The sequence below is a fragment of the Ruditapes philippinarum genome, unplaced genomic scaffold (genome assembly GCF_026571515.1).
Source record: "Ruditapes philippinarum isolate M1 unplaced genomic scaffold, ASM2657151v2 ctg2346_1_1_1_1, whole genome shotgun sequence".
Lineage (NCBI taxonomy): Eukaryota > Metazoa > Mollusca > Bivalvia > Venerida > Veneridae > Ruditapes > Ruditapes philippinarum.
Window position 1 is genome coordinate 187,965 of NW_026859050.1, and position 72,089 is coordinate 260,053.

A 72,089-nucleotide genomic window follows, 5' to 3' on the forward strand; every position below is an offset into this window, starting at 1 on the left:
CAACTCTTGGTCATAAACGTAGAAAACGATAAAAGGCGCGATAGTAAAATGAGTATTCAGCATTTTCATGTAAGAAGAAGCTGTTACAAAGCAAATTTGAAAATTAAGCAATAAAACACCTGACAGACAACGTTTTTAAACTTTTATAAAAGGCTACTTATATATTTATTGGTGTACTTTTATTGTATCTAAAATGTTATTCATTGACCAATTATCTGGACCATATTTTTGTCATCTACTTTGGTAACAAGCATCTAACCTTCTCAACCATTACAAAATTCATTTTTGTCCTTTCGAAAGAAGTAAAAATTAATTTGTTTCTGAGGAATAATGTGCTTCTAATAAAAAGAGGCATAATGTGCCTTTAAATCGCAACAATTTTTCAAAATATTTGTATACAGATGAATATATATATTTGAATTTTTACAACTGACATTTATCTTAAAAATGCTAGATGAGAGACATTCATTGAATGACGTTATCAAACTGTATGCCGAGAGTTGTCAGTGACATTTCGTACTGAAAAATTAGCAAAATTCAGATATTATCAAACTATTTCACGTAAATCAATTTCGCAAGTAAACTATGCAGGTTTTGTCTCAATATCTTTTAAGGAAGACAACAACTTATTTTTTCCAAAGTATTGAAACATTACAAGACTGAACAATTGCTTTTGATTTGAATGATACCGATTGATTTTCATATTACTCATCGAAGGAAGTTTAGAAAGTCTAGGCAAAAATAAATATTCAAGTAAAATTGAATTTGAAGCCACATTCTTGCATTATCATATGTAAGAGAAATACATTGTATTAGTCTTTTAAACTAGCTTTTCTTGGTTATTGCATTGAGGGTTTGTCGGCTGGCAGGCGTAAACAATATCTTCCATTCGCATCTCCTATATTTGCAAGGATTTTTGTCCAAAATTTTACAGAAGCCGTGTCCTGAAGGCGCATATTGTCTGACCTCTATGTGGCCCAATATGTTTATTGGTCGATAACAAGAGTTGAAAATGAGACCTTTCAACCAAATTTCAAATAATAAGTATAGTTAGAAATGCGATAGCTCAAATAATGGTGTATATAGAAGCTTATGTGAAAACCGCTCTTGAGATTGCAGTTGGGCCAGCTATGGTAAGTGTAACTGTTACTAAAAATAGGAAAATTGATTCAGGTCGATAACAAGAATTTATTGTTTATAATTTTACGCAATAAAATAGATAGAATTAGCATTTCAGAACTGTAGAACTATGAAAGAAAGATACAAAATACAAGATAAAATCTATCTATTCTATGTGTTAAAAAAATCAAAATGCCATAATCCCACTAAAACAATTTAACTGGAAATTGCTCACAATATGCACCATTGCAATTGATGACAAAGCCGTCAACATTAAAGTTGCATTAAATGGTTCTTGCTTATTTATTTTAACTGCAAATACATTACTAGAAGTTCAGGCATGTACAATATTGTTTGGTATCATGTTATGAAGATATCTCCTGAAAATTAAAAAAAAATATCAATCATAAATAAATTTCGAAGTGCAGTCGTCGACAGGGGAAATTTAAAATACAAATTTATAACATTATAATAACTATTGTCAATTTTTTTTTTGAAATGCTTTGTAGTACAACATTCACGAATTGTTCTAACGGGAAATAATAATGTGCTTTTTATATAATATATAGAGGCGGAAAAATGAATTGTAAATGTATCTTCTCTAGTAAACAAAACATAAAAGTAAATGTGTTTATTTGCAAATGTAACATAACAGTAGAATAAATGCATATACAAATTGAATTGGACAAATCAAGTTAGTTATCAGGTTTGTTAAGAGCGGATAATTCATCGAGTTTTACTCCCGTGCCGTATGTTTCCTTCATTGTTGTTAAAGTAGTCAGCTCTCTGTCAGTGTTTGAAACATTCACGTATAAATTTCTACATAAACAATTCTTAGCCATTTTTAAAAGAAGTGTTCGAAATTTTTTCCCCACGGCTGTGTAGATGAGAAAATTTAAAGACGAATTTAACACAAATAATGTGTTACTTACACATGTCCATTTCATTAAAAACACTGTATCTAGAAAATGAAATTGTGCCACTAATCCAGGAGTTTGACAAATAATGAACACCACTACAATTATAACAAGCACTATACTCATATTAAACTCTGTGTTTTCTTTTGTGTTCGTCAAACATCTTCTTTGACGCATGCGCATCAATTCAAGAATAAGTAAAACATTTAAGATTCCTAGAATAAGAAGGGGTATTACATATATAAGAATTGTATATAGCCATCCACTATAAATTACTGTATAAAAATATGATTGACCAAATTCTGTTGTTATAATCATAAAACAATTATTTCCACATACAGTATATCCCGTGGCAAAACATCTTGGAATGTTATAAGCGGTCGAAAAAACAGTTGTAACGCCAATAATGATATATGCGTTACGTTTGTTACATATATTTATAGATTTAAATGGAAAACAGATTGCTATGTAACGTTCAACTGACACTGCTACAGTTGCCCAAACATTTAATGTTTGTAGAGCCATCACAAAGTAGTTTGTAGGAGTGAAGATATGCGGGTAAATGACGTGATTAAACAACCATTCATGTTGATTGAGTTGAGTTATAGAGATCACAGAAACTCCCATTATTGCACCAATTATAATTCCCGTATCTGTGATGACTAACGTCCGCAAGAAATATACCGTCGTAGATCGCATTTCTCGACGGAATAAAATAATTCCAGTAAGTATGTTCCCTACAAGACCAATGACTCCGATAATAGGTATAATAACTCCCCAGAAAATAAACATTAACTGTAACATGCCGTCCATTCCATTATCTTGAATCTGATCTTCCCCATAAGTCAGATTTACTTTTAAATTTAACTCTTTCACCTTCATCGTTATTTGAAGGAAACTGTCTTCCCCATCAGCTAAAGTTTTATCCTGTTCATGTGACATGTTTATGTCCTCTCTCTTTACATGATATAGCCCTGTCTATATGTTTACTGCTTGTAACCTGAAAATATGAAAACATAATTTGTATATGCTTTATAAACTAGTTTTACTTATTGCTCACATCCATGTGATATATAATATTTATGAGTAATAAGTCCAATGTCAAAACTGTTGAAGTGGATATATTTATGTAATACATTTAATGTCTAGAAAGTCGTCACTTCACTAGAAACAAAATGATCGTTACATGAATTAAATTGTTACATATATCTAGCTTTACTTTTGTTAGTGACAGTGTAAATTCAACTTTATTTTTGGATTGATTATTAACGTAGTTAATTCGTCGGTATTTGCTCTGTGCCCCTCTGAGTAGAGTACCACTAAAGTTGTCTTATGGCACCAAACTGCGTACAGTCTACCCCCATCATATTTCTCAAAAGCAAAAAAACAACAACAAAAAAGGGAAAACATCATGCACTTTTAAGGTATGTATCTGATTTCCTTTAAAAGCTTGAAAATACATCAAAACACAGCATTTGTATACATTTACACATTTGACGGTGCACCAACCCAACTTAAATATGCCTTATAATTTGTTTTTACGTTTGTTCTGTTTTTGTTTGTTTCTTTAATCTTGGGAGGGGGTGGTGTTTGTGTTTTACGTCGCACAAGCACAGTAAAGATCATTTGGCGACTTTCTAGCTTGTTGAAGAAGACCTCATTCACCTAAGGTCTCATCCCGATAGGGAATAAGAGGCAACCAACCTGGTCAAGAAAGTAAAGAAAGTAGTTCTTTTAAATTTTGAAGTGGCCCAATTGGAAAGTAGATCGCTAACATATTATATTTCTGTCCTCATTTGACTTAGATAGTGTTGATGTTTAAAGTTGAAGACAATATATAGTTCACCAAGAACAATGGAATCCATAATTAAGCCTCAAATGTGTATATTTTACAATGGAACAAGGACTACGAAACTTCAACCGGCCGAGACCATAAGTAGAACTACCGACGTTTCGTAAGCTAGCTTTCTCACATGAAAAAATCCAAAGTCCTTGTCCGGATTCACCCACGGCGGTGAGGAGCAGGTGGTGAACGAACTAATCCACTCGGCAACGGATGATATTTAAAATCCTAAAATAAGCATTTTTTCTGACATGAAAAGCAAATTCATTTTCCTATTGTATGCAAAACCATATTCTATCATTCTATCTTTCCTTTTGTGGACAGCTTATTTCAAACCTTAATTGAACGATGAATTAATAAATCAATAGACTTAGCAGCGTAAGACAAAATCTCTGTTTGAATTTGAATAAAAATATTGTTAAAATAAGTGATTTAGGTGTTTGATGTGTAAAGGTGATGAATTATAAGAGAAGGATAAAATATGTACAACAACAACAGCAGCAACATCAACAACAACAACAACAACAATTCTGTCTCAAACAAATGCTTCTAAAAATAAATTATCGTTGTCTTAATGAGCAAAAGGAAACTAATATTCTAAAACCTCTAGTTACATTACAATGTAGCCACTGTCAGTACTACATAGCAAAAGAGTGTTTTGATTTAATGAGAGACTACAGTTTATGTTAAGTCTTGTAGAGCAATTAGATACATGTACCAATGTTTTAAGATTCAATTGTATGGAAAACTATGCAAACAGAAAAAAAATTAATAATACTTTAATAAGTATCAATATCTTTATCTGTTTATGACTTCTACACATCTCAAACAATACAAAATAAATTCTTCTTATGAGTCAATTACCCTTTAAACCATTCTCAAATTTAAACAAACTAACATAACTTTTATCTAAACATTTAATTCAGCACCTTAATCTGTCAGTTGATATATCATATAGAAAAGCACAATATACAATCATGTATAAGATATTGGTATTACATTGTATGAAAATATTGCCATTGATTCTGTTATATTTATCAATTCTGTTGATTTTTGCTTAATAAATTAACAGACAAACACCTTGATGATATCATATCGGGAAAACCGTTTAGGATCAAGCCGAGTTAATTGATATGCTTGTTGTTTATTTTTGCATTACCGATAAGTAGATACTTTCCATTATTGATAAACTTTAAATTTCCCAATTGTGACTGTAACCTTTGTCTATAAGCACATGATCTTAAAACATACAGTTGATTGGTTATACAGCATAAAACCATAACCATTCCTACATAATTAAACTGCTGAAGTAACATCCCTTCAACTATGACGTCATTTGTACACAGCACCGCTGTACAAAACATGGCTAAAACTATTGGAATAAGATCAGCCAAATCTAATGTGAAATATGGTCAACTTTTCACTGGCCAATTTTCAAGACGCTACACAAAAGTTCGCAACGTGTCGTGTCATTTTCTACCTTAAGCAGAATTGAACATTTAATCATGCCAATGGTGAAATTTTTGAATTTAGAAACATCCATAGAAATGCCAAACGGCGGTGAAAATGGAACTTTCAATATGCTATATTACGTGAATGGTTCCCAAACAAACAAACAAACAGACAAAAGGCATACAAACTTACAAAAACAGAAAAAATATACTTATAATTGCAAACAAAAATCATACAAAAATAATTGATTCCTTAACATCATGTACTGTATATGATATTTATATTTTTTGTTGAACGAAACTTCTGTTAATACAGTTATAATTCTCTCAATGTCAGATGAACATAGCTACGTTTATTTATAACTTTTCTTTCCATATAATTGACAGGTTTTTCGTTTTGACTTAACCTGACCATGCTTTCAAAACAAGATAAGTACAGTTCATATGAGAGTCAAACGCCAAGATCTTCTCTTTACATCCTGCAATTAACATAACTAATTAAATAGTATCTCTATATTTGCAGCACCTGTACCTTTAACCATAAATTAATTAATTACAATTTAATACAACCTTAATGACTAACCTGTAAATGTATCCTGTAAGCATTTGCTTTAATGTCCAATGCTTAGGTAAAGCATTATTTCAATACAAAATACAAAACTAAACTTTAAATCTTTATTTATTTATTATTCATTTTAAGTGTGTCAAACGAAAAATGTTCTATGTTATATTTTGTTACACTCATTTAAGCACTTAATAATTCTAGCAATAATTAAATTTATATGGTACAATAGTTTCTTGTCGTGAGTAATCAAGGAATGCCAGCCAGCGCTCACATACATTTCAATTTATACCACTACAGTTAGAGACAAGGAGCTGGGAATGTCGGTATTTAATTATTTACTATACCTCATCTTATTAAGCATGAAATTGTCTATTTTATCAATCTATTTTGGGTATTTTTTCTTTAAGTACCAGTCGCTTTGTAAAACCAATAGAAGTGATGCCAATAATACGTCTAGTAAAACTAGATAATAGATTATCTTAAATAAAGCTTGCGCTTACCATTGATTTCTCAAAGAAGCTATCAGTACTAATAACCAAACAATTCACCAATGCAAATCAATTTGATACAAAAGGTTGCAGAAAAAAAGTCTGACAGTCACAGAGTAACGTTTGGTAGCGTAATTATTTTATAGACTCAGGGGGTTTATATCAGTGCAATAAAACTAAGTCCTTGCAAAGGTAGAGGCAAATTATATTTAGGTATAGATAGTAAAATCTTTTTTTACAGTTTTATATTCATTTAAAAGTCAAACATACAGGATCTCATGACTGACATGTCTTTAGAGAAAGACATCATAAACAAATATCCGGACAGTGAATAAAGTATGAAGAATAGTTGATATCTGGAAATGTTGGTTTTTACCAGTACAAACAGACTTTTACCGTTATATTATTTAGATAAAAGAGATTTTTCCAAAGTTTTAAAGATATGATATTTAGCTGTTAATAACACAGAAATAAGACTGATATTATCCTACAATAAAATTGAATATATCTTATTTTATTATTCTTTTAATATTAATTAAGAATATCAATAACGCATGAACAATGTTGTGTGTGTTTAAAAATTACCACGCCACGATCATTTATATCAATATATCAGTAGCGTTTCACATCTCTTTAACTTATATTTTAGAAATGACATTTTCTTAAAAAAATTAACACAAACGCCTTGCAATATGTTAGGCATGAAATAGTTGTATATTTGTACTGCAATTATTAAATCTATATATTCAGTGAAATATTCGTCTGATTCCTGCCGTCAGCAGATAAGTTTGTTTGATATAAATCAATGACCTTTGTATCTTAGACACTTTAACAATGATTGATTCATGCCACTCGCAAATATCTTAAAAACAGCTCGATACAGCCAAGTTTATTCATCAGATTACCACATGTATGAAAAATTAATTTGATGTGTACTAGCAAATGTAAAACCCAGTTTTCCTATATGTAATGAAATAATATAAAAACAAACTTTAATTAACAAAGATATTTTAATATTACTGCGTGATAAATACTGAAATACACATGAGAAGAGGATACTAGTATAATGGTACATATATTCGCCCATTCTTTGTTACTTAAATTTAAACAGATTGAACCAATATATATTCAAGGTTATCATTTGGTCTTAAATATGAAATTTAACATACCTTAAAATATATTCACAAAAATTTGCATTACTTTAAAATAATTATATATATCCAAGCAACATAAATTGTGGTATTTGTATCCGTAAAATAAAACTTGTTTACAATAATGCGGATGTTTCCAACAGAGAAAGTTGAAAATCTGAAACGTTATATAGCATTCCGCTGTATAAATATAATCTCTATGCACTCAGCCAACACGACCGTATCACATTTCCTATATCTCTACTGTCAATACAAATATTTAGTGTTTATTACTATAACTTTTTAAGACACTTGTAACAAAAATTCATGTTGTGTTTTTCAAAATAAATAAATCTAAACAATAATCATAAGATAAATTTACATTAATTCTAAATATTTAGAAATGTTAACAGATTACAGAAATTATTTATATTCTACAGCCGTCAAACGTTGCATTAGGTTTTAAAGAAAGTATAAATTGACGAAAAACACAATATATCTTTGTAAGTGCCATTTATTAAGGAGTTTGTTGAGCTCATCATTTGCACATATTGTCCTTTTAAACATACGCAAAGTGTTTCAAAATTTATAATAAGCTATACAAGTCCGTCAATAATGAATACAAATACACTTATAAAGAGTACCGGTATATTGAATAATATTTAACTTGCAAAACCTCACAGGATAAGAAATATTCATATATTATAATTTTGATTTTTAATTTAATTTATTTTTTTAATGTTTAAATTTGTCTTTAGTTATTAGTCACTAGGCCTGCAACATTAAGTGATCTCATAGATTTACTGACGAACTATGGTAACATTTAAAAATAATATAGTATTAAAAAATTAATAGTTCAGTAAATAAATAGTATATTATGTATAACTGTATAACTTCAAGTTCAATATTCACGTTTAAATCTTCTATATAGCATGCAGAATACTTTGAACAAACGGTGTATTTTTCCTGCATGATGGCATCAGTTGAATAGATATACAATAACATAAAGCTTCTCTTGGCTGAACATGTTCTCTGCGGTATCAATATATATTCATGTTATCAAAGAAATTTAATTGAATATTGTTCTTTTGGAACGAATGTGTGTGCAAAAGTAAAAACCAAGAGGTTTATACAAGTTCAATGTTTTAAGATAAAAAGTTTCAGAACTTATACAAATAAAATGCTCATCATTATATAAATTTCCTATGTTACAAACAAAAACTTTACAAATCTCTCAGTATATCAAAATAATATTTTGTTATAGGTCTGATAAATTCGACATCATTAAAATCATATAAATTCATTGCACAAATTATTACAATAGATGAAAAGTTAACCGTATAATTTTCCAAATTATTAATATTTGAACCCTAGATCAAATACTGCATGGGCCATGCATAAACTATTGCAAGACGAGCAGTAAAGCGTGGAAAACTGGCTTGTTTTGTTTCGTTTATTACAAACAAAGAATGACCTTGCATATTTAAGCAAAATGGAACTCTCAGTAAAGTTTAAGTGCCCAACCCCGTTGCAATAGAATAAGGGAAAATATATTATCGCTAATAAAGAATATGATTATGTTTAGTTTTTTTTTATATGCCTCGGGATTTAACGGTTAATGTTAATATCACACTCGTTTTAATCGTTATAAAAGAATTGACATATTTTTAAACGGGTTAAAAAATTGCTCCTTTTTAAAAAGTGGGTTTGTTATTAACTAGTTAATTTAAACCCACTTTCCCATTTTTAAAACTTTAAAAACGTCAGAAAATTTTCCGAAGTTATGCCCTCCCTGCGTTAATGATGAAAAATAGTGCATGAATAGTTTTCAGCTTTTTCCAAATTTAATATAGAAAATGGGTTCATGGGTTTTTTATCAAAAATTTTAAAAAAGGGAAAAATTTTAAATTTTTTAAAATAAAAAAATTTTTGCTAGTTGTTTAAAAAGGTTTTTTTGAGTTTTGCGGGCTGAATTTAAAATTTAAATTTTTTGCAACCCCATTTTTTCAAAACAAAATTTTGAAAAAAAAATAAATTTCCAAAAATTACCCAGTTGTATCGTGTAACATCTTTTTTAATATAAAGCGTAATGAAGGTTAATTGCAGACTATAAAATAATACCTTAATTCTTGTGTACATATGTATATTTACTTTGTTCAAAACGGTACATTTTGTCATTGAAGCTGTTTGCTACTTTTAAAGCGATGTGAAACGGTACGATACGGAATAACGGCGGAGTGAACTGTCAAATTGCGTTGGTAAGAGCATTTGCGTTTCATATATTTACGATATGTTTTTTTCTTTTAATAAAGTGCATAGTGGGCAGAAAATATAATGTATGATCGTAAAAATATTTTTCATAGAAAGGAGAACGTAAGTGAGGTGTTTGTTACTTGAAATGCAATATCAAATGTATTTTATCAGATATTTGGATTGTTACAATATCCACATGTTTACTATTGATAGCAAAACTAAACGCAAAAAACATGTAACTAAATATCTTCAATATTGGTGTTTTTCTACTGTAGACATTATCAATGATTTGATTAAGTAACTCTACGCGAAATTTTTAATTCCTAGTATGTAGAAAATCAGTTTCATTCAATGAATTGTTAACTGTATCATACTTATGTGCTTATGGTCATATGATTTAAAAATGGATACAAGGAAGGACAGTTCTGATTGGGGAAAAAGTATTTCGTGCTCTAAAACATACAGTATGAATTTTCCTGTTTGGAACTATTCAAATCGACAATTGTTTTCTCTTCAGTAAACTAGTTGCTTTGTGTATTGAAAATAGTTCTAGGCACAGCTTAAGACATCATATTTTTTAAAATTTAGAAAACACATGAACTCACGGAAAACCTACCCAGTCTTGTCGTATTCATTGTTTATGTTTGTGTTACAAAACTAGTCAATAATATATAGTTTGCTGAAGATCTGACTGTAGAGGACAGTTTAACTATTTCACTTTTCAACAAAGTCGTATTGATGAATTTATGAAGTTAGATGTCCCTTCGTGTACCTTTTATATAAATCGTCTGCTGCAGTCAATTACCTTATAGTATATAACAAATACTTTACATTGCTTAGCATAAAACAAATGCTTAATGCTATATCTTAAGTTTGTTTACACTGGCTTTGGCAATGTTTTAAGTTCACATACAAATGACAATATTTTTCACATACTAATTCAAGTTTGTATTCAAGAGGGAAATTGACTTTTATTACTAATTATATTTCTGCCTTCAGTATTAGTTTGTGTTTGTTCCTTAAATTAATAAATTAAGGCACAGTCTGTTTAAGAATGTCGAAAGCATTAACATATCGAAGCGTATGTATTCTGACGCTTTTTGTGTCCATGCCTAAATGACAAAAGTAACAAAATAAACTAAACTGAATATTATTTTAGTTTTAGGGTAATCGAAATGAAAAATTGTTCTGGGCTTTCCATGATAAAAAAAAACCCTTTAGATTTGTCGATCCCCTGCCCTTTATTTTTAAACATAAAAGTAATGTTGTCTTTTTGTCCGGGGAAACACTTTTTAAATGTATTAAAATAAAAACATATTTTCTGTTTATTTTTAGTTTCCCAATTTATTGGGTTTAAACAATTTTTAATAAACTTTTTTTTGCAGTCGTATCGTTGAAAAGTTTTTTAAAAACGTTTTACTTCCTTAGTTCCCCTTGATGTACATAAAAAGTTTTAAAACGATCAATATATTTTGGAAAATACGTAGAAACAAAAATTGTATATTTATGGGTTTAGTATGCTCTAAAAAAACCCCTTTTTTTAACTTTTAGCGGTTTCAGCAAAAAATATAGCTTTTTCCCCAAATTTTATTTATGAAATTTTAAAAGGAATTAATGGATCTAATAATTTTCCCAAACGAATAGCTCTTAAGGCTAAACGGTGATATGAATTCATTTTTTTCGAGATACTGTTTTGATTGTTTGTTTGTTTTTCATTTTAACGCCTTTTTTCAAACAGTATTTCAGTCATATAGGCGGGTAGTTTCCTAACCATCGTTCCTGGAGAGTTTACACCAGTACTAGACAACCTTCCTCCGCGCTAAACTACCAAAGCATCTCCCGGGGATCGAACCCACGCCAGAGAGGTACCTGGATTAGAAGTCATCGACTCTAACCCCTCGGCCACGGAGGCGGTTTTTTCGAGATACAATTATTGAAATAATTCATTAGAAACAACACAGAATTGTTTTCCAACAAATCATGAAAAACTGAAGAACACTAAAGCTATATCACCATTGTCATATACAGACAGGAAAATAGAACATTGACACCAGGAAGTGACATTGAAGTGGTTTTTAAAAAAAAGTCATTTTTTCTTTACATGACTCGCATCTTAACAACAGAAGGAGTAACATCTTCCGCATCGGAATTCTATATATAGATAATACTTATATAATATAGGTTACTATAACACTTTTTTGGTTATATATGCTGTCTGTAATGAATCCCGATAAACAAGATGAAAAAACTAGTTAAGCTATCGGAGATTGTACGTTTACCTTCAAATTACTTATGGAAATGTCCTGCGTAATAGATATTTATATTATCTGTGATTATAATATAAGTTTTCAAAATAATTGTTTAGGTATGTGCGTTTTATCAAACATTTGTCAATATTTTTAAGCAAATTGTTTGTTTTATTCCAAGATTATTTATCGGTTTGTGAATATAATACGCTATACAAAAAAAATACATTCTGATAATATAAATATCACAGAAAATATTCGAATGTGACGTTAAACATTGGCTGTCCATCTGCATCAAAACTATTTACTTTGACTTTGTTTAATCTGCAACAGTTTAACGGTACAAATTCTTTAATATCAAAATAATACTCTGTTTAAAATTTTGCTATCTAGCGGTTCTTTAAGAATATAACATACAATCTATTTCAAATCTGTGAAGTCATTTTATGATTTCCAACGTACAATATTGAAATAAAAATTTTCATGATTATTCTGCATAAACATGCTTTGTTTATATCTTTAAAATAAACAAATATTTCCGTTCAATATTGGCTAAAAGTCTACTTAATAATATAATAATTCTAGTATTGAGATGACCAGGACATGAACGTTACGCTGTGGAGAACTATCGGATATTGCTTACTTAAGGCCATAATCATAATGAAAGCTGCCATATTTCATAAATTCATCAACATATTTTACTGAAGACTTAATCTAGTGAGAAAAATATTTCCTTTCTCTGCTAATAAATTGCAAGAAACATAAATCAATATCAGAATTTTTATAAAATTGTATTTGAAAATGATATGACACTAGAGAAAATACTTGCCACCATGTTATAAATGCATCAATGTTCTCAAGTTGTTTACACACATTTATATAATCTTTACTAAGTTTCCAGCTTCTCTAAAGTTAAATCTATATGGATTTCTTATGTTAACAACTCCATTCTATCACATTTTATTTAATTTCTCATATGCACTTTAAATTCTCGTTGTTTCTGAACTATGAATAATTTTATAGGCTGTGTTATCAAACATTCACGTATATCTTTATAGATAGTTTTACATGCTATCAGTTTGTAATCAGATAAATTGACAGCATTAATCCCAGATTTTAAACATTGGCACTAGATATCACAAACAGATTATAAAGTAAATTTACCCTGTTTACTCATGCAAGTTTGTAAATACATTACCGCAAGCTTTATTGGATGCATGTTCGCGCATTTGATAACTTACATATGGTTTTGTTTTGATAAAAGTATTTAACACATTTACAGTCCGCTTATAAAATCTCTTGATTAAACTTTGAAAATATGTATCTTGTTTATAACTACAAAACTATGCACTTTTTGTATAACGACAAAATACATAATAATATTGTTATAATACAAATGAAATGCTCTACATATATAAAAAGGAGATAATCATTTAAGTACATTTTGAATTGCTGTGCAAGTAATGCTGTTAATATCATCCTTATCACGACAGCTGCAGCATTTATTACAGCAAAATATGTGCAGGAACTATTGTATAAGTTTACATTTTTGTCACGTGATGCTACTTGTCAATAGCCTAAGAGATAAAATGATAACAAAGCAATAATAAATCATAAATTGTTCCTGTTAGACACGATTATACCGACGCCTTAACGTGATCTCCCATACACATTTGTGTTATATGATTTTAAAACCGTATTTTGATATCATTTTTCATGAATATTTGAAATAGTTATTACGTTACTATATATTTTGGACACTTTAACATATTTTAATCAGCTGAGTGATCTTATTTTTTATAAAGAGTTCCATTTAACTTTAAAGAGTTAAATTACATCTTTAAATGGTTAAATTACAAAAGTTAATAATTACTCATAAAAATTACACATTTATGCAATATCACACTAAAAAGTAATCTAAACTTTAAAAAAAGTTAAATTTTTGAGGGTCACTCCTAAATACAGGTTCTTTAAGACGAATTATTCAGATCAGATTTGCCTGTCCAACAGGCAGGATAGCAGGGCATGCAATTGACAGGGAATTCTGGGGCGTTCCTTTTTTGTTTTGGGTCTAGCAACAACTTATATTTGGGGCAAAGGGGCACTTCAGTATTAAGCTCTACATATTTAAGAATATTATACATCCCAAACTGTGATTTTAATCGCTCAATAAAATCCCCTTGTTTTGAAGTTGATGGAGGAATTATATCACGAGGGGCGTAGCCCGGTGATAATAATGTTGCGCAACCGAAAGACAAACAGTGATTTTATCAAGCGATAAAATCACGATTTTTGGATATATTATTCCGATTCTAAACACGAATTAACAAATCAATGCTGCATAATTCTGATGATAAAAGCTAAATTTGCGCCTGATTTGTTTTCCGTACTTTGTTGCAACGGTCCGCAGTTTAATGGTTACGTTCACATGTATAATGTTAGTCACATATCTGAAATAACGAAGTCAAAGTGATTTTTGTTGCATGATAATACACACTTTCGGTTCTTCTATATTCAATAGGGAATAATGCGGATCGCGTTAGAATCGATTATAAAGGTAATAACCGAACCTAGTAGCATTTTTACAATGTCTCTGTTTTCTTCACTATAAAAAAAATTTACCAGCTATTTATCCCTTGTTAGAATGTTTTAAAAGACCCAAAAGAAATTTTTTTGTAAGAAAAAGTTTAAATTTTAGTAATTTTTTGGGTTTGTTTTGTGTTATATTAGGGAAAAGGGGTTTTAAAAGGTTTTTTTTCTACATATACAAAGGGTTTCCCCAAAAGAAATTGTAGTATCCCAAAAATTTAAAATTTATTAAAGGTATAAAGTTAAAGAACAAAATGGCGATGTTTTGGGGGTATCCTATAAAAAACCAGATGGGGCCCATGACTATGTCGTGCATAAAACCCAAAAAGAAATAGTTTTTTAAAAGTTATTGAATAAATAAAAAATTGTTTAATTTCCCAAAAAACTTACTTTTATTCTTACGTTAAATTAAACAGCTTAAAGTAAAACCCGAAAAATATAAGGGTTTTATTTAAAAAAGCCCAGTTTAAATTTAACCCCTGTTATTTCATAAAAAAATTTTAAAAACAAACCCCATTGTATCAAAAATTAATATGTTTGGGAAAGTTAGGGGTTTTTCTAACATAAACGTGACAATAATTATGTTAAAATTTGGGAACTTTTTAAAGAAAAAACAAGTTTTTTATGACAAATATCAGTTATTACACCCCGTAGTTTGGGAAAAATAAAATGGGTTTTTACGCCCCCCGAGGTGTAGCATTTCAATTTTCACAATAAGATACATATGGTATAAAATCTAGTTTATCGGTGAATAAATGCTTGTAGCAAAGAAGTAGTTGTTTAAACTAAAGACAGGCACATGATTCTTCGATTTAATTAATGATAGTACATTTACATGAAACTGTTCAAATGTCCAAATAAAAGATTAAAAACAAAAGAGTATAGTTCTTGAATCTTACGTTATGATTGTATTGAAAAATACATAATGTTCGGCAGTATGTTTGCGATTCTGTCAGTGCCACGGTAAAATTACGGGGGTATATGAGCGTAATTGTTTTAAACTAGTAACGACACTTATCTTGTACAATTTCCTTTATCTAAATTTCGAAACAGAAATGTAAAAAGAGAAGTTTCTATCATTCTTTCTTTTATTCAATGTAGACAATAATATCTTATGAGAGCATTTGAACAAAAACAACAACAGTACTAAATTTATTGTTAGAGTCATTGCATTCGATGGACCTTCCTTTTTCAGATTTAACATGTTAGTCCTAAGTATTGTTGACATGCTTAAACTAGAATACTAGTTGAATTATAATATTATATACATTTTATCGCTAAATCTCACAAACAATCCACACATTTATATTATTAATAGATAGCTATATTATATTTACTTTACTTAAATATTGTTTTAAACTTACCAAGCTAAATGATGATGAGAATTTTTATTCAAGAAAAAGAGACAAAAAATTGCATTCAGTTATAAAGTAACTTGATGATATAGAATTGAACGTTATTTAATTTGTTTTTCAGTGATAATAGTATCAGCCTATGACAGATATGGTCAACCTGTATAAATTTGAAGTAACTTGCTTAATGAAACCGTACATTTAAAGAACATGTATAACTATGTGATAAGATATGCACGAGGACTCTTTGTATTAATTTGTTAGGTTTTGCTGTACATTGTCCAAATAGAACTAGATGAACGAGATGCAACCTGAAGAAACTTTTCAATTATCTCGTTGATTAACGATAACTTTATATGACTTTAGTTCCCTTGTCGTATACATCATATACAGATGTAAAGGTATCAGATGACCTGGGTGAACAACACTTGTACGAGATTAGATGAAATCAGTTGATGTCGGATAACTGAAGCTCTTTACGCTAAAAACTATAATTAGTCATTTCAATATAGCATTAATAAATACAATACTTCTTTGTCATATTAAGTATAAATGTTTTCCTGATGAAATTGAATGAACCCGAAAATGAGAGGTCATTTATTATACTATAAGTAATGACTGACCATTCCATATATCACTCGTACAATGAAGTGCTATCTTCAAGACAATCCTGTTTTGACACTTGCCCCCTTTCTTAAGAAGTTTATTTTTAATCATCTGTATAAACACATTAATAATAATAAGGATGGATATTCAAAATACTATTAGAAAAATAAACAATTAACTGTTACAGTTTGCAAGTTATTGTAATAATAACATTTATATTGTTTTTTAGAAAGATTTAAAAAAACCAACAATTTTCCTAAAAGACCGAACAAAAATTACTTGAACTATTCCATTATATCTTTCCCAAATATCTTGAACAAGGATTTGTAGATAGATATTCTTCATGTTATGCTCTAGATGAAATCCGTAACATGAGTGTAAAATTCCGCTTTTAATGACATGAATTAAACAGATGCTGGGTTTTGTTTGTTTGAATTTACTGTTGAGCAAACAAAGTTAAACTAACTACAACAAATATACTTTTTAGAACAATTTTGAGTATTACCATTAAAAAACATAAATTAAATAAGTTCACTCAAATGACCTTTCACCTTGAACAAACAACCGTGGTTGTATGAATCATTGTAATGAAAGCATTGTTCACAGTTGACAAACGATTTGCCTTTGGTAATTTTAAATACCACGATGTATCTTATTTGCGCCAAAAAAGATTATTCATAGCATGCTTTGATGTGTAAGGTTCATCAAAGTATATATATCTTACCCACAATAAATAAGCATTTAGTTGAAAATGATACTAAAAACAATCTATCTACATTTCTACTATGATTATCTATTTGACGATATTTAACTTGCGTTTCATACAAACTGTATTAATTTTCTTTCTTATGCTCTTACTATAAATCAAGTATGTTTAAATTAAAAGATAACTTTAGTGCATGTTTCAAGTAAATGGAAACTGAATAATTAAATAAAATCAAAGAATGTATTTCAATATGTTGTGCATCTTGCCTTAAGAATCTTTGCTTGTTTACATTCAATAAACAATAGTATGTTTCTTCACAAACACGATGTTAAAATACACTGTCATTCTAATTTTATCTTAACTTATCATGAAATGCCTCGAACTTGTCACATTGATTGCCGCTCTTAAAATATTTGCAGATGTTTCCAAATTCGAAATATCACCATTTTTCTGTTTGAATGATGAATACTGCTTAAACCGGTACAAGTGGCTATCACTTTCTTCTTCCATGAACAGGGTTAATCACACGAAGACTGAAGTATTTTTATTGTTTGTGCGTTCGTAAAGAAATCCATTTTCTCTATTCAATTTGACCTGTGTCATGAATAATTGAAGCTGGATAATTTAGTCTTTAAATAATGTTCCGTTTTATAATGTTATCATTAAGATTATCTGAACCTAACACATTTTGTTTGCCGACATCCGTAGGTAGTTAGCATAATTATTGTATGTTTCTGAGATCAGAGACAGTCTTGATTATTTTCTTTTTAAAAGTGATTTGTCATTCTAAAGAAACTACTTGCCTACGGTTCTCCGGATGTCTAAACAGATACACATTTTATATAAATCTACACAAGTTCACTCACATTTTTAACCTTGATTTTACTTGTCGTAAAAATTTCAAACTCCCGTTGTTTTCTGATTTTCGTACCGGAAATGTTCCCACTTTGATATATTTATTTGCTGCGTTATCAAACTTTGGCCTTTATCTTATAAAAATTTCATACACTATCAGGTTAAAATCAGATTGATTGACAGCATTTATCTCATTTCAAACAAAATCAAGTTTATAAATATGACTCATCAGGTTTGCTAGTAAATTAATACCTTTATTAGATGCATTTTATACTATAACAAAACAATAAAGAATATTGTCTTCTTCTACTGTTAAATCAACATAGTTTATAAAACATACGCACATTAACAATATTAGAATTATCAAATTCGTAATAAATTAAGTCGAAACAATAATTATTGTCGGTCTGTTTCAAAATCGCTGACACTAATTTACACTTTCAGGTCATGTTAAGATTTTAAATTATTAATTTTTGGTGATGTGTTAAGTCACACCGACACTACAGATAATAGTTATATGCCGACTTTCAAGTTTTACTGATGGAAGAAGACCCCAAGTGCACTTTAGGCACGAGAAGGCTTTGAGTAGAACCACAAACATTTCTCTAAGCTTGCTGGAAAGCCTCCCTACTTGCGGTATTATAGTACTTAATAAATATTGTTTTCCATTTCAATAAAAATTGAATTTATCCTATAAAAACATGGGTAGAATCTGAGAAGCAAATCTTAAGTTCAATCTCAAATTATACTTTTATACGAAAATATCAATCGAAATTTGCACAATATATTTGCATCTATAAACTATTTATAAAGCTGTCATATCATTATGCAAACAGTTTAGTCAAAATAACATAATTTGTCAGAAATGGAACATAATAATTACGTATTTTTGGTTCGTGTTATATACTTTTTTTACTTAAATCAATTCACTGTCTGCAATGTTGTTACTATATTTATGTAAGTTGTAACATTGTCGTCAAAAGATACAGAAGGGACATAATATTCTTGCATATCGGACTGGATTTTCGGCTGCTTACACCGGTGCTAGAATTTTTTTAACAAAAACTGTATTTTACCTCCACTGGACAAGACATGCCGCGTGCTTAGAATTTTCGTGTTCATTTCGACTTTTTGAATACAGTTGTGAATGCATATGTTAAAATCATAACAGTGCAAATTGAAAATTTTAATTACTTTTCGGTTTTTCCTTCTGAAATACATTGTAGTTATCCTTTTGCTAGATATTCTTGTCTGGATCGGCGTCTTTGACAAGAAAAACGACTTATCAAAATAGCAATTCTATTATATATAAACAATCTTTTAGTTATCCGATTTAACATCGAATTTTTAGCTCACCTGTCACAAAGTGACAGGGTGAGCTTTTGTGATCGCTTTTCGTCCGGCGTCCGTCCGTCCGTCGTCCGTAAACTTTTACTTTAAATGACATCTCCTCATAAACCACTAGGCCAATTTCATCCAAACTTCACAGGAATGTTCCTTTGGTGGTCACCTTTAAAAATTGTTCAAAGAATTTAATTCCATGTAGAACTCTGGTTGCAATGGCAACCGAAAGAAAAAACTTTAAATATCTTCTTTTAAAAAACCCTAAGAGCTAGAGCTTAGATATTTGGCATGAAACATCTTCTAGTGAGTGTCTACCAAGGTTGTTCAAATAAAAGCCCTGGGGTCAAAATTGGCCCCGCCCCAGGGGGTCATTGATTTTCCCTATATGCATATAGTAAAAACTTAAAAAATCTTCTTTTAAAGAACCCTAAGAGCTAGAGCTAAGATATTTAGCCTGAAACATGTTCTAATGAGTGTCTACCAAGTTTGTTCAAATAAAAGCCCTGGGGTCAAAATTGGCCCCGCCCCAGGGGGTCATTGATTTTCCCTATATGCATATAGTAAAAACTTAAAAAATCTTCTTTTAAAGAACTCAAAGAGCTAGAGCTAAGATATTTAGCATCAAACATGTTCTAATGGGTGTCTACAAAGTTTGTTCAAATAAAAGCCCTGGGGTCAAAATTGGCCCCGCCCGGGGGTCATTGATTTTCCTTATGTGTGTATATAAGGTAAAACTTAAAAAATCTTCTTTTAAAGAACCCAAATAGCTAGAGTTTAGATATTAAGCATGAAACATTTTCTAGTAAGTGTCTACAAAGTTTGTTCAAATAAAAGACCTGGGGTCAAAATTGGCCCCGCCCCGGGGGTCATTGATTTTCCTTATATGTGTATAGCAATAACTTTAAATCTTCTTTGAAAAAACCCAAATAGCTAGAGTTTAGATATTAAGCATGAAACATCTTCTAGTAAGTGTCTACAAAGTTTGTCCAAATAAAAGCCCTGGGGTCAAAACTGGCCCGGCCCCAGGGGTGTCATTGTTTTTAACTATATGTGTATAGTAAAAACTTTAAAAAAAATCTTCTTTTAAAAAGCCGAATGAGCTAGAGCTTAGATGTTTAGCATGAAACATCTTCTTATGGGTGTCTACAAAGTTTGTTCAAATAAAAGCCCTGGGGTCAAAATTGGCCCCGCCCCAGGGGGTCATTGATTTTCCCTATATGCATATAGTAAAAACTTAAAAAAATCTTCTTTTAAAGAACTCAAAGAGCTAGAGCTAAGATATTTAGCATCAAACATGTTCTAATAGGTGTCTACCAAGTTTGTTCAAATAAAAGCCCTGGGGTCAATATTGGCCCCGCCCCGGGGGTCATTGATTTTCCTTATATGTGTATAGCAAAAACTTTAAATGTTCTTTGAAAAAACCCAAATAGCTAGAGTTTAGATATTAAGCATGAAATATCTTCTAGTAAGTGTCTACAAAGTTTGTTCAAATAAAAGCCCTGGGGTCAAAACTGGCCCGGCCCCAGGGGTGTCATTGTTTTTAATTCTATGTGTATAGTAAAAACTTAAAAAAATCTTCTTTTAAAAAGCCCAATGAGCTAGAGCTTAGATGTTTAGCATGAAACATCTTCTTATGGGTGTCTACCAAGTTTGTTCAAATAAAAGCCCTGGGGTCAAAATTGGCCCCGCCCCAGGGGGTCATTGATTTTCCCTATATGTATATAGTAAAAACTTAAAAAATCTTCTTTTAAAGAACTCAAAGAGCTAGAGCTAAGATATTTAGCATCAAACATGTTCTAATAGGTGTCTACCAAGTTTGTTCAAATAAAAGCCCTGGGGTCAAAATTGGCCCCGCCCCAGGGGGTCATTGATTTTCCTTATATGTGTATAGCAAAAACTTAAAAAATCTTCTTTGAAAGAACCCAAATAGCTAGAGTTTAGATATTAAGCATGAACCATCTTCTAGTGAGTGTCTACAAAGTTTGTTCAAATAAAAGACCTGGGGTCAAAATTGGCCCCGCCCCGGGGGTCATTGATTTTCCTTATATGTGTATAGCAAAAACTTTAAATCTTCTTTGAAAAAATCCAAATAGCTAGAGTTTAGATATTAAGCATGACACATCTTCTAGTAAGTGTCTACAAAGTTTGTTCAAATAAAAGCCCTAGGGTCAAAATTGACCCGGCCCCAGGGGTGTCATTGTTTTTAACTATATGTGTATAGTAAAAACTTAAAAAAATCTTCTTTTAAAAAGCCCAATGAGCTAGAGCTTAGATGTTTAGCTTGAAACATCTTCTTATGGATGTCTACCAAGTTTGTTCAAATAAAAGCCCTGGGGTCAAAATTGGCCCCGCCCCAGGGGGTCATTGATTTTCCCTATATGCATATAGCAAAAACTTAAAAATCTTCTTTTAAAGAATTCAAAGAGCTAGAGCTAAGATATTTAGCATTTAGGTGTCTACCAAGTTTGTTCAAATAAAAACCCTGGGGTCAAAATTCGCCCCGCCCGCCCGGGGGTCATTGTCATTGTATTTTAAATCTTCTTTTGAAAAAACCCTAGCTAGAGTTTAGATATTAAGCATGTGTGATAGTCAAAAAAACTTCAAAAAGGGGTCATTCTTCATATATTTTAAAAAAGCCCCCAATAGCTAGAGCTTTAAAAAAAAAATCTTCTTTTAAAAAGCCCAATTAGATGTTTTGAAACATCTTCTTAGCTATATACATGAGCGACCTCAGGGCCATCATGGCCCTCTTGTTTAATGATTAGTGTTGCCAATGAAAATTTCGTATTCAAATTGTGTTATCAATTATGAAAATCAACTGCAATTGTTAAATTATTGAACCTTTAGATGTATGGGAAAGAATGAAAGAAGATCATATAAAATGGCTATTTCATATGCAATGGCGTTTTTCCCCTAGGCAAATCCTATAAATATGAATGGCGTCCGCGCCGAAGCGCGACGCCCCTTATGGAATGAAATCAGATTTTGTGAAAGGGCAATTGCAACTTCTAGGGCGTTTTCGTCTGTCATAATAGGTGATCATTCCTATTGGTATGAGGAAAAATGAAATTTCGCGATATGTATAATTTATAGCGAACTGGAGAATTTCGCAATGCAAACATATTCAAATGAAATCAAGTTATCTGTCAATTAATCGCGCTCTTCGAGTTTTTTTTATTAGTCATGTGAGTTATTATGTATGTTACTGCTGTACTTATAAATAGAATGATGACCTTAACATTGTGAAAGTCTGAAAATCTATTTATAGAAGTAATTATAGTTTAACGAAACGGTCATTCGTGTTGCAATATGACTGGAGAATTTCGCAGAAACATATTAAAACAATTCATTGCACTCTTTATAAATCTATAGTAAAAAATTAAGTAGGCCATTTTTACGAATTGTTGTATCATAGAAATTGTCTTTTCCGTAGGTCTCTCCGGTTTTCTTTATTACGGCCATGATTGCACCGTTAATATTTAAATAGACCTAGTTCATAACTTTAATTGTCGCTTTTATTTTGTTTAACAGGTCTAGCAGTAGTATATTATAAATCATATTCGCTGTTCAAGTCTCTTTAGGTAACTGTGAAGGGTAGTATGAGTGGAATATTCATTTTCCGAATATTGTGACATTTTAACAACAGAAACTTTCGTCTGAAATTTTAACATGAGTTGTTATGGCTTTATAAATAGGAATGAAAACACTCAGGTGAGTCAGGCGAGGCTTTTAAAGTAATTCTTTAAATAGTTGATTGACCACAATAAATAAATTACCAGGCTTTGTTCATTGTGATTACTATGTTTATGTTCCATAGAAAATACCACATGAACTTGAAATTCTAACAAATAACCAATATTAATGATAATATCCAAAAATACCCTCTTTATAATATAAATAAACTTATACCATATAGGAGGGTATATTGTGGATAATATAGACCTGTATATTTTGGATATTATCGTTAATATTGATAGAATTTCATGTTCGTGTGGAAAAAAACATTCAATATACTAATCTCTAGCATGCCTACCAAAGTTCATGATGAACAAAGTCTTTTGTCTGCCCATTCATAAATTATATACAATTTTGGTGAAAACCAATTAACCATTGAAAAGTTTATAAGAATATCTGATCAACAGATGTCTACTAGTTCATCTTGCTGCATTTCTTGCTTGGACGCCCTTTGGTTTTCTTGTTTTATTCATTGAATCTGGAATGTTTATCTATTACAGATGACATACGTACATTAAATTTCATACACAGAAAGCAAAAAACTGCAAACACATAAACAATGCTTGACATTTAATGATATTGCACAGCGCTACATCATGTTTGGGAGATAAAGGTAGAAATATGATCAACAAGAAATTGGCATAGGGGAGCAACACGGTCAAATTGATAACGTTGTAAGCTCGATATGATGACAATGACAAGAGAGACATAACATGTGACAAATCTTTTACAAGATTTTGACTTTAAACGTATCCTTTAAAGTGTCCTTAAACTCTATACTTATGACACCAATGCTTAAATGTATTTGATCACCGAAAGCTGGTTAAACGAGTACTGCGTAGTTTTTCAATAACTTGATTAACCATCACAAGTATCACGATATAAAACATATTTTCATTATATTAATCAAGAGAAATGAGCTACATGTTTGTATAATGTCAAATGAATATAAATATTTTAGCATGTTTATTAGTAAATATCAATTTTCTGTTGAGAGCAATAAACAATTCGCAGTCATTGCTATTAGCGCCATGAATTTAATCGATGTCAGCTTTTGTCTAATTAGATTTACTAATTAATAAATGTTATATGGTAATAACGCTATATAATTCATTCATGATAGCATTTTAACTGCCACAATTATAATGTATAGAACAATGTTGTATGTTTATAGGTTTAATAAAAAGAAAAAAATATCCAATGCCTACTACTGTCGGATGATGAACAAATTTTCTAAACGAAACATTGCAATTCCCTATAATTTGTCTTACAAAGAGAAAAAATACAATATTTTGATATCAAGAAGATATAATTCTATTAAAAATTACTGTATGAAATAAGAATATTGCATTTTACATATATGTTTTCAATGTCCAATTCATATATTATTTGATCTTCAAATTTATCGCAAACAAAATCAAACAGATATCTTACCGTAAAATTAGCTCACCAATGTTTACAATAATGACTTACGTCTTAGGCAGCTCGTCAATTCTTGCTGTAACTGTTAATTTTAAGCTCAAGTACATAAATTTTGTTGATGACTTATCGATTTTTATTTGAATTAAGTAAACTTCAGAAACATTATACAAAAAATAAGGTTATGTGTATAGATTACCAGTAAATGTATCAATTAAATAATTTCTTTCAAAAGGCCAAACAATTATTTGTGCATGCAAACATTGTCCACTGTTGACAAATGATTGCCTTCGGTAATTTGAAATATCACGACATAGTTTATTTACGCCAAAAAAAGATTATTCATAAAATTCTCAGTCCTGGTAAGGTTCATCAGTGTATAAACATGTTCGCATACTATGTTAATGGGGGATGATAGTCCGGCCAGTGGTTAAGATGTGCTACTAGTGTCAAAAGTATTTTCAGGAACCGGACGCTAAAATGGCCTAATAACCCGATGTTTAAAGTAATCAAAATATTGATACATTCATTTTCTACAATATCGATACAGTCCTTGACTGGCATGGACAGGTAACCTAACAGTGAATGAAAAAAGCATTAAATTGCATTTCTCTATCTACCTTTAACTTTAGAAACATATCAAAGAAGTTTATGTTCAAGAAACAGTGTTGAAGTGTACGCTGAGAGAAATTAAAGTTTAAATTGAAGAGGGTGTCATACAATATTTTTTGCACATTCAAATAGTGTGAACAATATACGATACTCGGATTTTGATGCCGGTCTGCATTTATTCATTATTATGACTTTTTCTTGTCTTTTTGCTTTACGCCGATTGCACGTATCTCACAATGATTAAAAACATAGTGATATGATATAATAAAAAAGATATGATGAGTTAAAATAATATAAAAAGAGATATGAAAATGGTTCAAACATCGATATATTGACAATAAAAATAGTATCACACATTCAGCTAATATTCAATAATACAAAAGTCAAAAGGAAAGAAAACACTAACATTATGCCTTGTTCTCATATTTTCAGGGGTTCTCATATTTTCGTGGCGTCATTTCCGGTCGTGAATGACAGCTCGTGCCTTTGATTGGACGCCCCAAAAAGCAGTCAAGTTTTCGCCAACACTTATTTCTATCAATTACTACCGTTAAATAAATGTTAAATGTCAAAAAAATTTCATGTTCTCTGTCAATGTCATTTCAATTATAATTATTTATTTTCTCATTTTTATACGTTATTTTCAAATACACAGCAACAAAAAAGAACCAAAAAACGTATCTTCGCCTAAAAATTCATCACCGCGACTTATGCCTTACTTAAACCAAAGTCCCGAAATATATTGAGTGCAGTATAGAATTTGAGCGTGTGCAACGTAACAACCAAAACGAGGCTATCCAATCAAAATCCCCGAAAATATGAGACAGCTTCCGAGGACACAGACTACCGATAGTGAAAGTAGAATGATTAGGATTTATTATTGAAATACTTTATTTTCGTATTTTAAACGGTTCCTTTTTTGTTTGTCATAGTTTTAACCTACTGTTGATGTTTTTTGTCTTCCACTTACTATTAATTTAAAAACGGTGGCTTAAATTTAAAACGTTAACCCCCGAAAATACGGGTCAACGGCATACCCGCAAAGTTCACCACTTTTTCATCAAACAGAATATAATAATAATAATAATAATAATAATAATAATAATAATAATAATAATAATAATAATAATAATAATAATAATAACAGGATTGGTGCACCATTAACTGGTTTAAACTCCCCAGCAGTAATTATGCTGCTGACCGTTCCAAGGTGGCGCCCCTCTGTGTTCCTCAGATGTATGTCTATGTTGGTTCATACTGTTTGGTGACACTTTTGTGTCCCTTGTTGTTTTCTCGTCTACGGTAAGTATCTTCTCCTTTGCACCTAGTTTCTGTTTGTTTTATTTATTCCCCTCCCTTCCCCGGGTCTCATGTCCCCTTCCCCTGTGCCCTTTGACTTTATGGGTCTATTATTCAATTATTTGTTTGTTTTCTTTTGGTTCCTTGTCGGTTGCTGATTGTTTAATCTTATGTATGATTTTAGTGGTTAGCCTGCCCATGCTCTGCCTTGTGTCCTGTCCTGTTTTTGTTTGGGGACCTCCTGGGCTCCTTGCCACTGGTCGGGTGGGGTTTGCGTTCATTTAACGCCGCCTTTCCTTGTTGATCTTGTTTATCATATTTTATCAATTTCAATACATCGATGTGTGATAATATCTCATGTATAAAGCTTTCACAGATGTAGCAGACTTGATATAATTAGGAAGGCCGTTCTAAATATAAGATCCAGAATAAACAAAAGATTGGTATTATTTGGTCTACGGTGTAAAGTTGAAAATCAGATGACGAACGCCAAATGCGAGTATAAACATCTGACGATAAAATGAAATAATTTAATAAATAGGAAGGCGCCTAATCATTCATTATCGTAAACATCGTAATAGATTTTCAAAAAAACAACCTTCTGTGAAAAGGTCATCCAGTGGAGAAAATAGTTTAGAAAGAATACTAAACAATACGATTGTTGTATTATGTACATTGTTTCATAAAACACCATCCTAATCAAGCTATTTACTGTTGTCACATTGTGTTTAATACATAATTCAGATGGAACATTATACTTTATGTCGATATTTCAATAATAAACAGTCATATTTCAATAATAAATGAATTTCAACAGAATTTATTACGTTTAATTGATAGTTGACATAAGTCATTAATGCACGGTAATTGGAGCTTTTATATTAGTTTGTAAGTCATGCCTTTGTTACCTTACATTATACCATTAAAAAATGGCTGTGATTATTTGTAAATCTAACACTTCCTTATTTAACCGACATCTGCTGCATCAATTAGCAAGAAATAAGAGAAATAATGGACTGGTTTTCCTACTTCCTTGTTCCTCTGTTTAATATAAAGGTTTTATATATTAAACAATACCGTTCAATTGAATGCGAAATAAAAAAAAAGTTCTCCTATGTAAGGACTGTGATTTAGTATGTACGAATTCGCTTAACTGTTTGCGTTAGACTTAGCAGCCTCTACATATGTCTGTTTGAATTACACATCCACACTATCTTCATACCGCTATGATTTATTTATCTTATTAGTGAAATTCAATAAATACAATCATCCGGCACCAATGATTTATTTGAGAGCTTCCTCAAAGCAACTATAATATTGTTCATTAGATTGGAGATATTTTCTAAATCAATGGTAAACATATTGTTGCTTTAACAAACAAAATATCTTTTCCTATTTTTCAATACCCTTATGTACATTTTCGTATTATGAATGCAAAAGTACATTTTATAAATGTATGAATATCATAAAACAGTAAAATAGAACATTAAATGTCGTACAACACTGTATATTAGATGTTACACTCAGTTTGTTTGAGCAAAATCAATGTTTCACTCTGACCGTTTAATGCCACTTGTTCTAATTGTTAATACTATATAATATTATACAACTCAAAAAAACAAAAACAAAAACAAACAAACAAAACAAGTAAAATACTCGTGGATCCCCAAGAATGTATATATATTTTTTTCACAATGTGTAAAGAATAAAATAGAATATAAAATATACTTAAATATTCACCAGCTCTTCAATATTAACAGAAGATAAGCCAAATTTGACAAGCATGTTTTAAAAGCCCTTTTCTATACATGGTGATGTAATTGTTGGACACGCATGGTATATTTTACGTTACTTAAATAACGGGATAAATTTAATAAAGAACATATTTTAATTGTTTAAAACATCACGTTTCGCTTTTTTATTTTGTTGGATGAAAACCAAAATAATGTTTCCGTAAGAACATATCAATACAAACAGGTTTTATTACAGATTAAATCATGAGCATACATTGCAGATAATTTCCAACTGCTTTCTTGCATCGTGCTCTATAAAGATGTAGATATATATTACAGAACATCAATCAATATCAATTGGGATTGATTTACTAATGTGTTAGTATACAGAACATGTATTAACTGCTGATAAGATATGCAGGTCGTTAGCACTTGTGTGATTTTGTAATATTCTGTGATATATTTCAACACTTAATTAAGAGGTTCCTCTTACACAATCAAAGAATCAGTTTATAATAAACAATTTTATAAGAAGTGTATTAATTTATGACAAGCGATGACACTGACCTCAATCCTTCATATGACTTTTTTCTGTCCTCCTTTAACGTATGTAATGATCTTTAATTGCAAGTTCACTGTTGACATATCTGCAAAAATAAAAGTGAAAGAAAAGGATGATAATTATCAGTAACACCATATTTAAAGGAACTGAGGTTCAAAAGTATAAAAACATAATATTTGATTTTCAGACATAGTTCAGCTGGAGCATTTAAAACAGAATGATATGCTTGAGATTATTAGGAAATATACTCAGAAATAAATTGAAAAAAAAAACCCGTATTTTGTGCTATTTTAGCTCGATTTGAGTGGATGCGTTGCAACGCTTTTCAATTTTGACTCATTTTTCACAGTAAGATTAATTATTTTGGAAAAACGGAGTAAATGAATGATCTCAAGTTTTGCATACATTTAATTAGTTTCGACCTACATAAAAAGGAACAGTAATTTCAAAAAATTATTTCTAGTCCCGTCATGTCAGAAAAACTCAGTGAAGTCCCTTCAAAAACAAAAAGGTAAATGAGTGCCAGCTAACTCTAGTGATTATATAGGAATATCAGACAAGCGACGAATTACTTGCATACTTTTAAGACTCATTACGGTCACTTCTAATAAATAAGAAGTGGTTTGTACATAGTTGGTTTACAAATAAACAACATCTATATATTGCCCGGTCGTATTGGTATGAACAGTCGATCTAAATCGAAAAGGGAAACATTTTAATAAAAATTTTATATGAATTTTTGAAACAACTGAACATTCTTACTAACTTACAAACATACAAATAGTCATTTCTTTCTTAAGACGTTGTAAAATGTTGCACATATACATATATAAGATATATATTGCAATTTAATTGTCTAGCAACAGAATCAATTTACCGTGTTTAAATACAAAAAATTCTAAATAACATCCTTAACAAACGAAATGACTAGGAGCCGTATTATAGTAAATTTGTCAACAATTTCACTAACATCAATTGTTAAAGGACTTCCGGACTTCAGAATGTACTATTCAGAATGTACTTTCGTAAATCAAATGCCATTTGATACAAGTTTGATTCATTTTGTATGGAAATAAATAAACAAACAAAATTATAGAGAAATTTGATTTGTTATAAAAGAAAAAACGAAAACCCAATATATTTCCATAAATCACACACTTAAACGATGATGGGCCTGTTTGATTTAATTAACTAATGTAAATAGATGGTAAACTTTCCAAATCATACACATCTGATACTTTTGAATTGCAAATGTTATTTGAAGAAAGTGGCTTTAACAAAATAAATTAATATATAAAAAAAACCATAAAATATTATCCCAAAACACGACAGAACGGTGCCTAAATAACACAATCATATTATGAAACAACGCAAATTTCTTTAACATCTCGCTTAAAGAGAAATTGATCACAGTAAAATTATTATAATAAAGTATTATTTTTCCTTGTAAATGAAAATCAATTTATCTAAAATACATCACAAAATACCACAAATATTTGAGCTTGTTTTTTTACATAATAAGGAAAGCTAAAATAAACTGGAAGTTATCTGTTATTGAGTGTAACGATTATGCGATGACAAAAGGTTTTCGTTAGGTTAGGTTATCAACACATTGTAAACTATTACTGTCATTTTGATTGTAACGCCTATCTAGTTAATACTAGTGGTATTAAATACTAAATTTACTAATACAAAAACAGTCGTAAGGTAAAGTGAGTGGTTGCATATAAATACACGTCCAAATTAAATGTTCCATTGAGAGCAGTATAGTTAGATTAGCATTGTTTACATTTATATATACGTTCTAATAAATTTCATTCAGCTGCTAACATTCATATAGGTAATTTATTTCATTTGGTGTTTCACATGGAGCAAGAGGCGATGTGGGTAAAAGCATTTCGAGTAAATGGATCTCTTGAATTAAATTATATTACAATATTATATTGTAATTAAATTTAAAATTTCACTGTGTTAATATAATTATAATATTTGTAATTACATTCCTGATCACATTTCTATCGCAGGACTTGTGAAATTACACGAACAACACTGTAGTAACGCCATTAACTGTTTATCATTATTGTATTATTATGTGGAATAGTTCGGCTGCATTTAGTATATACACTGTATATAATATATATAATTATATTTCAACTATAGCATTTTTACTGTGTTAATACACTTTTAGCAATCCATTATTACACTTTTAGCAATCCATTGTTCTTTTGGAACAGTGATTTTTAAAACTCAATAAAATAAAATGACTCTCGCTTTCCTGCCTGTACAGATAACTGCGACTATTTGTGTAAAAATGATTAACATACAGAATTATTTATTACATTTGCTGCCATTTTAAACTATTATTCAAATTTAAACTATATTGCTTTACGCTTTTTTAATAGAGAATAAAAAACAATTTTCTAAATTCTTCCTTCATGTTCAATAACATTTTCTTCACAATTATAAATGAAATTAAGACAATTTTAACTGATTTCTTGATTAAATGGAAGAATAATCTCTCCTATCATATTTGCTGTCTATCGAAAATCTCTGACAGAAAAAAGACGACATTTAAAATAAGACATTAAATGGTTAATCAAATCTGCTGGCAAAATATTCATGAAATTGCTTCCGTATTTCGCTCAATGTGCTCCGAGTTGGTTACTTTGTGATGACGTTTGTCGTGAATGATTCATGGTCCGTCGTTTTTTCTTCTCATTTACAATATGGTAGATTTTGACCAAACATTATAGGTAAGTATAAATCTCGCTCAAAGGTGAAAATTAGTCCAGCATTTGTGGTCACTCAGTTTACAAAGACTTGAAATGTATTGAAACTAAACAAAGGTAGTAGTTAATTATAATTAAGGAAAAAATACAATTCGCTGAGAAAATTGCCATATACATCATTAAAATGGTATAAGCGAAATCAATTTGATTGATTGTTGTTTACACAAGTTTCTATAAAGCGTTCAAATCCCGATGGATTAAGGAATGAGCGTTAAAACATTCACAGCCTAACCAACGCCATCGTGTTTGAATGGTTACAATAACGGCATTTAAACATTGAATGCTTATAGCCGACAAAACGGTGCCATAAGTTATCCAGTTATTATATTGAAATAAAGCCTTAAAGAGAATTTGATTGTTGTTTTACTTCTGTAATAAAAGTAGTATAAACCCATTATGAAATAACTAAATGTTTAGCGCTCGCATACCGTGCTTTTATGCAATTTCAAGAATTTCATACGATACCTTAAAGTCAGTTGAGATGTTGCACTTTTATCATCTCTCAAAGATAGACTCGGCCTAGCCAACTTTACAACATTTACCTTTATTCTATTTTTTTTATTTATTCATTTATTTTTGGTTCCTGCAAGTAAATATGTTAATTACCGGTCACTGTAATAATTAATTTTCATTTATAATCATTTACTAGAAACTGGACGTTATGAAAGATAACCTGAATCTGAAAGAGTGTGTCCAATATGCAAAGATTGTTGAAAACGAAATATATGTATTATTGAAATGTCCAACTTACTCTGCTGATAGCAATTTACTTTTAGAAAAAGGCAGTTATGTTAAATACAAATTTTGAATTACTAAATGATATTGATAATTTCAATTTTTGTTTACCCACCCAGAAATGATACGTACATTAGCAAAAACCTGCTGCAATATATTGAAACTTCAAAATAACACTCTGTATAGTAGCAATGTAAACACACAATAGACTTGAAATTATTGGTATGTCTTCAGTCGTATTATAAATAATATTTTAATAAACACTTATTTTTTGTTTACCTTTTAGTGAAAGTCAGATGTTTGTGTTTATCAATATTGTAATAATTATCTCTATAAATTGACTTGTTATGACATATTTTATCTCTTAAAAATTGGACTGTATTTTATATCGGTTTAAATATGACCAACCATGTTTCAACCTATATTTAGTTGCATTCTGTATTAACAAGGTAAATTCTGCTAATTAGTACACTCCATAATCAAAGAAGGCATATACACCAATAACACTATAAAGATGCACAATTTTTTGAAAACCTATATTTGTTTCCTTTTTTATAGTAAGCTTATATTAAAGGTGTTGCTGTTGGCAGATTTTACAGTTGTTATCATGTGATGTTTAATATGTATTTTTTAATGTGTAATGTATTTGATTATATAAGTGTATGTATTTAATATATACATATATATATGCCCATAACATAACATACTAGTTTTTAAGTTGTATAGTATGTAAAATATATTAAGTCTCTTGTAATTCTTGTAATTCTATTCAAAGAATGGCCACAATTACAATATAATGTTTATCTTTTATGTTGAAATTTATGTAAGTGTGCACAGGTGAGACTATAATAAATAAATAGATTTATAAAACTTGTATCCAACTCTCACGTTACTATAGTAATTACGTTAAATAATTATGTTCACTGTTGACACATATTTGCCATCGGTTACTTGAAACATTAAGATATATTTACTTTACAACAAACGAGTTTATTGTATACACCTTTATACTGTCTATATCGGCACTGCTCCTTAATCTCGTAACAAACCAGGCGAAAACAAATAAAAGCAAAAAATAAATAGAGATTATGTAATGATTTAAGGTCACATATGAATCAAATAGTTTGACTTTACGTGACCACATACCATATCCACTTTTCACTTTATATCAATGTTAAATTTAAAACTTGATTATCTTGTTTGTAAATCCTTTTATCTCAAAGAGTAACACACTCATTAAAGAGATATAAATAAAATTAAAAGAATAAATTCTTACCTTCTAAGCATGATTCAGTTAACGCGCAATGAATATATTACTTAAAAAATCAAAATCAAAAGACGTAATCCAAGCATTCCACCATAATGTTGTATAATAACTGAACTTATAAGCGTATGCACATGTATTGATGCTGTGTTTGATTTTTACAGCACAAGAGAAACGTTGTTAGATAATTTTATACACTGTTTAGTTTACAAATTTCGCAAAACAAGATATTTATATCACTAAGGTGCATTAATTTATTTAAACAAGCAGTGCGCGGTTACATCATGAACTACTCACTATATACGTGTTACAATTGGTGTGTATCATAGCATGTTTGATTAACAAAAGTAAACCATATGTTCCTTTAATATAACTTATTTTCTTTCCAGTTTTTTATAAAAGAAACACGGTTGTAGTAGTCACCAAGGTTTCTAATATTTTCGAACGTCCAAAGCTCATTTCATTTTCCATTTAATGGTTATATAACAGGTATTTAACGAACTGTTCCTAGTGTACGGTCAATCCAAATAAAACTATACAGTTAACTACATAATTAGACCTCTAGAGATAACATAAATAACAGAGTAAGTGTAAATTTCGCCGGATAATAGAATTCACCAAACTTAAAGTAGAAACATCCTGTTGCAGATTTAAGTAGTTGACATGGAGGTACAAATAACTTTTGGCAGAAGTTATTTCCTATTTTTACATTAGCGCTAACTCTTCTACAATTAAAGCTCTCTGATCTAAAGTACCTAGGTTTTTCCCAATAAGATTTTTTTTACTTTAAGTGCGTTAATTATTTGTTAATGACCTGTTATTACTATATAGCTTACATCTTGAGATTGAATTATTTCAACGTCAACGAAATTGATAGATAAAGAACAAAATATTATCCTTCATTTCAAACTGCATGCACGTTATGATGTCCTGCAGCTAATAAATACGATATTTTATATCAATCACTACTTTCTGCCATTAATTGGAAATATATTGATTTCTAATCGAACTCAGAATTTAAGAACAAAACGATTCATTATGTATTTGCAAATTTTACAAGAACATACATAATATCTAACACAAACATAAACATCAAATAATCCCTATTTGTCAATGTTATATTTAAAATACAAAACACATTTCCTTTAAACTTTCAGGTAATTCTAATTATATACAATTTATTGTTTTGTTCTTCTAAATTTGTGAGCCATTGAATATGATGTGATATTCACCGGCATACACATCTGTCATCTGTCGGTGAAAATCACATCATATTCAATGGCTCACTAGTCAATAATTGTATAATATACTATATGTTGAAATTTTATAAGAAGTGTATTAACTTATGACAAGCGATGACACTGACCTCAATCCTTCATATGACTTTTTTTCTGTCATCCTTTAACGTATGTTATTATATTTTCTTGCAAGTTCACCGTTGACATATCTGCAAAAATAAATGTGAAAGAAAAGGATGATAATAATCAGTAACACCATATTTAAAGGAACTGAGGTTCAAATGTAAAAAATATATAATATTTGATTTTCAGACATAGATCAGCTGGAGCATTTAAAACAGAATAATATGCTTGAGATTATTAGGAAATATACTCAGAAATAAATTGAAAAAAAGACACAACGTATTTTGTGCTATTTTAAGCTCGATTTGAGTGGTAATCGTTGTAATCTTTTCAATTTTGACTCATTTTTCAAAATAAGATTAATTATTTTGGAAAAACGGAGTGAATGAATGATCTCAAGATTTGCATACATTTTATTAGTCTCGACCTACATCAAAAGGAACAGTAATTTCAGAAAATTATTTCTAGTCCCGTCATGTCAGAAAAACTCATTGAAGTCCCTTTAAAGCCAAAAGGTAAATGAGTGCCAATTAACTCTTGTGATTATATAGGAATATCAGACAAGCCAAGAATTTCTTGCATACTTTTGAGACACATTACGGTCACTTCTAATAAATAAGAAGTGGTTTCTACACAGTTGGTTTACAAATATACAACATCTATATATTGCCCGGTCGTATGGTTTTGAACAGTCGATCTAAATCGAAAAGGGAAACATTTTAATCAAAATTTCATATGAATTTTTAAAACAACTGAACATTCATTCAAACATACAAATAGAAATTTGTATCTTAAAACGTTGTAAAATATAGCACATACACTGATATAAGTTATATATTGCAATTGAATTGTCTGGCAACAGAATCAATTTTCCGTGTTCAAATACAAAAAATTCAACAACATATTCTGAAGAAATGAAATTACTAGGAGCCGTATTATAGTAAATTTGTCAGACAATTTCACTAACATCAATTGTTAAAGGACCTCCCGACTTCAGAATGTACTTTCGTAAATTAATGTCATTTGATACAAGTTTGATTCATTTTGTATGGAAATAAATAAACAAATAAATTATAGGGAAATTTTATTTGTTATAAAAGAAAAACGAAAACCCATTATATTTCCATAAATCACACACTTAAACGATGATGGGCCTGTTTGATTTTTGTTTGTTTGTTTGTTTGTTTCATTTTTACGCCTTTTCCCAACAGTATTTCAGTCATATAGGCGGGTTGTTTCCTAACCATCGTTCCTGGAGAGTTACACCAGTACTAGACTACCTTCCTCCGCGCTAAACTACCAAAGCATCTCCGGGTGATCGAACCTGTTTGATTTAATTAACTGATGTAAATAGATGATAAACTTTCCAAATCATACACATCTGATACTTTTGAATTGCAAATCTTATTTGAAGAAAGGGGCTTTAACAAAATAAATTAATAAAAAAAAAACATATCCCAAAACACGACAGAACGGTGCCTACATAACACAATCATATTATGAAACAGCGCAAATTACTTTATCATCTCACTTAATGAGAAATTGATCACAGTAAAATTATTATAATAAAGTATTATTTTTCCCTCTCAATGAAAAACAATTTATCTATAATACACCATAAAATCCCACAAATATTTCAGCTTGTTTTTATACGTAATAAGGAAAGCTAAAATAATCTAGGTGTGTGCTGTTAATGGGTGTATATATTATGCGATGTCAAAATGTTATCGTGCGGCTATCAACATTGTAAACTATTATTGCCATTTTGATTGTTATGCCTATCTAGTAAATACTAGTGGTATTAAATACATAATTTATTAATATAAAAATAGTTGTAAGGTAAAGTGAGTGGTTGCATATGAATACATGTCCAAATCGAATGTTTCATTGAGAGCAGTAGAGTTAGTTTACATTGTACATTTATATATTTATGTATACAATAATGTTGTTATAAAGTTTAATCAACAGCTAACATTCTTATAGTAATTTATTTCATTTGAATTATCCATGGTGTTTCACAAGTAGTAAAAGGAGAAGTAGGTAAAAGCATGTCGTGTAAATAAATCCCTTTGATAAAGTATGTTCACGATAATTTTATATTGTAATTAGGTTAAAAAGTTCACTGTGTTAATATATAATAGTTGTTATTACCAGTTAAGCAATATGCATTCCTGATCTATATTTCAACACCACAATCTATGCTTAACAGTTTCACACTGTTTATACACGTTCAGCAATCAATTGTTCTTTTGGAACAGAGATTTTTAAAACTCAAATAAATAAAATAACTACTCATTTTAAACTATTATTCTTTAACCTTTTTGGCTTTACGCTTTTTTAATAGAGAATAGAAACCAATTTTCTAAATTTTTCCTTAATGTTTATTAACATTAACTTAACAATTATAAATAAAATAAAGACAATTTAAACACTGATTTCTATGTAACTACAATATGTAAATGTAGCTGCTCTTATATATAAAATGGAAGAATAATATCTCCAATCATATTTGCTGTCTATCGAAAATCTTTGACAGAACAAAGACCCATATTTGAAATAAGACATTAAATGGTTAATCATATCTGCTGGCAAAACGATAGTATTCATGAAATGTGCTCTGTGATGACGTTTGTTGTGAGTGATGCATGGTCCGTCGTTTCTTCTCATTTATAATATGTTACATTTTGACAAAACATCACAGGAAAGTTTAAATCTAGCTCAAAGGTTAAAATTAGTCCCGCTTTTGTGATCACTCAGTTTAACAGACTTATTGTGGGAAATGTATTGAAACTAAACATACGTAGTAGTTAAATATAATTAAGGAGAAAAAATGCAATTCGCTCAGAAAATTGACATATACATCATTAAAATGGTATAACCGAAATCAATTCTTTATCTATTTGATTGATTGATGTTTACACAAGTTTCTATAAAGCGTTCAAATCCCGATGGATTAAGAAATGAGCGTAAAAACATTCACAACAAAACCAAAGCCATCGTGTTTGAATGGTTACAATAAAGGCATTTAAACATTGAATGCTTATTGCCGACAAAACGGTGCCATAAGTTATCCAGTTATTATATTGAAATAAAGACATAAAGAGAATTTGATTGTTGTTTAACTTCTGAAATAAAAGTAGTGCAAACCCATTATGAAATAACTAAATGTTTAGCGCTCGCATACCGTGCTTAAATGCAATTTCAAGAATTTCATACGATATCTTAAAGTCATTTGAGATGTTGCACTTTTATCATCTCTCAAAGATAGACTCGGCCTAGCCAACTTTACAGCATTTACCTTTATTTACCTTTATTCTTCTTTTAATTTATTTATGTTTTTGTTCCTGCAATTAAATATGTTAATTACCGGTCACTGTAATAATAAATTTTCATTTATTATCATTTACTAGAAACTGGACGTTATGAAAGATTACCTGAATCTGAAAGGGTGTGTCCAATATGCAAAGATTGTTGAAAACGAAATACATGTGTTATTGAAATGTCCAACTTACTCTGTTGATAGCAATTTACTTTAAGAAAAAGGGCAGTTATGTTAAATACAAATTTTGAATTACTAAATGACATTGAAAATTTTCATTTTTTTTGTTTACCCACCAAGAAATGACACGGACATTAGCAAAAAAAACGCTGCTGGTATATATTGAAACTTCAAAATAACACTATGTATAGTAGCAATGTAAAGTTAACACAAAATAGACTTAAAATTATTGGTATGTCTTCAGTCAAATTTTAAAAAAATATTTTAATAAACACTTAATTTTTGTTTACCTTTTAGTGAAAGTCGGATGTTTGTGTATATCAATATTGTAATAATTATCTCTACAAATTGACTTGTTATGACATATTTTATCTCTTAAAAAAATTGGACTGTATTTTATATCGGTTTAAATATGACCTACCATGTTTCAACCTATATTGAGTTGCATTCTGTATTAACAAAGTAAATTCTGCTAATTAGTACACTCCATAATCAAAGAAAGCATCTAGACCAATAACACTATTAAGATGCACACTTTTTTGAAAACCTATATTTTTTTCCTTTTTTATAGTAAGCTTTTATTAAAGGTGTTGCTGTTGGCAGATTTTACAGTTGATATCATGTAATGTTTAATATGCATTTTTTTTATTTTGTAATGTATTTGATTATATATGTGTATGTATTTTATGCCTATAACATAACATTGTATAATATGTAAAATATATTAAGTATCTTGTAATTCTACTCAAAGAATGGCTACAATACATTATAATGTTTATCTTTTATGTTGAAATATATGTAAGTGTGCACAGATGAGACTATAATAAATAAATAAATTGATAAAACTTGTATCCAACTCTCATGTTACTGTAGTAATTACGTTGAATAATTATGTTCACTGTTGACACATATTTGCCATCGGTTATTTGAAACATTAAGATAGATATATTTACTTTACAACAAACGGGTTTATTGTATAAACCTTTATACTGTCTATATCGGCACTGCTCCTTAATCTCGTAACAAACCAGGCGAAAACAAAGCAAAAAAAAAAAAAAAAAATAGAGATTATGTAATGATTTAAGGTCACATAGTTTTAATTTACGTGACCAGATACCATATCCACTTTTCATTATTAATCAATGTTAAATTTAAAACTTGATTATCTTGTTCGTAAATCCTTTTATCTCAAAGAGTAACAAACTCACTAAAGAGATATAGATAAAATTAAAAGAATAAATTCTTACCTACTATGCATGATTCTGTTTAGTTAAACGCGCAATGAATATATTACTTAAAAAATCAAAAACAAAAGACGTAATCCAAGCATTCCACCATAATGTTGTATCATAACTGAACTAATAAACGTATGCACATCTATTGTGAAAAACGCTGTGTTTGATTTTGACAGTACAAGCGAAACGTTTTTAGATTATTTTCTACACTGTTTAGTTTACAAATTTCGCAAAACAAAATATTTATATCACTAAGGTGCATTACGTTATTTAAACAAGCAGTCCAGTGCGCGGTTACATCATGAACTACTCACTATATACGTGTTACAACGGATGAGTATCATAGCATGCTCGATTAACAAAATTACACCATATGTTCCTTCGATATGACTTATTTCCTATCCATTTTTTACAAAAAATACATGGCTGTACTAATCACCAAGGATTCTATGTTTCGAACGTCTAAATCTAATTTCTTTGTCCATTTAAAGGTTATGTAATAGGTATTATACGAACTGTTCCTAGTGTACGATCAATCCAAATAAAACTTTACAGATAACTACACAATTAGACACCAGAGATAATATATAGAACAAAGTAAGTGTAAAAATCGCCGGATAATAGCAGTCACCAAACTTAAAGTAGAAACATCCTGTTGCAGATTTAAGTAGTTGACATGAAGGTACAAATAACTGTTGGCAGAAGTTATTTCCTATTTTTACATTAGCGCTAACTCTTCTACAAGTGAAGCTCTCTGATCTAAAGTACCTAGGTTTTTCCCATAAGTTTTTTTTACTTTAAGTGCGTTAATTTTTTGTTTATGACCTGTTATTACTATATAGCTTAAATCTTAAGATTGAATTATTTCAACGTCAACGAAATTGATAGAAAAAGAACAAAATATTAACTTTCATTTCAAACTGCATGCACGTTATGATGCTCTGCAGCTATAAATACGGTATTTTGTATCAATCACTACTTTCTGCCATTAATTGGAAATATATTGATTTCTAATCGAACTCAGAATTTAAGAACAAAACGATTCATTATGTAATTGCAAATTTTACAAGAACATACATAATATCTAACACAAGCATAAACGTCTTGTATTAAATAATTCCTATTTGTCAATGTTATATTTCAAATACAAAACACATTTCCTTTAAACTTTCAGGTAATTTTAATTATATACAATTCATTATTTTGTTCTTCTAAATTTTTATCTTTGCTTAATGTGCAACCAATGTTGATAAATTGTAACAAGCTTCATAACCTGGGGTTTTATCAAATATAGAATAAGTAAAATGCTGATTTATCAAACCTTTCCTTGATAAGCTTGCAAGCAAATTTATATCTAATGAAAATCATCAATGTATATTCAAGAAGGTGTTACTTATGTATGGTTCAAGTTGTGTCTTATTCATGTAAATCACTAAATATCTATTTATCTTTAAAGGCCACAACTGATACGTTGTGCTGGGTTTAACGTCGCAAAAAAGTTGCATTCAAGCTTTACTGGTGGAGAGATACCTCAAGTGCCCTTCCGTGCATTATTTTAGGCACAAACTTGCACCTATGTAGAACAACCGACGTGCCTTTAACCATTTTTATACTTGATACAATTTTGTATTTTAGGTATCTTGAGATTAAGCATTTGGGCATCATGTATGTTTCAATTTCTATACATAAATCTAATAGAATTCACTACTTATAAACTGTTACTTTACGCAACGTTTCGAGACAATAATTCTATTTTTCTGTTTAAATACATTTACTGTTTTAATATCATAGAACGTAAGATGTCTGGTGTTGCATTATTTTCCTACATTGTCAGTCATGTCATTCCTAGAATACTTTCAGTTTCAATATTCTTAAATAAAACCTCTAAAACTTGTTTGGCTTTGGATCTAGATCAATAATAATGTTTGTCAAAGTAAATCGGGGTAATCTGATACATGAGACTTCTTTGAGAAGTATAACTCTAGACAGGAGGTTTTTTTTATACATAGTTAGATCAAGGCATAAGAGTGAACACGATATTAGATATTTCTAAGAGAGGTTTATTATGACAGTTCATGTCCATGAGTCAATTACGTTATAATCGTACATGCAAAACAAAGTATTTCGTACGGTTTCATACTATTTTTTATAGTTGTAAAGATTCACCGTTAGTGATTTTTGCTGCATAACGTTCAATGTGTAACTTATGACGCCACAGTGTTCACCTTAAAATTTCAATGCCTGTTGTGAGATTTTTGTATTTGTTTATCGTTTTAAATTAAATGTTTTCAATACTTAAGCTACTCCCTCTCTAATAACACCACATTTAAGTGTGAATGTGTGTATTGAGTGGGGCTTATACACATCCTTCTGTCTGAATATCTAGCTTGAATGTAACTGTTCTGGTGGTGATAAGGCTCTGGCCGAAAATTACAGTTGAATAAATTAATTGAAAAGGGACAATATACAGTATATAGATACAGCATATACTGTTAAAGTGGCTGTCTTTATAAATTAATTTCGTTGTGCTTGATAACACTTGTATTAGCTAAAACATCCTTTATTCAGCAGACTTTATTGTTCCATTGGGTCATATATTTAAGTAAATTTCTTCTACCAGGTTATTGATGTGTGCATTATTTTTCATGACATTGTTTACCGTAACGTTATGACAAAATTGATCAGAGTGGGCTTTACTGACAAACAAATATTATGACAGTTATGATTTTCTTAATTCAGACATAAAAACTGTTACGGTTTAAAGGTGTTTAGTAAAAAGCAAAGAATGCAAACATTTCAGTGGCCCTTTGGTTCCATTTATTATACATAAAATTATTACGTAGCTGACAAACGTCAACAATTAAACTGTTCCTCAGAAAAGAAGTAAACTGCCCGAAATAACATTTGGTATCGTGTAAAATTGCCAAAGGAGTGAACAATTCTCTCTACATGATTCTATGATGGTACATTTATCATTGCCTTTGAAGATGAACATTTGAGCAAACCAGAGGTTTGATTTTTAGAATGGACAAAGTATTTTGTTACGGACTGACTGACGCGGCAAAGTAATTGTGGTTCGTCACATATCCCTGTTTCTCGTATTATCAGTGTCACTTGTATTGTCGGGACATGCTTAAAACAGATGAAATTGGCACCCTGGAATCCGAAAACGTAAGCATTCCGATATAAATGTGACGATAGCATGTAAAAGTAATATTCTATGAACATTTCAAAAAACCCAGAATAATTTTTAAATCTCATCTTTATTTTTAATCATACTATAGTTAAGTTATTTTGCATAATAAAACACAAACATTTTATGATACTGTAACTTAATTAAGTGGTACTAATTAGTTTAGGTGATTTGTACAATAAAACCATTACATAGCGAACAGCCCTCAGCAAAACATAAGCTCACCAGACAATACGAGAAAGTATCTTGCTCATCTAGGGTCGGTCTTCACAAATAGAAAAAAAATCTTTTTGCTTTTTTCAGATATTGTGTTTTCTTGGTTCATAATGTCTAAAAGGGAAAATTTTAGTCACTGTCTAGAAATTTTATGTAAGGTTCATCTATGCCAGTTAAGCCGTGGCCCCGTGATAATACGAGAAAACGGGATATATGTAAAAGAATATTCTTCACCGATACACTGAATGGAATCTTCTCAAAATAGACAGAAAGCTTATGTAAAGAGAAATGTTTGAATGTTGGTACAAATGCAGTGTGCGTGTGCATTCAGGGGGGGGGGGTGACACCTTTTGATTTTGATTTTACAACATCAATACAAACATTGATAAAGTTCCTTAAATCTTCTTTAAAAAAAAAATGAGAGATTTTAATTATATGGCATTATAATCAGATATGATTTTCAATAAATTTATGAAAACGTTTTATTCTCTCTTTTGTATGCATGGGTAAATATTTCAAAAGTTCCAAAACTAAGATTTCAAATACGTGTATTTGTTATTTGTTTACAGGTAGAGTATGTGTTGTTTATTTAGAGGCAATCGCAAATTTAAGATATCGCTTTTCACCAAATTGGTATAATTTTACCCCAGTCAATGTACACAGGTGAATACATTATCGTAAGTAGTGGAGTAATTTGTCAGTTGTAACATGTTTAACTGCATTTATTTTGCATCTTTATTCAATTATAGTCTTGAGAAGATCTTCCATTTTGTAAACGTTTTTTTTAACAAATATCATAATATTAATCGCTTTCAAAATTGGCAGCAAAAGACTGGTTATTATCTTTTATGATGTAAAATTTGTGTTTGAGTTGCTTCTATAAAAGCAGAGTAAAATTCAATACCAAAACCCGACAGAACGGCGCCAAAATAATCAAATTAAGAAAATGAAGTAATAAACTATGTTAATATCTGGTTGAAAGAGAAATTAATCACTACTAACCATATTGCTAGATCAACAGACATTTGTTTTGTAAACTAAAGCAACATAAAATATAGCAAGGTTTACAATGCTGTCATTTTATTCGTTTAAACTTACGCAAAATAGATACCAAACTCTAATTTGAATTGTGCACTTAATGGATGACAGCGTCATAATCTCAATAGAATTTTCTGACCGAAGGCCGCCTAAAATTAGATTAAGTTACATCTTCAAGGGAATAACTTTACATAGGTAAACTTTTCATTTTTACAAGCTAAAAACTGGAAATCTCACTGGTTATTTAAAATAAGTAAAATAATATAAAGGATGTTTCTGAAATGCTCTAATTTAATTAATGTAAATGAGTTCCGAAAACAAAGTTTCTCAGATATTTAAGTTTTGTTTAGCCATGTTTTCTCCCACAAATTATTTTACACCGATTTTAAAATTTTATTATTGAGTTAAAAAATTGGTCCAAAATAAAGAGACCACCAATAACTTTGAAGATCCAGTAAATTCATGCCCATGTAAATATCGAAAACAACATTAAATTTGCACAAGTAATTACTGTCATTATTAAATCATCAAACATGGACTGCTTTGTAATCGCAACGAGTTTTGCAATAGATTATTGAAAAACTCGTTTTATTGCAAAACCGGTTATAACACTGCTTTCCTCTTTATGAATTCAAATATTCGAAATAATTTTTGAAAAAAGCAGATTCACCTCGACCGAGAAATTTTTCAAGATACTTTTTTTATGTTTTGGCTCTGGTATATCTATGTTACATGACGAATTTCTACAAAGGAGTTGTGCGTGTTAAGTGCCTCTTTCGGAATTTAGAAGGCACTTGCTTATTTGTTGAGGCTTGATATAAATAAGTCTATCATTGCTTAATTGAAGGAACGAAAAATACTTCATAAGAAATTTATCATAATTACCTGTAGGCTGGAATGCAATTAATTTCTTGATGTATGGAGGGTCACGTGGCCCATTTTTGAAGCATGGAGGAGCACGTGATCTGTTAACCGTACATGATTGGTTAATCAACATGTTATAGTTGTTTTTTTAATACATTGGTGTTAATATGCAATATATGTCAATCAAGAGACATTGAGGATGAATTCCATACGATATGTGTATGTCCCTGCTACCGACTTATGAGAAAAGATGAATATCATTATGAAAGACCATCTATGTTTAAACTTACCAAGCTGCTTTCAGCAACAAATGAAAACATGTTGACTAATTTAGTTTGGCATGACAATTTCGAAGAAAAGTTACATTTTTATCTTGTACACACGCTTGAATGACCTATTGTCATGATGACTAAGGTATCTACAAATGACTGCCCTCGGTTGTAAAATACCAACAGACATGCAGTAAACGCCAGGAGAGATGATTTAATACACTTGTTATATAGACTTTGTTGGTACTGTTCCATCAGACGGTTAACATACCAGACTCGACATGTTATCGAGATAATGTAGCGACTAACAACCATTAAATAACCTCTCATAAATACCAGACGACCATCAACAGAAAATAGTGCTGCAAATAGACTCAAATAACTCGCTTATTTAGGGGAGTAACTGGTCCCGATCATAAACAGGGGGTTTCATATACCAAAATGTTCGGTTGGGTCCCTAGATTAAGAAATAGGATTTCATTTTTGCCAATAGTGCTGGCGGACTAAGAAATCCAAGATGGCGTCCAAGATGGCCGCCAAAAATATGAAAATAATCATTTATTATTTATTACTTAAATTTGCAAGCATTTACTTTAAAAAAAAAGTTGTTTTTTTAAACATTTTGATATAAATATATTTATTAAATTTAGTTTTAGTATCTATTAATAATGTTAGTAGAATTTTTATGATAAAAACCGATAATTAAGGCTAAATATTTCTAAAAATTGCTGTTTTTTTTTAAATATGTGCTTTACATTTTCTATTTTTTTCTTGCAATTCAATAATGATTTGTTTCCTTATGACTGATTTACAGGAAACAACTTTTTTTACAAACAAAATGTGCCAATGAAAGTTATCATTTTAGTATAATTTTTAAGATAATGTGTTTTTAAGTGGGTGGGGTAAAATGGTAATTTTATTAAAATTTAAAAATACTTCAGATTACTTTATATTGACTGTCTAAAAGACTTGAATCTACTCCTTATTACATATTTCAGAGTCATTGCTCAATAGACAATGCCCTAGTTGTGAAATATGAGGAAAATACATGTTTTTTTTTCAATTTAAAACCTGTGACTTAATGTTTTAACAGTCAATTTTTGCACTTTCTTTCTTTTCCCTCAAAATATTTTATACATATAAATTCTTTCTGGCATATTTTATCAGTAAATAAAACATTGAGAATTTGTTTTTCTTTCCAAAACGTGTTCTACTTTAATTGTCATTTAAGTATGTAACTGAGTGGATGGGGGTACATAGCAAATGTATTTAATACTGTTGGGAATTTGCAATATTTGAAGATAAACAAAATTTAAAGAAATTAATGTTTGAAATTTCATTGCATCATTTTATCAAATATGTTTCAAAATGCAGTTATATTGTCACTTGTATGAAATAAGTATTTTCCATGTAAAAATAGGAAAACAAGAGGGCCTGATGGTCCTGGCTCCCTCACCTGATATATTCTGCCAGAAAAGGTCCAAATTTTAAATTTTCAGTGTTGATTTAAAGTCAGTAATGAGGTTACATTGGGTTTGTCATTTTTTACCCTAGCTGATTTAAAAAGAATATTTGTAGAATGCCCAATGATGAATATCTATCTAAGCCTGTAGCATTGTAGTTTCATAATTTCATAACTAAGACTTAAATGTATTTTCCTATATCCAAGTCAATATAAACTAAGTGACCCCAGAGTAGGGCTAATTTTGACCCCACAGCCATGGTTTATATTATTTTGTAGAGTCCTTTTGAAAGAAACATCAGGCATGCACTTGGAGTCAAAAGTCCACACTTAATAAAGGTCATTAAGTTTTAGCAGAGTTACATAGTACATGTAAAACATATTTTAAGCTTTTTATGTAAAATTACAATGCCCAAGGCTTTGATATTTGGCATGTATTATTGCTTAGTAGTCATAATACAAATGTTTGACCTCTTAAAAAATGACAACCTAATGTGGCCTTATTACTGACTTTTGAATCGCAGAATTGTGACCTTTTCCAGTAATATTTCTCAAGTACAGGACCATAATGGCCCTCTTTTTTAATACTTATTAGCAGCTTGAACGTAGTAGAGCGGACATGAATATTATGCAAACAGATTCCTGCAAACAAACCCTTTCCCTAAGCGGCAGGGGAGTAATAGATAAATTATAGCCTGCATGTTGAACAAAACTGATCTGAAGACATTTTAGAAACATAGATGTAAAATAATTTCACATAAAGCAAACTTTAGGAAAATACATTAACAAAACAAAAAGCATCACTAGAAACTTTTCAATAAAGTCGAACTGGTAAATACAGTAACCAATAGTTTCCTTCATTACTCATTAATTAAAGGCCTCGGAAACAAATATCTTTTTACTTCTTTAGAAAGGGCAAACATAAATTTTATAATGTTGGAATAATGGTTTTAGAGAATGTTTGGTACTTGTTATCCTACGAAAGTAGCACTAAATGTAGAATAATTTGTCATAAAAGTAGCAAAATGTAAACAAAGTAGTATTTTGACTTCTATACAGAATACTATAACTGTACTTATTGCCAAAAAGAAAGAGATGAAAAAGATAGTTCTGGTAATTAGCCAATGAGTAACTATTTGGATACAATAAAAGAAAACCAACATGAAAAAGCTTTTTGAGAAATAAAAATGAAATCATTTCTGAGGCATAATGGGCCTTTAAGATTTAACTCTATGGATATTAATTTAATTTAATCCACAAAAAATTGTATCTCTTTATGCATGTCTGCTATAAGTAATCATTGTGCTCAAAGAGCGAAATCTATATTTAAAATTAATACTATATTTTTCATATTTCGACAATGACCAACAATTGTTATATAAAAGTAAGCACAGCAAGTGCATTTCAGAATGATGATATCTGTAACATGCAGCAGTTCGGACTGTAATATCCGTCCTAAGGTTACCTAACAAAGTCCACAGAGTTGCTGGGTAGCTCATGGGCGGTTTCAGAGAGACAGATATTCCGATCTGAATAGCAAACAGGTCTTTCTTTCATAGATATAATATATTCTATCATATTTTAAATAGTAAACCTCAATAATTAACTTTTCATGGAAATTTATGTCAATTCATCCTTTACTATTTTATTACAGTTACTAATCATTTCAACATATTAAAATTTTGATTTTATTGCATTTTCGAAACTTATAAATTTGCAACATCGTAAAATATAGTATTTTCTATCCCACTCATTCAGTAAAAAATATTGATAGACAATTTTGTGTATAACATATGAAAAGAAAAGCTAAAATCTTAATATTCGGGTGGGGCGTCCGTGGCCGAGTGGTCGTGGCCTTCAAAATTTTTGTTCCTCACCGCTGTGGGTTCAAATCCCGACAGGGACATTGGATTCTTTCATGTGAGGAAGCTATCCAGCTAGCTTACGCAGCGTGGGTGGTTCTACTCAGGTGCCCGTTCGTGCCTGAGATAATGCACGGAAGGGCACCTGAGGTCTTCATTTTACAGTAAAGTTGGACATCGCCATATAACCTGTGACGTAAAACCCAATCAAACAAACAAACTAAATATTAGTTCTAAAATTTACTAACTTTATATGTTAGAAAGATATGTGTAAAAGTTCATGAAGAAGGGAAAAGAAATAAGGAACGTGTAAACAGATTTGCTGTTTAAATTTTAAGCATTTTAAAATTGAAATTATACTTATATTCTCATATTTCACAATTAGTGCATTGTCTATACAGCAATTACTCTGAAATTTAAGATAAATAGATGTAAGTCTTTTAAGTTGTCAAAAAAAGGTTATATTAGGATACTTGCAGTATTTTGAAATTTAAATAAATTAATCATTCCCCATACCCCACTTAAAAATACACACTATCCCAAAAATGTAATTAAATGAAAATTTTTAATGTTAGATTTTGAATTTAACAAGAGCCACCGCCAAAATTTAATACACTATACTTTGACCATGATGGTCAAGGTAATTTAAAGGTTAAAGTAAGTTCAACCTTTTAGAAGGTCTTGTCCAAAAGGTTGTTTTGTCCAAGTATGAAATAATCCATTGATTAATTACCAAGTTACAAAAATTATTTTATAATCTGTTAATATTCAATAAATTTTCTTCAAGGTCAAGGTCATTCATGAGTTAAAGTAAATTTTAATTTAATATACATAAAGGTCCTGACCTAAAATGTCTGGAAATAAAGGTTATCAATTTATAGATAACAAAGTTATAGCCAGTTAAAAAACCAAAAATGAAACAAGAGAATTTCATTAATTTGACATTAACAGTCATGTTCAACTTAAGGTCAAGGCCAACTCTTAATTATTAAATATATATATTGGTAACAAGTTGTGTATAAATGAAATCCGTACATAAATAACAAAATTATGACAATTTAAAAATTTCACTTTCACAGTCAAGATTATTTAAAGTTCAAGTTCAAAGTCAGTTCCACCTTTTATTTCATTTAATTACATTTTTTGGGATAGTGTGTCTTGTCCAAAGTGTTGTTTTGTCAATGTATAAAGATAATCCATAAATTAATTACCATGATACAGCCAATTGTAGCAAATATCAGTGGAAATTCATTTATTTTACCTTCAAGGTCAATGTCATAAAAAACCAAGGTCAATTTAAATTTATACATGAAAGTCATATCCTAAAGAATGTTGTGTTATAATATGAAGTGAATCCATTTATCATTAACAAAGTTATAGCCAGTTACAGCCCCCCCCCCCCCCCCCCACACACACAGAAAAAAATAAATAAATAAAAATAAATTTTCTATAATTTGAACTTCAAGGTCAATGTTATTTATGAGTGAAGATCAAGGTCTGTCTGGTTAACTCGAAGGTCTATCCTAGAAATATTATTATGTTCAAGTTTGAAGACAATCCATTAGAAAATAACAAAGTTATCTAATAGCAAAAATCAGAAATTTAAAATATAAGCAAAATTTAGACATTTGACCTTGGAGGTCAAGGTCATTTATGAATGAAGGTCAAATTTAGTCTTGTCTACTTAAAGATCTTGCCCCAAGGTTGTTGTGGCCAAGTATGAAGACAAAACATAAAGAAGATTAAAAGTAATGATCACAGTTAAAGTTTGCTGACGGAAACGTCAACACCGACATGGCTGTAACAATACCTCTATTCTTTTAATTGTTTTTTTATTTTATCTCTTTTTATTATGTTTTTTTTTTAAAAGTCGAGCTTAACATGTTGTTTTTTTTTTAAATCAGTCATTATAATTAATTTTTTATTAAAAAGAGAGAAAAAAATAACAAATTGTATCAAGTATTTTTAAAATCACATTTTTTTCCGTATATTTTTCGTAATTATTTTTTGTTTTTATCATCAAAAAATATAATTACCTTAAAATACATATTAAAACTGCATTTAAGGAACACAATTAATACAAGAACGAAAAGAAAGAACTTATTGCTAAGTTTTAACTGCCAAAATTCAAGTAATATAAAGTAAATTATAATTTTCATATTTTTGGCGGCCATCTTGGACGCCATCTTGAATTTCTTAGTCCGCCAGCATTTTCGGGGGAAATGAAATTCAATTTCGTAATCTAGAGACTCAACCGAACATTTTGGTATATGAAACCCCCTGTTTATGATCGGGGACCAGTTAGGTGTTCCTAAGCTTAACAAATTTGCAGCACTAAAAACGGTATGTAAGAATTATTCCGGTTCCTCGTCCTCATTCACTACTTTTAATTGGATTTTTTTTCTGTCAACACATCGATATAAACAGTTATCTTAAAATATATACTATGCTCATCTTTGAGTAAAATATCTTTATTTCAGAAATTTATTGAAATCTATAAAATTCTTACTGAATATGTCTTATTCAAATAAAAGAACTAAATATGTAAAGGAATCTCCGTACTTAATTACTGGTCAAGTAAATATGGTCCTTTCTTAAAATGACACTTTATATTCATAGTGTGTCCACTTATAGTGTGTAGGATTTAAAGCATAAAAAATCTACTTTGTATAAAGTCAAAAAACTTTTATTTTATATTCATAAAAAGACTGTTAAACAATTATTAATATTTTCAAATATCAAATATGAGCAAAGTATGTATTTAATATTTAGATAAGACTCCAAAGCACGCACAAATTAAATTGCAGTAAACGGTTAAACATGCGTTTTAATTAGGTTTGAAAGTATTAGACAACAAAGGTTTTAAAGTAAAATGTTATTACCTACCTTATTAGAAATATTCTAAGAAAGCTTAAAATGATGGCATTTAACATAATAACTTTTTCCAGAAATAATGTTTAAACAATAATATCCGAATTATATGCAAACAAATCTAAGTTTATAATCAGTATTCACTATTAAAAGTTGTGATACCACTTGAAAAGAAAGTATTTAAATAGTTTCTGTTTTGAAAACCTCAGATGGCTTGCACATATTGTTTTCAATCACTACAACGTGTTTGTTTATTTTAACAGGTAATCCAGCACGCACCACTGACGAATATCATATCAAGGTAATTCAACGATAAAGTTGCTCTTTTATAACATATTCATAATATTCAGTTCTCACACTTCTGCTTAAGAAGATATGACAATAGATATAAAGTAATTGGAACATGAAAAGTCACGAATTCAATGAAACAAGTTTAAATCAAGGTACAAATTGCTGTTATCTGAGAGAAAAAACTATTTTGAAGTGGACTCTAACAAAATTTCATACTAAGTGTAAATGTTATTTTTATTTGATGTATTTGTACATTACTGAGGATTAATAATAGTAATAATCTAAGTATTATAGTTTCTAAGAGGGTAATAATTTGTAAATAATCGTTTGTTGTCGGATTTCTTTCATCTTTCCTTAAATTGCCTCCTCATCAGTACCTTTTCAATGTTGTGGTGAACAGTTGGAAAACAATGTATTGATATTGACTACAGTTTAAGGAAATAATGCATAGCTTTAAGAAAATTATAAGATAAATCTAAGGCTAATTAGGTCTTACTGATTTTTTTTGATGAACTACTTTCCTGTTTGTTTGTGTTATATTATGTTAAACCAACGTCAAATTTAAATCAATGCATGGAAACCATAAATCATTACCATCTTGAAATGATTTCAAATCATATGGTAGGCAGTCACGATATTGAAAATACACTTTTTTAATTTGTCAACAAAGCATTAAATCTTAGAAATATCGACACATTTTCAATAGACGACCCTGCTAAGCAACCAGTCAATAATTATATGTTCTGATTGAAGACTAACTCCCGCACACATATGCTTGTTGCTAGGATTTGTGTTCTCCCTTGTAGTCACTTACTGACTATTGTCCAGCTGAGTTGTTCAACATCCAGAGTTTGACACAAATCTTAGCAGATACCGATTATTGTTTGTAACAATAACAATAGGTGTTCTATTTTTTGTGCGTGTACCAATTTATCAGAACAAAACATTTCTAACGCATTCCGCAGCAGCTATAAATATCATTTTAAACAACATTGCCGACAAATACTTTTGACGGATTATCAGACTTTATGTCATTTGTGTATTTATCATTTTCCAAGTATTTAGAGTATTGCATATATGCGCCATTTATTAATCATTACAAGCGAAAATTGCGGTGAATAATTATAACCGACCTGTCAAAATGTTGAATTAATTGTGTTACTGGAATAAGCAAAATGAAAGGAGATGTTAAAAAAGCTAATATACAAAAAAAGTATCTCAAGAGGGATAACGGTACTAAAGACTTTAACTTAACAGGCTTTCAAGTATCATACCAGAAGCTTTTAAAATTTGAATTGTTTTATACCAGAACCATGAAACATTCGGTTTGGCAAAAGTTTGCTTTTTCTAAAGCTTTTGTATCATACAAAGAGCAGACATTAATCAACGATAGAAATTTGGCTTATTTTATTATTTTATTGAGTTCAAATATTTATGACTCAATCAAATAATTGACATTACAACTTCACGGAATAAACTACATTTGAGTTACTATTTGGGCGTTTCTAGATCAAGGTCAGTAGGGATAATATGACTACCTTTTATAACAGTAATATTATGCCTTCAAAATAGTGCGATATCAATTCTAAACATAACTTTTTCTTATAGTATTATTTCAAGGGTAGGAAGGCGACTATATTTATTCAGTTTATTTTATGAGCTCGAAACATATGCACAAGAAATATACTTATAATGTATATTGTATCATGTTGTTACGAGGTTAAAGATATAACTTTATCACAAAGGCAAAACATAAAAAAAGCATGCATATAAAATTTTGACTAACTTGAAAAGAAAATTGTATTATTTAGCGCAAAAACATGTTCAATACAAACTCAATTAAGCAGTACGTTGAAGTAGTAAATAGATATGTATGCATTTGTAATACCAAAAATCTTTTATGTACATTTACTACATTAGGCATTCAAATAATAAAGCATATGCTTACTTTTATGGTAAGTTATACACATTTACAATATTCGATGATTTAGTATACTAGATTGCGGATAAAAAAGAAAGAACCAAGCTGATATTTGTATCAATCATTTGTAAAATACACCAAATTCCTTTTGAGAAAAATTATGATATGCTTTTCTATTACAACGCTTTCAATAACGACAAGAGTACAAAAGAGACCCGAAGGAAATTGCACACGCAGTACCAGTAATTTCCTAATACATCAATTATGTAGAACAAAACAAATATTGTATTTTAGCTTCGGACGGTCTGAATCCAGGAGACTATAAACATATACAAAATTGCATTAATATAGGATGACGTTCTTTTATGATAATTCCAGAAGCCGGAGATGTTTAACGAAAACAAGCTATTTATGAAAGTTAATTACATGAAAATACGTTGCCATACATTTATTTCATACAAACTAAAACATAGAAACATTCTTTTATAAATACAAACACTTTGACAGCATTAAAATACAGTTGCTACGTACGTAGCACGTTTGCTTCACTACTTAAACATCCCGGAAACAATCAGACCTTCAAATCATATCTGGGTTAAAAGCGAGGACAGTGTTCATCAAATATTTGTAACTGAAATATAGTGTGGTTAGGATGAGTTAAGTGATTTTTTATTTTGATGTCATTTCATACAATACCGAAGAAAGCTGACTTAACTGCTATTTCAAATAATTAGAGATCTCTTTCAATATTTCTCAAACAGATATGCTGGACAGACAAAGGATATCATCGTTATTGCGAAGAATATTCTGGAAACAGAAGGATCAGATTTCACAGATCATAACCGTATAAATGGGTTAGTGTTTTGTTTTCTAAATGTAACCCAGCTTATTGTATGTTTATGACTAGTAGATATCATCACTTGCTTAAAGAATAAAAGAAAAAGAAAGGTTCTCAAGTTGGCCTAAAGTACACTTAAAACTTAAAAGGCACTGACAGTTTAGTTATTGTTACTCTTGGTTTATTTTTGTTACAGTTAGATTTAGTTGACAATTTCAGATCATCACAGTGTTTTTATTCAGGGTAATAAAATAAATAACACATGGGTTTATGAGTAACAGTAAAAATATCATCCCTCGTAAAAATACTGTTAACCTCGGCTACGCCTCGGGTAACAGTATTTCCCTCGGGATGATATTTTTACTGTTACCCACAAACCCATGTGTTAATTGTATAATCATTGTATTTTTTCTTGACGTGTTAGAATGGAAATAAATATTAAATCTTCGTCTAATATTTAGGGAATAGATAGCAATTCTGAGTGCATTGTTGTAGAATAATGCACGGTTTGAGTTCAAATGCGTAGAAATATAACCCCGAAGGCCAATATGCCTGAGTGATAAATTACAAAGCATTTGAACGAGAAACGTGCATTATTATACTATAATGCACGAAGAATTAATATCTATTTCCTAAATATGACATATATGCAAAATATTATAATATCAATGCCAGTATTTACATATAATCAATCAATTTTGAGCTTCAACATACAGTATGATGACTTGACCACCTAAACACTTTCATAGACCAAAGAATTATACACATTACAGATATCTTTCATTGTTCTTCTAGGAAATGTCTTCAAGTCTTACGAGACTATTGAATTATGTATGAACTATTTTAATGTATTGAAACGTATTTAACCTTAATATTATCACTTGTTATCTGGAATCATATAGTTATTTTTTCTAAACAAATTGTCGAAATAAAATTTGTACAAATTCATAAATTTAAAACCAGTTTGTTTCATTTGAAGATAGATTAGAACAGTATTCAGACATGTACCAGCTAATTTAAAAGTACCTGATTTGACATTTTACAATAAGGCACGCAATATTTTATGCACCGGTAATGTCTTAAGAACTTTGTCATATAATCAAGTATCGTAAACGTTTCGATTGCCGGCAGTTTATGATAGTTTCCAATTGTAAAAAGGTACTTAATTTGACATTTTGCAATATTTTACGCACCGGTAATGTCTTAAGTACTTTGTCATATAATCTAGAATCGTAAACGTTTCACTTTCAGACAGTTTATAATATTTTCAATAGTAAAAAAAGTACTTGATTTGTCATTGTTTGATTTGGCAGTTTATAGTATTTTCTAATTGTGAAAACATTATAATTTTTTGAAAAGTGCATCTGTCTTTTTCTGAAATGCTTAAATACATTAATTTGAAATGTATTAACATATAATCCCAGTTAAACAACATATCTCTCTTCATTTATAGATTTTATTTTAAACCGCCTTAAAATTAGCAAGCAATAATTACAATATAATTTCCTGTAAGATACAAATTTAAATATAAAACAATATTTCCTGATGCATTGTCTTTCTGTTGATAGAGATAGATAGGAATTATGTATTTACAATAGAAAGAAAATGGCTCCTCTCTTTACAAATGCTTCTAAAGATTTAAACAAGCGTTAGTGAAGTTTGTGAAATAAAATTTTATGAAAACATAATTGCGACACCTCGAACCCTTTAAATTTATAAGAATACAGTTAGATACGTAGTTAGAAAAATATGAACAAATTTGAATTGAATACGTACTCGTTCATCAATAGCATCCATTTAGAGGATAAGTATTTGTCCTATTTTCTGAAATATACCATTTTATCTAATACATCCAATTTCAGGGAGAAAGGAATGATGTTAGCCTTTAATGTCACGATGGCCCAATGCTCTCTAAATAAATATTTAATAGACTACAAGTAAGAGAGGAATATTTAATATGTAAATGCACGCACACTCTTTGGCATATACACAAGCTTAACTGGACTATTGGGAAACGATTAATTGGTTTTAAAATTTGTTTTAGCTAGAACCCTTAAAGCATGTTCAATACTTTCCTTAACGTATGTAAAGTCTAATAATACTTACCAAGGGATGTTCGAAGTGTATTGCTTATTTCTATCTGGAGACTTCAAATTTCAAGTTAGTTCAAAAGTGTTCATTTCATGCCCTTGAAGTACTCCCCGTGGCTAGAAAGTTTCAGCCGATATATCCATTTCTTGAAGGCGTCACGGTACGCTGATTTGGGCACAGTAATAAGGTACTGATGAATGGCAGATCCAAGTGCCTGTCGGGACTGGTATTTCCGCCCAGCAAGGAAAGATTTCAATTTCGGAAACAAAAAGAAATCACATGGGGGCAAGGTCTAGAGAATACGGGGGGGGGGGGGGGGGTTGAGGCAAAACAGTTACTTTTTCTTTTTTCAAAAACGTCGAAACTATTGCGGAGGTATGAGCGGGGACATTGTCATTTAGAAGACGAATATGCTTAAAATACGTGACAGGGCGTCGTTTCTTATAATACTTTTTCAGTTTCTTAAGTATTACTTTTTTGTAGTACTTCCCAGTGATACTTTTGCCCCTTTTCACCGGCACTTTTATTGGTTTTTATCGTGTCCCACGTGGATCACGAGATAGAGGACAATACGCTATTCTTTTTGAACAGCCCTCGATAATATGGCAAATTTGCATACTGTGGATACAAATAAAAATGTTGAAGTATCCCGGATACAGATTTGTGCATCAAAAATACCAACATTGCAGGAAAATACAGTTTTAAAGCTGAATATCATTATAAGACAATGAGATACACTATAAAGTTAATAAACTACTGAAAACATAAAAATTAGCTCGATCGGGAAGAACGCAAGTTTACTATAGATATAGACACCAAGAGCCCGAGAGCTTTAAAATGCTCCATACTCTTGATAATGTTTAAAATATATGAGGCGTGTTGTATCGCTTTTATGTCAAGAAACACTTTTTACAACAGTTCAATGTCGGTTGAAAAATAATAATGCCGACAAATATAGACAAACCAGATTTCTGTAATAGGAGTTATAAAATAAGGTCATCAAAGGAGTCATGTATTTCATATGAGTGGATGTTACTCGGTTGATCGGTTCTAGTAAATAAATGAGAGTCAAAGTCTTTTATTATATACCTTGTCGAATTTAAACTATATATTAAACCATATTGTAATTGGTACAACGCAACAAATTCACATTTCCTTATTTAAGTGGCTCGGAATCGACAAAGATATATTACCTCAGACATAATGTTTCCTTAGCATTAACGTAAAAGAAATTCATTTAAAATAGTTCTATTATAACGTATTGTAGTATACAAACATTGAAGCTAAATGTCCGGAGAAAGAGCTGTTTCAATTTTATCATTTTAAATACAAAATTAAACTTGTCGTCTTAGATGTTATTGTGTAACAAAATAATCTTTGCCAGTGACAATTTATAATTATGTGTCAGTGTCAACTTAAAAAGTAATTATCATTTTAGGATATAAGCTATTATTTCTCCATTATGTAAACTTGCTCAATCATATATCTTATTTCAATAAGTAATTACAGATATTAGTATACTGTCTAATTTAAGCTATGAGAAATGATGATAAATGAGTCTGGTAATTTCAGACAAAGAAAGTTAGTCAGATTAGTTTATACAAATTCAATTTAGTTCGATTGTGTTGGAAGCTATAAACTTATTGAAACACTTTCGAATCCGTTCCTGGAACCAGCCAGTACTAAGCAATGAATGTAAAGTTTCTTGCTCAAGGAAACAACGGCTTGCCCCTGTAAGGGTTTGAACCCACGCGGTCAGCAATCCTTAGATTACTAGTCCGACGCGTTAACCACTCGGCAATTGATGTGCAGTTGCGATCAAAAGTGGATTTAGTAAGTTAGAAAAGACGCTTTCATGTCTAAAAATAGAGATTCTGCTACAGAGATGAGAGTAACAATTTTTTATGTTCTTAGTAAATCATTTTTTTTTATCTTGTGTAACCGTCTTATTTCAATCAGTCTCTCCCCAAACAAGTATTTCTCTTTTTTATTTTGTTGATTTAAAAATTTAACTGTTTTGTTTCACTAGACCTATAAACCTTATGCATTATAAATGTATATGTCATTTCTCTTGTGATGAACTTTTTATCCCAGACGTTAGTTATCTTATCACTAGCATTCTCACTCTAATATTTTGTTCGTTATCCTATATCAAATATTATTGAAAGTACAAATGAAGTAACTCATATTATAATTGAAATATCATTATGAAATATCTAACTGACTGAAATGTTACAAAATCAAGCCTTGTAGACTTTAAATTAAATGATTAGTTTTCATAGAAATTGATGTTTATTATTACAATTTTGCCTCACAATATAGTCCTTTTCAACTTTGGTGGTTCCAGTATTCCTACTTGAATACTGTATAATCACCCTTAGGATATGTTGCCTGCTTTTTAAATTTGTCTTTAGACGTCTTGTCTGTGATATGCAGGCTTCATAATCTCAGATCCCCTTTCAAAATTCCATTTTATTTAGTTCCGCCCATTGTTTTCTCGTTTAGGGCACACGCATTCTTTTACTTGGGGACCATACGCAGCTTTTCATGGAATGACACTACTGTGTCACATTGAAGGTTCCATGTTAACCGCCGTATGAACACATCTGCGGATGTTTCTAAATTCAAAATTCTACCATTTTTGTGTTTAAATGTTGAATTCTGCTTGAGCCGGTGCTAGGGGACGTGGACGGTATCTTGCACTTTCCAGTATCGTCCATGAACAGGCTTAATCAAACCGAGCCAGCAACATTTTACAATTTTGCTGTGTTGAGCTTTCTTTAGGGATTCTATATTTCTCTATTTAAAGTCCATTGAGTTGAACATTTTCTTCATACTATTTTGGCTTTCTATACAATGTACATAAATAAAAGCCTACAAAAAGCCTGTTTTATTACGGAATTAAAGAAGTGGATTTAGAAGCTATTTCTAACAAGACTTGCTTCATATATCTATAATCCCCTGTCTTGATTATATAAACAATAAAGTTTCCCTTTTTTAAAGTGATAAAAATAATTCATTTATAGATATTTATAAATAATCTTCAATTTAAGAAATCTGATTGTCGCTCACCTTAAATAATGTTATTTTTTACTTCCATCATTATTGACTTATTTCTTGCAATATGCGTATTCATAAACATCGCTGGAAGCAAGTGAAAATAAATCAATTGTGATTATTATTACAGATATGTTGTTACATTATACTTTCAATAAACGTTCAGTAATATAAACTGAATGCCATATTATCAATACATCTAAATGGCAACAGGAAATATTGTGCGACGTACATAAAACAAAGCAATGAGATGATGATAATATCTAACACTTTAGGGTAACATTATTTATTTTTAAATGCACAAAACTTGGCAAAGTGAATACCAACTATTTAGGTGACAATTATATAAAAAACTTGCTTTTGAAACTTAAAAAGTCGTGTAAAACATTCATTTCTTTTGAACAAAGATCCAATCCAATTTGTGATTCTTAAAGCAAAATATCACTAAAGATATTAAAACAGAATAAATTAATATGGAAGTATTTGCATATTATCTTATATAAATTATAGACATGTTAAAATATTTATAGTATATAATATGCATGTATGCGGTTGCCATGCCATTTATATTTTACTGTGCATTATTTTTTCGAATGTAAGATAGTGGTATAAGTTTCCCTAATCAAACACTCATTTTATATTTAGACTGTATAGAATGAAACAGAAATCGCATTTATAAAAAAACATAAAGAAAAGAGGGCGTTCATGCATTATAGCCAGCACACAAACACATCTAAGAGACCGAATCCGGTGGTACGGTTCGTTCATTTTCTGATTTACCCTAATAATTTTTCACCGTTGATAGGTGGAAAACATGTGTAGGTTATATCGGTGTTAGAAACATTGGTTCACTCCATTTTTTTGCTAATAAACTACCACTTAAACACTGATTGTTCTGTGTAACTAGGGTGTCACATACTATCCTTCATTGTTTAATATTTCTTTAAACAAACCATATCAACAACACAATTATAAGTGACTTCATATCAACTTATTTTCTGACTTTCTCCATGTTTAGCAAAGTTTCTAGAAGTAAATATCTATCACAAACCTCATGATTTCCTTAATTCATTACAAGTAAGAATGTACATTTGTTTATTTGATTGGGTTTTACTACACACCAACACAGTATAGGTTATATGGCGACGTTCCAGCTTCACTTGTGGTTGAAAGAAGACCTCTGGTACCCTTCCTTGCATTATTTTAGACACGAACGGGCATTTCAGTAAAACCTCCGACGTTATGTAAGCTAGCTGTGTAGCTTCCTCGCATGAAAGAATCCAAAGTCCCTGTATGGATTCGAACACACTGCGGTGAGGGTCATGTGGTTTGAAGTCAACGACCTTAACCACTCGGCCACGGACGTCCCGCATGTATAACTTTTTAGGTAATGCAAATTTGTGTTTTATGTAACATGGTCAAGCAAAAATAAGATATTATTTCAAACTGAGCGTTGTTTTCAATAAATTCAACAAATTCCGTTTAATTTCCCGTGATAGTAATTGCAAAATACACCACAGTATGTACCAGTATCTACTTTCATACATATACTTTGTCGGTCATAATAAAATGTCGAAAATGTCACTTTAATTGAGCAAAACACTTTGTCACACCGTATACAAATGTCTGCAGACTTCTTTTATTATTCTGTTGTGAACAATTATTTAAAGTGCATTACTATTGTCAGTCATTTATTGGTAATAAGCTGCCAGTTTCGGCTTGTTAATGTAAGTAGAGAAACTCTATATTGAAAACGCTTTTATACTGTATTTATATATAAAGTTCTTGCGTAAAACTGTTTATACAAGCTATATATAATTAATAAATGTTATATAAGCATGTATTCTATTTTCATACAATTTTCGTGACATGTACATTAAGCTTTAGTAAGGAAAAGAAAATTGGAATAAAGAAAAACACTAGATTGCAACGAGAACAATAATATACGCATTCAATGATGTTGTTTTGTTGCAACCATTTTATTTGCCAAGAAAACTCCTGTATTACAATTCTTATCAGTTAGATTAACAATTAATCATTTAAAAGTAGTAAAATATTTTGCTCAATATAATTATACCGTTTAGAAGGCGAGATAATATTGCGAACGATGTAAATATATCAACGAATTTGTTTTACGTGACATGAATGCAATGTTTGAAAATATTACTGTATGATAAAATATCAAAACATAACATTTTCTGTTATGTCATTTGAAATACATTTTCTGTTATGTCATTTGAAATATGCCAGTTGTAATTGCCAATAAAAGGCTTTTTATAATTTATTTATAGCATGAGTGAGAAAACTTAATTATTATAATAAGTTATTTTTAGAATAAAAAAAAAAGATTTTTAAGATAAAGATTAACAATTAAAAATTCTTTTGATACAAATTATATAATGAAACATTATCAACACAATTTCAATCGAAGTTTAAGCTCTGAAAATTAAATTCTGTATCATTAAAATGATCGGCTTTTTTATAATGCATTAATTTCAGTGATACCAAATGCGTTAATACTTTTTTTATCATACTTTATTTTAAAGCACGGGTTTGGAGGAGGGGATAAAACAAATCAACTCCTTAAGTTTTATCCCAAGTATATGTAATTAATAAATTGTCATGTATCGTAAACATGGCCAACAGTTATGGGCACCACCTGGACTTGGGTAAATATATAGGTAAAAGTGAAATAAAATGTAGGATGTGAAAGTAATGTGAAAACAAATACAAAAACTGTATTCATACATAATGTTCATGTCTTGAAATATAAACACGACACGAATGTCGTAGAGTGATACAACAAACTCGCTCTTAGTTCCGGTATGGCCAGTACTTAGTTACTTAGTGACTGAAAATGAAAGGATAAAAGAGGAGGTGGTTGCAAGAGGCAATATTGATAAACTGTCGAAATGATTATGTAAGTAAACATGTAATATAGTAAAATAAACTACAAAAATAAGAATATTCAATAATTCTAAAGCAAGACAAATACTTACAATAGTCCCAAGGAATCAAGACCGATCATGCATAATAACACAACAAAGTCTGTAATGTACACTGTCACTTATTTAATAATTCCAACAGTATTCATTAATACAAAGCGTGTTTATGAAAACACGATATGTACAATCTTAATTGCTATCATATGCCAAAAGCTAAAATGTCGAAATTTGTATCTGATACCATATAACAACAAATCTAAATATTTAGAAAGGTTATTTGTTATTCGCAAAACAGACAAGTTTAGAAAAATATAAACTATGATTCATCTATATATTTCATTAGAAAATTACACGTATGGATTAATATCATGTTTTAATTACATCAAATAAGTCATACGTATCATGTTTTAATTACATATCAAACAAACCAGAAATTTTGATATACTGTGGTTTAAAGTGAATTACAACTATTTCTTTAATTGTAAATTTGTAAATAGCTGGTAGAAATCATGGATTAAATTTATTTTGCTAATGAATTGGAAGTTTACATTTACACATGGTTAGACAATGTGTATCCTGTTCGGGTTTTGAACTCAGTATAGTATGCTTTAGGCAAGTATAATAAAATGATTAGATTGACTTTAATTCAAAATCGGATATCTTATTGGATAATCAAATTAATGTAAACATAATAGTAAGAAGTTTAATCAATACTGTAGAGCAAAAATTGTTTTTTATTAAAGCCTCATGTAATGAAAGTACAGGTTTCTGATTTAATACCAACCAAACCAGTTTACAAAAATCGTAAAATATTAATAATTTCTGCAGCATTGCATGTATGTAGAACATATTGATAAAATAGGTTTAAAAGGAAAGTTTCCACTCCGTCTCGTTTATTCCTGCCTAGATAATTGAAAATGTTTTATGTAGAAATGAATTTTGTAAAGACACTTATTATTTTCACTGTAGGATATCATTTATCTTAGAAATATAAGTACGAGTACATGTTTTCATGCGATGATAATATACTGAAGATTTATTGTATTCAGATTATTGACCATAGTTAGAAATTTCTGTCTGTTGTAAGTATACAAATACATAAAAAATCAAAATATTATAAGAATAATATCATCTGTACTGTTGTACTATTTGCAGACATTCTTCTTTTCAAAATGTCAACATTTTTATGATGAACATTTATTTAATTGCATTTAGCTTGATGTTTGAAATGATAAAATATACAAATAGAAGATCTATCTCTTTGAGCTAAAACCAATAAATACTCGTATGCTTAAATAAAGTACAAGATTTATAAGATTTACAACATATTTATAAAGAATATTTCTTTTATTGTATTTCGCTTGATGCTTGAAATGATAAAATGTACAAATAGAAGATCGATGTCTTTTACCTAAACAAATCAATATTCGTTTGCTTTAAAAAAAAGTACAAGAGAGACATTTAGACGTCATGTAAATATAATACATATCAGTTTTAGACTTTTCAAATTTATATCTAACCTTTAAAAAGTGACTGTCACGCATTTATTATGTCAATCCCAATCCTTTATATAATTGCAACAGAATTACGTAAATGTAGATTCGCATGAAGAAAGTTAAATAGCCTTAATAAAATCACATTTATTTAAATGATGATATGACTTTATTAATAGGAACATGAGCTTTCCTCGAAATTGTAGACATGACGGAAGAAACCTTTATGTCGGAATAATAGACATGTTTTAAATATACAGTTTTATATTTTATCCCTTTATATAGAGAATATTTGTTTACTTCTGTGTAAGATCAGAATATACAAGTATTTCACCGAGTGAGCACCAAAAGCTTTTATTTCACGAGTGGCGCAGCTACGAGTGAAATATTAACTTTTGATGTTCACGAAGTGAAATATATTTTGATCTTACACTAAACTAAACAAATTTTCATTTTATTATATGAAAAGAAACGTTTAATAAGACATTTTAACCTAGTGCTAAATGAATAGCTCGCCAAATAATAATAAAAAGTAACGTCATTTACGACGTCACGACATTAAGTTGGTTTCTAGTACTGTGCACACTGTTTTACTGTTCAAACAGTGAAATTACCAGTTTTTAACTCACTGATATATTTCTATAAACCACACAAAAGCATGTAATAAACAAGTATATTCATAACCCTTGATGATACAACATGTGAACGGAAAGGGGGAGTGACATTCTGTAAACGCAAAAACTAGATTTGTTTTTACATTACATAAACAATGTTTCAAATACATCATATTTGAATGGCAGAAATTCAAATTGAATCATTTTTTATAATACTTTGTATTTGAAATGTAGGAAACTGTAAATATTTATATAGATTTCAAATTTAAAACCAAAACAAAATGCATAATAATACAAATAAGAAAAGAATATATTTACCAGTTATCGCTTATCTTTTAAAACAAAAATACTGGCTTTAGAAACTACAATCAAACCAACGCCTTCTAAGATAAAAACAATTTTAACACAGTAACATTTACATCGAAATCAAAGCAATTCAAACAATACACTATAACTTAATTCGAGACATCAGCATGTTTTCGAAATGTCAAAAACATTTAGCTTTTAGTTTCAGCTCGATTTTAAATAATAACTCTCAAATTACTTATGTCAATAAAAATGTCACAATCTCTTAATATACTCAAATCTGACAAAGATTAACTACTGTTTTTTTATCTCTCCTCTTTCTTCCTGCAATTTTGGAAGTGATAAAAACAAAATATATGTTAATGACTATTAACAATTTTAAAGCATGTTTGGTACGATTAATATGCATTTTGTATTCAAATTAATAGTCGTTCCTTGTAGTTCGCCATACTTCATCACAACCAATATTTTGATTAGATTATATATATATATATATTAGATGGCTTAAAATGCCACATTTCCACCTCTGCCTTTTTATGATAAAAGAAAAATGAACCCGCTCGTTTTGAAACCCGTCTGTAAATTGCTTTTATTGATATTTCCGAAAAAGGAAATGTAATCTTTCATGTATTTAAATGGCAATGGTGTCTTAATTCGTTAAGACATTCAAATGAAATGCTAGGGAAGATAAAGTGCCGTTTTCGTCTGCTTTGATGGGGAAAACACATAAAGGAAATTATCTAATAAAACCATGTTGTTAAAATCAATTCATCACGATATAAGCACATTTAAGCACTTTCTCACTTAAAGGTCATCCAAGGTTTTTTTAAATAAATATATCATGAGAAACTTTCTATAAAAATAGCAAGAACTGTCATATATGATTCAAGTCAAATTCAAAATTAAAATATACTGACCCTGTAAATAGTATGTTATTTCATTCCTAATTAATTTGTTCATGTGAATGATGTTGCGAAACATAATGGAAATTTTCAAGAGCACTTTGTCAGCCTGTATTTTATTCTTCAAAATTAAAAATTGTGATGGTAAGTGATCAGCAACAGCAATATCTAACATATAAGTATTTATCCCATAATTGCATAAAATGTGTATGCATAAAATGTCTATTACTCTGTGAGGCTAAATGATCCAAAGTCAAAGAGTGATTAAAAGCCGGTTTGGTCAAACAACTTGCCACTGTGGATTGGATTCAAAACCCACCAGTTTCGTGTGTCAAATAATGCATAGAGGGGCACCTGAGGTATTCCTCCACAATTTTGCACTAGAAAGCCGTCATTTGACCTTTACAGTGTTGGTGCGACGTAAAACCAAACCAAAATGAAATTACTGTAAAATATATCTTTAAGTCGAACGATTTATTTTTTATGCATATTAATGATTATTAAGTTATACTCATCAGGAATACTCGAACCTTAAAAAACGGCAGATTTACCTATGTCAAAGATATATTTAATTGTTTTAATCATGTCAACTCATTCAAATATATGCATTACTTCTTGATAACTCGACAGATCAATAATATGCTATGACGCAATAATCTTATATAATAATTATGTTCTATACTTGTGTTTCGGACAAAAGATTCAATATGTATGATTTATTCTAAATTGTAAAAAAATATTAAACACCTTATTTATGTTGTTAGTTTACCATGTTAATATATGTTTTTATACTATTAATTGTAATTGTCTGTTAAGTCAAATCTGTTATCATTGAATTAGGTGTGCAGTTCTTGATAATTATTAATAAATTTTCGGACAATGAATTACAGATATCTGTAAATAGCAATATTTTACTATTTTTAAATTAACTGGAAGAGGAATAACATCTTCTTTTAGTTATTGATATTTCATGATTTCATGATCAATTGAGTAAACGTCGTATATCCATGGTATTCAGCTTATCATTACATTTTTTACCTTTTATTATATTTCATATTCAACGAAATTTTCTGAAACTGTAAATCAAAATTATAACTGTTTTTTTTTTCAATAGCAAACATTTATGCATGGTTTAAACCATTAACAATGTGTATTCAACACAGGCTGCGTTAAAGTTCACGTTTATTCTCGATACCTACAAATCAAATCATTATAGATTTCAATTATACTTCAACATTTGTCTCTGATAACTAAATACGATTCTGGGATTCAAGTCCAATTAAACACATTCCCTATGGAATATGCGGCATTATTTACAGAACAAGCAAATTTTTCGTTCTTTAAAATATGTGTGTAATCAGTGTTGCTGTAGGGTAAGTAAACATTAATGGTGCCGCTTGAAAACTTTACTTGTTTCGATGCAATTTGATGCATTTTGTTAATACTCATTATCAGCTAAAATAACAACATTTGTAACATCTCTAAAATATTATGTTTAATTTTATGCTTATTAAGGTTCTTTGAAAGTGCATTTGATTACATAAATTCTTTTTTCTTCTTCTTTAAAATCTTGTTAAATAAGCAACATGCATCGCACTCAAGCTGAAATATAAACAGTTATAATAAACATATTTTCTTTGCAGAGACCGAAATGTGAACAGTTTTCACAGCATTACAAAGGAAATTTAATGATTTAATACATTTTTGTAGCTTATTATTTTCTAAGCTTCAAGTTATCAAAACATATTTGAGTGAATGAACATGAAGAATTTGTAGTTTGTTTGTGCAGAGAGAAAATCCTGTACTTTGTTTTTATAGTTTTTATATTCATATACAAAATATCAATGAAATTATATAATGCACATTTTCCAAAGTATAACGCCTTAAACATTCACTCATTACATGTACTTTGTACCTCTGTTATGGATTAAATAGTTTTTGTTATATTCAATATATATTTAAAACGCTAAATCGGCTGTTATTGTAAAGACGATTAGATACTCCGTTGTGTAAAGAGATTAATTTTGCATTTATATATTTTTGTCTACTGTACCACTAAGAATGATAATATATCATCCTAAAATGAATAGTGAACTTAAAACAAATATAATATATACGGATAGAGAGGAAATAGTTAAAATATTCCAAATTCCTAAAATACTTTCTTTGCTTATCAAAAAATTTAAATATTATTGATTGTAAAATATCTCATAAATGAAGTTTTTGTCTTCTAGAAAAATTATCATTTTAGGATATAAGCTGAGCAGGAAAATTGAAGGCCACTATGTGTTTTTTCCATTATGTAACATTGCTTAATCATATATCTTATTTCAATAAGTAATTATAGATATAAGTATACTGTCTAATTTAAGCTACGAGAAATGATGATAAATGAGTCTGGTAATTTAAGACAAAGAAAGTTAGTCAGATTGATGTAATGTTGCGATCAAAGTGGATTTAGTAAGTAAGAAAAGACGCCTTCATGTTTGAAAATAGAGATTCTGCTACAGAGATGAGAGAAACATATTTTAATATATTACACAAATCATTTCGTTTTTTTATTATTACTTGTGTAACTGTCTCATTTCAATAAGTCTTTCACAAAACAAGCATTTCTCTTTTTCTTGTGTTGAGTTTCAACATGTTTAAAAATATAAAGTGTAACTGTTTTATCTCACTCGACCTATAAAAACCCCATGCATTACAAATGTATATGTCATTTCTCTTGTCCCAGAAGTTGGTTATCTTATCACAATTTCCTGTTCATTTTAACATTGTGTTCGTTTTCCTATATCAAATATTATTGATAGTACAAACAAAGTTACTCATTTTATAATTGAAATATCATTAAGAAATATCTAGCTGACTGAAAAGTTACAAAGCCAGCATCGTAGACTTCTAATTAAATAATTAGTGAACACTTTTCATAGAAATTGATGTTTATTGTGACAATTTTTGCTCACAATATAGTCTTTAAAGTCCATTGAGTTGAAAATTGTCTTCATATTCTTTCTTTTGGCTCTCTATATGATATACATGAATAAAAGCCTTCAATGTTGAATTACGGAATTAAAGAATTGTACTTAGATAATATTTCTAACAAGCCTTGCTTCATATAATGCCCTGTATTGACTGTATTAAAACAATATATTTTCCTTTCTTAAGCGATAAAATCATCCATAAATATTTATAAATAATCTTCAATTTAAGAATTCTGATTGTCGTTACCTTAAATAGTGTTATTCCTTACTTCCTTCATTATTAACTTATTTCTTGCAATATGTGTATTCATAAAAATCGCTGAAAGCAAGTGAAAATAAATCAATTGTGATTATTAATACAGATATGTTGTTACTATATACCTTCAATAAACGTTCAGTAATATAAACTGAATGTCATATTACCAATACATCTAAATGGCAACAGGAAATATTGTGCGATGTACAACAAAACAATGAGATGATAATAATATCTAACATTTCAAGGTAAGTTAATTTATTTTTAAATGCACAAAAACTTGGCAAAACTGAATACCAACTATTAGGGTGACAATAATACAAAATTTCTCTAAGAGTCTTGAAAAGTTGTTTTAAATATATAGTCATGTATAATTAAAGACTTGCTTTTGAAACTGAAAAAAGACGTGTAAAAATATTCTTTTTTTTTTAAAAAAAAAGATCCAATTTGTGATAAGATGGTAGTATACGTTTCCCTAATCAAGTACTCATTTTATATTTAGACTATGTAGAATGAAACAGACATCACATTTCTAAAAAAGAATAGAAAGAAATAATAAAGAAATAGAGGGCGTTTAAGCATTATAGTCAGAACACAAACAATCTAAGAGACCGAAGCCGGGGGGTAAGGTTCGTTCATTGTCTGGTTTACCCTAGAAATGTTTCACCGTTGATAGGTAGAAAACATGTGCCCAGTTGGTCATATCGGTGTTACAAACATTGCTTTACTCCATTATTATGCTAGTAAACTACCAATCAAACACTGATGGTTCTGTATAACTAGGGTATCACATACTATCCTTCATTGTTTGATATTTCCTTAAACAAAACATATCAACAACACAATTATAACTGACTTCATTTCAACTTAATTTCTTACTTTCTCCATGTTTAGCAAAGTTTCTAGCAGTCAAATATCTATCACAAACCTCATGCTTTCCTTATTCGTTATGAGTAAGAATGTACGTTTGTTTATTTGATTGGGTTTTACTACACACCGACACAGTATAGGCCATATGGCGACGTTCCAGCTTCACTGGTGGCTGGAAGAAGACGTCAGGTGCCCTTCCTTGCATTATTTTAGACACGAACGGGCATTTTAGTAAAACCACCGACGTTAAGTATAGTAGCTTCCTCACATGAAAGGATCCAAAGTCCCTGTCGGGATTCGAACGCACTGCGGTGATTGGTATTTGGTTTGAAGTCAACGACCTTAACCATTCGGCCACGGACGACCCGCATGTATAAGTATTAAGGTAATGCAAATTTGTGATTTTTGTAATGTAACATGGTCAAGCGAAAATAAAATATCAACTCAAACTAAGCGTTGTTTTCAATGAATTCAACGAATTCCGTTCAATTTCCCGAGATAGTAATTGCAAAATACATCACAGTATGTACCAGTATCTACTTACATACATATACTTTGTCGGTCATAATAAAATGTCGAAAATGTCACTTTAATTGAGCAAAACACTTTGTCATACCGTATACAAATGTCTGCAGACTTCGTTTATTATTCTGTTGTGAACAATTATTTAAAGTGCATTACTATTGTCAGTCAATTACTGGTAATAAGTTGCCAGTTTCGGCTTGTTAATGTGAGTAGAGAAACTCTATAATTATTGAAAACGCTTTTATACTGTACTTCAATATAAAGTTCTTGTTTAAAATTTGTTTATACAAGCTATTTATAATTAATAAAGGTTATCACCATGTTTTCTATTAGCATACATTTTTCGTGACATGTACATTAAGCTTGAGTAAGGAAAAGAAAACTGGAAAAAAGAAAAACACTAGATTGCAATGACAACAATAATATACGCATTCAATGATGTCAATTTTTTTGCGGTCTTTTTCAACCATTTTATTTGCCTAGAAAACTCCTGTATTACAATTTTCAGTTATATTAAAAAATTTATCATTTCAAAAATAGTAAAAAATTTTTTGTCAAAATAATTATACCCTTTAGAAAGGGGAATAATTTGCGAAAAAGATGTAAATATATAAGAAATTTTTTTTAGGGGACATGAATGCAATGTTTGAAAATATTACTGTTGCTGAAATGTCAAAACATAACATTTTCTGTTATGTCATTTGAAATATGCCAGTTGTAATTGCCAATAATTTAAAATTTAGCATGAGTGAGAAAACTTAAATTATTTTAAGAATGAAAAACGATTTTTAAGATAAACGTTTTACAATTAAAAATTCTTTTGATACAAATTATATAACGAAACATTATTAACACAATTTCAATCCATGTTTAAGCTCTGAAATTTATATTCTGCATCATTAAAATGATCGACTTTCTATAATGAAATATTTTAAGTAAATTACCAAAATAAGAATATTTAATAATTTTAAAGAAAGACAAACACTTACAATAGTCCCGAGGAATCAACACTGATCATGTATGATAAAGCAACTAAGTCTGTTATGTTCACTGTCGTTTATTTCATAATTCCAACAGTATTCATTAACACAAAGCGTGTTTGTGAAAACATGTTATGTACACTCTAAATTGCTATCATATGACAAAAGCCAAAATGTCGAAATTTATATCTGATACCATATAACAACAAATCTAAATATTTAGAAAGATTATTTGTTATTCGCAAAACAGACAAGTTTAGAAATATATAAACTATGATTCATCTATATATTTCATTAAAAATTACACGTATGGATTAATATCATGTTTTAATTACATCGAATAAGCCATACGTATCATGTTTTAATTTACAAACCAGAAATTTGATATACAGTAATTGTGGTTTAAAGTGAATTACAACTATTTCTTTAATTGTAAATTGTAAATAGCTGGTAGAAATCATGGATTAAATTTATTTTGCTAATGAATTGGAAGTTTACATTTACACATGGTTAGACAATGTGTATCCTGTTCGGGTT

At 29.8% G+C, this 72,089-nt stretch overlaps 1 protein-coding gene across 6 annotated transcripts; it reads right to left on the reverse strand.

Moving 5' to 3' along the window:
* Positions 1-1,681: 1,681 nt before the first annotated feature.
* Positions 1,682-39,968, reverse strand: LOC132755005 (FMRFamide receptor-like). Of its 6 annotated transcripts, none has more exons than XM_060745785.1 (3): positions 39,724-39,968; positions 28,830-28,909; positions 1,682-3,036 (listed from the first exon to the last, which is right to left on the reverse strand). In XM_060745785.1, the coding sequence occupies exon 3, from the start codon at positions 2,976-2,978 to the stop codon at positions 1,815-1,817; it is 1,164 nt and encodes a 387-aa protein (XP_060601768.1). In that variant the 5' UTR covers positions 2,979-3,036; positions 28,830-28,909; positions 39,724-39,968; the 3' UTR covers positions 1,682-1,814. The 6 variants fall into 6 exon arrangements, with proteins under 6 accessions (XP_060601768.1, XP_060601765.1, XP_060601767.1 ...); XM_060745782.1 differs by lacking the exon at positions 39,724-39,968 and adding an exon at positions 34,979-35,038; XM_060745784.1 differs by lacking the exon at positions 39,724-39,968 and adding an exon at positions 33,625-33,759.
* Between the last annotated feature and the right edge of the window lie 32,121 nt (positions 39,969-72,089).

What these genes read in the sequence shown, in the direction of transcription:
- LOC132755005 (XM_060745785.1), bottom strand. Translation starts at nt 2,978, where the DNA reads ATGTCACATGAACAGGATAAAACTTTAGCTGATGGGGAAGACAGTTTC.